Source organism: Eurytemora carolleeae, unplaced genomic scaffold (genome assembly GCF_000591075.1).
Source record: "Eurytemora carolleeae unplaced genomic scaffold, Eaff_2.0 scaffold789, whole genome shotgun sequence".
NCBI classification, from domain to species: Eukaryota; Metazoa; Arthropoda; class Copepoda; order Calanoida; family Temoridae; genus Eurytemora; species Eurytemora carolleeae.
This window is the reverse complement of record NW_019396727.1, coordinates 1-51313: the sequence shown is the minus strand read 5'-3', so window position 1 is coordinate 51313 and position 51313 is coordinate 1. Positions and strand designations below refer to the sequence as shown.

Here is a 51313-nt window from a genome sequence, read left to right as displayed (position 1 = left end):
TGTACAAAAATAAAGACTCATTTAAAAGTCACCAATTTGACATAAATTTAAAATTTTGATTGTCCTAAAATGTTTATATGAAAAAAATCTAAATCTTAACAAGATTTTCATAAGGAGCCTAGGGACATTGCAGAAGAAGACATTTCGAACATTCCAACTTTTTACGAATGTTTTGTATTTTTCTTTGTATCTTTGTATTTTCTATTTTTACCTATTTTATCACAAATATTTCCTCAAAATCGATATTTTTTCATTTCTTTAATTTAATATCCATATTTTGTTGTTTTCTTAATGTTTCTTTATAATTTTATTACTTTTATCTATATATCTTTTCATATTCATAAATAAGTTTATGCCAACAATTGTTAAAACCGCCCACAGATCTAAGGGAGTGGTTGCCCCAATGAATTATAAGAAGAGAGAGATTAGTATATATTTTAGGGCTAGGTTAGGTTAAGACACTTTCTGGGCCACGCGCTGCGGCTAGGACAGGCTAGGGGGCCGTAAAGTACTCTAAAAACCTTGTATTCTATATAGATATATATTCTGGTATTCAGGTTGAAATGTACTCTGTAAAGTATTCTGAAAACCTTGTATTCTATATAGATATATACTCTGGTATGCAGGTTAAAATGTACTCTGTAAAGTACTCTGAAAACCTTGTATTCTATATAGATATATATTCTGGTATTCCGGTTGAAATGTACTCTGTAAAGTACTCTGAAAACCTTGTATTCCTTATAGATATATATTCTGGTATTCAGGTTGAAATGTACTCTGTAAAGAACTCTGAAAACCTTGTATTCTATATAGATATATATTCTGGCATTCATCTCTCATGAGATCACAACTTGTCTGGATATAAATAATATATTTATCTATCAATATATTTGTCGGTTTATCTATCTATCTGTCTGTCTATCTAAATATCTATCTATCTATATATCCTTCTATCTATCTATCTAGTTATATATCTATCTATCCATCTATCTATCTATCTATCCTTCTATATATCTATCAATCTATCTATCTAGTTATCTATCTATCTATATATCTTCCTATCTATATATCTGGATTTGAATAATTTATTTATCGAATATTAAAATATATTTCCTCACACCAGGCAATTCTTTCTCAAAGGAAAATACAGTGTGAGTAAAAAAACGGGATTAGCGATATTTTCCGAATTTTGAGTTTTCCTGGGATTTGCGGTGTAAAAACATTGAAATATGTGACAACAAAAAAATTATTAGATAATTTTGAAACATTTAAAAAAATGTTAATTTTCTTTTTTTATTAAATTTGTACACTTATAGAAAAACTAACATTTTGTCAGATATCTCTAATCTCTTCGTAAAATCTTTGCGAAAAATAATTTCTCGAAACCATAAGTGTTGTAACTGCAAGAATTAATTGCACATAATACTTCACTTTCTTTTTTCGCAAAATAAATTAAAGCAAAATTTCGCGTAAAAACCGAAATTTTTTTCATTTTTTCGAGTGAACGAAATGAAAAAAACTGCGAACTTTCGATAAACGATTTTCGCTGGAATGTTTATCGTTTCGAATTATGGAAGTCAAAATATATTGATTGTAATAATCAATATTGTGATTGCACACCCTGTAGTAATCAATATTGTGATTGCACACCCTGTAATAATCAATATTATGATTGCACACCTTGTAATAAGTTTGACAGTTCATCCATCTTTATTTTCTATAATCTTTGCTCTCCATCCAATACATCAAACTGTATAATCTTATTATATATTTATTGTGTAAATATGTTTATTTTTACATAAAAATATTTAATAAGTGTCTTTATTACATATAATAAATCAAACAGAAATAAATGCAACTTAATTACAAAACTAGCTTGGGAACCCAGCTTTGTCTGGAAAATAAACTTTATCTATAAATATTTGAACGTAAACCAAGCTAAGAACATTCTTGTTGTTTTAGTGAAATTGGGTATGGAGTTTAGTAACATAGCTTTATTATACAGAACTATAGCGACACTTTCTGGACAAATATCAAATTAAAGTCTACAAAGTTAAACAATCTTTGATCTCGTGAATTCACTTCAAAGCTTAAAACTTTTAATAGTTAATAATCTCAGAGATGTACATTTCTAGCTTCCGAGATATTTTTCTTGAATATGGGGGAAACTAAAGGGTAATAATATAGTTGATTGAAACAATGGGGAATTACTATGTATAAATATAAACTTACAGATAACAGGGTGTGAAAAGGGGTGAGAGGTGAAGGAGGGGGGGGGGGTCGAATCAAAGGAGTGAGTAGAGGGGGAGGGTTGTAACAAAAGTTAGTAAAGGAAAGCAACACATAAACAAATAAAAATAATAGAAAATATATCAGAAGTTGCTGGAAACGTTTAATAGACGTAATCATCAGTAAATGTCGTGTGTCATTTACACTTCTCTGAATTAAAATGTCTGAAAATTTTAAATATTTAGAATTGCGGTTGTATTTGTAATTGTTCTCTTTCAGTGTATTGTATTACTCATACGAGTGTAACCGGAAGAATTTGACCGGCAGCCAAATTTAATACTGTCCTCCGATTGGTCGATGGACAAAACACTGCTTTCCCATTGGTCGTTTGATCAGCTGACCAGATATCTTGTCTGTTATTGGCTGAAAAAACTCCTTCCTGCTATTGGTTGATATAGTCACATGATGGAAATGCTGGCCTGTGATTGGTTAGGATTGAACTAGAAAGGCTGTATTGAACTGAAGGGGATATAAGAGGATTTGCTGAAGGAGATGTCAGTAGTCAAGACACTTTCAAGTGATAGCCCTCTTGAGAAAGAGCTATTAAAATTAGAACAAAAAATGTCTATGATGAAATATTTACATCGGAGGGGGGAAAACTAAAAGCACAAACAATTGATACTTAAAATCAGATTCTTTTATTGAGTTACACAATTGGATTGCACAATGTTGAAAAATATAAATAGTTCTAAATTTTTGCAAAATTAGAAAGAATTTCTGCATCATTTAATTCATCCACAGAAGTGGATGAATTTGTTTGCGGAAACATTCTTGCTCTGTTTAGGACACACAAAATAACTAAAATTAAGAAAAACTTAAAAGGACAGTTAGTTAGTGGACTATTTATAATATATGTTTATAACATTAGATCAATATGTACAAAACTATAATATATGTATATAACATTAGATCAATATGTACAAAACTATAATATATGTATATAACATTAGATCAATATGTACAAAACTATAATATATGTATATAACATTAGATCAATATGCACAAAACTATAATATATGTACGTATATAACATTAGATCAATATGTACAAAACTATAATATATGTATATAACATTAGATCAATATGTACAAAACTATAATATATGTATATAACATTAGATCAATATGCACAAAACTATAATATATGTACGTATATAACATTAGATCAATATGTACAAAACTACAATATATGTTTATAACATTAGATCAATATGTACAAAACTATAATATATTTATATAACATTAGATCAATATGTACAATTGCAAATTACAAATGTTAGATCAATTGCAATAGTGAATAACTTTGCATGCATATTCTGCTTGAAGCATGTAGGGTCTTTGATGAAAAATTAACTATTTTTTTAACTAACATTTTCAAAAGCTGCCCAAACTTGGAGCCTAGTCATTACGATAGAAAAATGCTATTTTTAAAATTAAGAATATAAAAATCTATCATGTTGAAAAATAATAATGTTTTAAATATGTATTTTTCAGAAAATTAAATTGCACAAAATGGCCGCCGAAGGACAAAATTATGTTGCCACAGTAGTTAGAGACGATTTTTTCAATGATCCTTTTTTCAAGGTAAACATAAAATTCAAGAGACTTTAGATAAAATTTGATTATTTTTATTATCATATTATACCACTCTATCACTCCAGTGATAGAGTGGTAGGTCCAATTCACATTGGTACCCTTAAACACAATCTGTCTGATGAAGTATGAATTTGATATCCATGTTTTTGTTTTTGAAAACTGATTATTTTCATTCGTGGTTTCTTTACAAAAGTGACTTTCTTGCATGGAGATTTTTAAAAAATAAAAACTTTTTAAGAAAGAAAAACGATTCCTTATTATTGATCAGACTAAGGTTTTTAGGGTACCGATGTGAATTGAGCATGCCTAGTGACATAAAGAGACCATTAACGTACTTTTAAATGACACTTGTTTGATAGAGCGGTTTGTCCGATGTACAACGGTATCTCTTTTAACAGCTAAATATTGAACTTATATTTGTGGGTTTGCAGAGTTTAATAAAAGATAAAAACATAGAAACTTTATCAACATTTCTCATGCAGGAAATATTCCTTAGTTGATTAAAAAGATAAATTTGAATTATTAAATTGTTTAAATTATTTAAAAACTAAATTGAAGAAAATGATGATTATAGCAATCATGGCGGTATCATCTATCTTTATATCTATCTCATTATCCAATTAGAGACGTGAATCCTTCAATCAGCGCTATAAATGGAAATATTACTTCTACTGAAACTATAGTAATGCTAAGATGTCAATGCCCGATTTACAACGGACAACAGTTAAAAGCGTTATCTATTCAAGAATGAATTAGTTATCAATGTTTATAATTTTTAGAAACTGATTGTTTTCAATTGTGGTTTCTCTTCAAAATTTACTTTTAAGCCTAGAAAAACGACAATATCGATAACAATGTGAATCGGGCATTGCCAGCTATGCATGGAGGGTCACTTGAAATTACGCATACAGTCCAGTTTGCTAAATTTAAAATGTTAAGGACTGGTGGGGGGACTTTGATGCTCCCATGGCTCAAATGAACAAAAATATGGAACGTCAAGTTTCAGGTATTTTTTCGTAGACTTTTAGAGCACTTCGCGGCCCATCTTTTTATAATTATAGTTTTGCACATTTTACCTTTTGACGTTTATTTAAAACAATTTTTCCATGATTTTAGTCTTACAATGTCATCTTCAGCTAAATCTATGATGTTTAAAGTCTGATGAATATTGTCTAAAGTCTGATGTCTAATTATGTCCGATGTCTGATATCTAATTATGTCTGATATCTGATGTCTAATTATGTCTGATGTCTGATGTCTGATAACCTAGTTTTATATCTAATACTCCGTAATTTGATAGATCCGATAACACACTTTTCTTAGAAAAAAATCCCTAGAGGGAATTCATTTCAACGAATAAAATCTTTTTCAAGATCCAAATTTTGACTTAAAAGAATCTGATAAAAAGTTAGAACTATTTTGAATTTTATTTTGTCCCACATTTTCTTGATAAACAACAGTAATCGGTGTATTTAACATTTTATTAGNCCCCCCATGTTAGACTCGAACTGGAACAATTTTATACTTAAGAAGAAAACATCAAAATGCATGTTAACCTAGCAGTAAAAAAAAACCTGTTTAACTTCAGAAATTTGTCCAAAAATAATGTTTAAACTTCCACCATTAACCTTGTTGAAGTATGAAATTAGTTCACATGAACAAGCATCAAAGTATAAAAACAACAAGATTTTCTCGGCCTTCAAATTTTGCAAATTCCTTTCCGTCATTGTCAATATTTACAGGGGGAGTCAAAGAAAGGTGTGATTAGCAGCTTCTGGAGCAAAAATGTTCGGTTTTTTTTATGAAACTCTATTTTTATATAATCCTTTTTTCTCTAAAAATCAGAAGTGAGGGTGAACGAATTTTATAAATTTTGGTCTAAAAGTTTATAGATATGTTATAAATCCGTAAAGCTTCCGTAGAATATAGACATTTAACAGTTCACAATAAAAGACCAAAACTAAAAATTGCGAATTTTATAATTACAATTTTGGGAAGTTTTCTTTGATTCTTAAACTCAATCTTGATGAAACTTTAGAATTAGATTAAAATGATATATTATTATTATCTTGCTCTCCTGAGCTGAAAACTTTAGAATGAAATATCCTTAATCCCGATTACTTAATCTGAGTATCCAATGGACACACTTTTGATTTGCTTCTTAAACCGTTCTTTCTTGGCTATAGTAGAGAAAAATCAAACATCGGTTTTTAAAATTAGAGAGTTCCTACTGTTTCTGTATATTAATCTTAAATGGCGCGCAAAATTTCAAATTTATCGGTTTTATTTACGCGACTCTGATTGGTTGAATTTTATACACTTTTTAGGATACAAGTACAAGATTAGGTTAGTCTGGAGATTAAGAAAAAGATCTCGATATCCACCATTTTAAAGTTTTCAGCTCTGAACTTTTAATTTTGAGAGGGGAAAAGTTTATCAAAAAAATTAAGAAATATGAAAAAAGGTAGAATTTGGCAGCGGAGTCTGCTTATCGCAATTTTTTTACTCCCCCTGTACATTGTACACAAATAAAGCTGGAAAATTCTATCAACCCTATTCCTATTCCTATTCCTGTAGTTTTTTTTTATAACTCAAAAAGTATTGGTCTGAGGCTGTTGAAATTTTCTGACTTTTCTTACATACCCAAAGCCCACCCTTTAGGCCTAAAACCGGGCTTTAATACTAACTGCCTGAGTCCTTAGGCACACTGCCTATATGACTGTTTTTGCCTGTAACAAACTAAATCTTTGTTTTGACCCACTTTCACTTGTCAGATTTTGATAAAATTTAGCTTTTTGGAAAGCCTTTGACATAAGGAAACGGATTGCACAAGTTTTGAGAAAAAAAATTGCAATTTTTTTGCAAACAACCTGTCAAAGGAAATTTGCACATTTTTAGTTTTTCTTGATTAAAAATCAGGTTATTTAAAATTTTGCAAAATTTTTTGCATATTTGAAATGGCATGGTCAAGGGCTTTTCAAAAATGTATAATTTTTCATTTTTTGGACAAATTTTTTTTGCAAACATTTTTACTATATAACTGGATTTTGCGATAAAAAATTCAATTTTTGCAAATTTGCAAATTTTTTTGCAGATTCTAAAAGTAGAGCACAAGAGCTTTCTAATGATGTATCATCTGTCATATTTGGACATAAAACATGGGATTTAGAGGGGGGGGGGGCAATTTGACCCCCCCCCCCCAGCATATCCTGGTTTTCAAGTACCCCAGCAGGGATAGGGTTAAAAGTATTTACTCCATCTTGTCTTGTCTGTCTCTAATGTAAGAAGAATAAACGGACACAGATTCAGACTGGTTTGAATCTTTGCATGTTAATGTTCATGATCTCTGGGTCAATTTTAAATTTTTATCTCAATAATTCACATACTTTTTTGTCTACAGATAACTCTGGAATAGGAAGACGACTTTTAAATTTAAATTATGACTTTAGATAGTCTAATGAGCACGGGAAACAGATATTGTTCAGTGTAAACAGACCTTGATTTGTCATTTAAAAAGTGTCTAGTAAAACTATTTGCTTTACAACAACAACAAGTAAACTTCTGCATTGCTATAAATTCGTCTTCCTATTTCGGAGTTGTCTGGTTATCACTGTATATAAACTAACTTTGGCTCTTAAGAAGTAATTTTTAAAATTCTTATCGATTTCTTCTTGAGCTTTCAATTTTTGGATCACGATTTATTTACTGCAATAAGTTTGTTTTCACTTGTCCTGTAAAATCAGATTCTTGAACCAATCAGAAACAAGTTCAGATTCTTGAACCAATCAGAAACGAGCAGTCATACATCCAGTAAATAAGGAGAAATCAGTAATTGGCCAATTCTCACAAATTGTTTGAGAGGTTTACGATCAATTTCGATTATGTCGAACACAATGTTAGAATTTTTTGCATCTTTCATAAATGATTTGTTTGTTATTTAATTTAAAAAAAAAAATTTGTCGGCCATTTTAAATGGTCTGTCGACGATATTTCAATTTAAAAAGTTAAATAATTAACTGAGCAAAACTGATAGATTTTTTTTTGCTTTTTTTTGTAAAAAATGATTGTTTGTGGTTTTCTCTAAAAGTAAATAATTGATGCTGCAGAGACACCTGGGAGGGAAACTTAGAAAATATTTATCTTTGCAAGATAAAAAAACAATAATTAATTATGAAAAGGGCCTGAGATCACCGTTGTGACTCGGGATTTCCTCTTTTAGAATTTGAAATCCCTTCGTCTGCAGAAATGCAAGACGCATTTAAAAAAAAATAAGAGCTTAGAGCAATAATATTTTAAGTTTGAGGTTATTAATGTTAGCATTTCCTGTAAATAAAGTATTTAAAACTGATTTTTTTCGCTTTATTTCAACTGGCCTTGTATTTATATTTTGAAAAAAAATCGAAAAATTTTTCCGGAAAACAACCTCTATAAAGAGCAAAAATCTCATTTTCATCTTTAAAAGAATTTATCAAAAATAAATGTTCTTTCTCAGTCAAAGTTCAGATTCTTCATGGTTATAAGGCTTGAAAAGTAATTTTTTTTCTAACACTGTACAATGCTTTTCTTTCATCCTAAAATGTCCATTATGTAATCAATATTATGTAATCATACACCCTTTCTACTACTTGGCTCCCATACTTTGACAGGGTTATAGAGCTTGTTTTCAGACAGAAAGAAAACATGTCACCACCGGGCCTGGCATTTTAAACAAAAGACGCTTTATTGAGAAACTAGCATGGAAACCCAGCTTTGCCTAGAGTTTTTCCAATTAAAGTCAACCCACTCAACTTAGAAGACTAAGAACTTTTATGTGTTTCTACCAAGTTCCCCAATCAAAATTTGATACAAATCAGCCAAGAGGTTTCTGAGTTTTGATCGGAAATTTAATTTTCAATTTTTACCCAGCAAACAAATGAAGCTTTGTCTAGAATTTTTCCGAAAAAGTCAACTCACTCAAAAAAGTTTTAAACCAGGCTTCGAACATTCCGGTCAAAAAGTTCCTCCGTTATGAAAGAACATTCAAACAAACAAACAGATATTATTACTTTACATATAGAGATACAGATATAAACAATATGTACTGATCACAGTGAACAGTGTATACAATGCAATAGATATGTATCTACACATTATCTTCTCTTTTCTTCAAAATTGAATCCCCCAACTAGCTCCGTACTTTCCCTTTCTTTCCCCCCTCCCTGCCCAAATCTCTCTTAAAAGAAAGTCTTGTTACTTAAATATAATTTTGAAATATTTGAAAAATTCTTCGGAGTAACCTAAATTCAAATCTAGGCTAAATTATTTTAAAGATAATAATTAAAATTAAAATTTATGTGTCTTAAAACCCCCCCCCCCCCCCCTCCTCCCCATAATTTTAATGCATTTCGATTACAACTTGATGAAATATTTGAGTTTCCACAAAAAAGGCTTTTAACATTTTTTAAATATCCGAACTTCTACAATGCTTTGATAGAAATGAATTGCCTGAAACTGAACAGCTTTGAAATATCAAGAAAAATACAAAAGTTGGCCCATAGGTCGAGCCTAGGTCACAGACTTGGCGACACATAAGCCCTTTTTAACCCAATAGTTCATAACTAAGAGAAAAAAAAATGTTTGGCTGTTAGTATCCAATGAACGTCAATACAATCATGCCAAAATCCGCCAATGAAACTTAAAAATAAGAAAAACTGTTCTTGTTATTTTTGAAAACGTACAAAAGGCTTGAAGAAATATGGATGCAAAGTTCTCAGTAAATATAGTTATAATAATAATGATAATAATAATTACAATAATAATAACAATATAATGATAATTTATGCAGAGGTTCCAGCAAGGAGAGGGCTCCTTGACTCCTTCTTTGCTCTCCGTGATGGAAGAGAAGGGTTTTCCTCCCATTCCTCCTCCTCCAGCTCCGCTGCTATGCAGCTGAAGGTAGAGATTAAACCTCACTAATAATTTAAAGTTATTTAACAATGGAATTTTTTTAATCTTCTGTCAATTTCCTTTATTGTCTCTTCTATATATATCGGCAAGTTACCTTTTTATAGAAAATAAAATTGTAAATTATCAGTTTTTGCTCAGACACGGGTTTCAAAACATAATTTTTAAGTAGATGGTCACTAGAAATCATTTCAACGTTCCCTTTATTAAATTGATGATTTGATTGAGGAGTTAGATCATCAAAGTAAGTTTTCTTGACATGTTGTATATTCTTGTTAAGATCTTTACCTTGTAAATGCACAAGGTTTATATATTTATCTGAAGCAAGATTTGTTTTGAAATGTTTTAATTCCTCAGCAGTAGGGAAAGGTTAGAATATAGCGCAAGATCATTGCTGTTGAGATGAGACGTAGATTTTGAAAGAACTTTCTCAAACAGAGGATAAAGAATGTCATAAATCTGTGCTTTTTTTAGAATGGAAAATTCAGCGTTGAACTTGATATCCAGGATTTTGATCCAGAGGACTTGGACATCAAGGTGGAGAATGGATTCATTCTGGTCACTGGTAAGCATGAAGTTCAACGTGGGAACAGTGTTAGTGTTCGACAATTTAACCAGCGATTCCCTGTTCCTCAAGGTATAGATATATCTCAGATGGGAACTGAAGTCACTATGGCTGGTAGGCTCATAATATCTGCTCCTAAGTTAAAGAATCAGGAGATGGAGATTGCCGAGAAAGGAGAGGTTGAATCAACTTCGTCTGCCGAAGCCAAGAAGGTTACTTCAGAAGCAGCCTTTGAAGTTGAAGGAGGAAAAGGATCAACTAAGACTGTGGAGGATTCTAAGAAGAAACAAGAACAAAAGTTGACGCGGAGGGAGACAGAGGATGGTTGGGAAGAGGAGATCATAGAAGAATACGAAGAAGAAGTAACAACAACATCATCCACCACAACTGTAGCATCTTCCGATGCAAGTGGAGTAAAAATGATCCCTATGATGATCCAAGGTGCTGCAGGAGGAACGCAAACAGTTGAAATGGCCTCTTCTCAGCAAAATATAAAAGCTAAAGATGGAAAAATAATTGAAATGCAGAAGACCTCAGACAAAAAAACGGAAACAAAGGAAATGGTCATTCCTATTCAGATTCAAGGCAGGCCAGCAATTGAACAAAAGGTAAAGACACCACGACCAAGGATGCTTCCTTTTGAATTTCCATCTCTGCCATCATTGTCCATGCCAAGTTTGGACATGCCTAGCATGGGAATGATGGACATGGGAATGCAAAACTTTAACATGCCAATGCACAGTGCATCAGACATGATGGCTCAAATGCAAGCCCAAATGCAGCAGCAAATGGCAAGCATGCAGCATGCCACCATGCAGCAGATGCAAATGCAGATGCAATCAGCAGGAACAATGCATCAACAGCAAATGGAAAAACAACAGGCAATGTCCTCTGTACATCAACAATCTTCTATCCAACAAACTCAACAACAAACAATGGAATCTGCTCAGGAAATGATGCACCAAGACTTTTTTGTCCCATTAAAGCAAATAAACAAAGTCAACAAAAATGCCTTATCTGAGGCCACTGCCATGGCTAAGATGAGGGATGGTATGTTTGAGCTGGTTGTAAACATCCAAGGGTTTGAGCCTGAAGATGTACAGGTCTTCTGTGTGGACCAAGCAGTTTTTGTTAAAGCAGAGCATAAGACCCATGAAGGATTTGTTTCCAACCGATATGAGCAGAAATTTAATATGCCTGATGATGTAGATATGATGAAACTAACCTCAGGTATGTCCAGAGATGGAATTCTAATGATTCGTGTTCCAAAAAGAGCCACTCCAGAAAGAATTATTCCCATTAAGAAAGAAGTGCAGATTGAGGCAGTGAAGAAAGCTCTAGCCCAGTGCATGCAATCTTCTTTTGAATTCACAGAATCCTCTGCACAAGAGATTCACACTGAGCTTCAAGAAAAGAATATTGTTCCAATGAATGTAGAAAAACCTGAAGATGCCATTAAAGCAGCATCTGCAGAGGTTATTGAGGCAATGACTATTGGCATATCTGAAGCGTTGGGTGCAGAAGCAGGTGAACTTGCTGGTGCAAAGGCAGGTTATGTGGCTGCACAACAATCTGTGGCACAAGCAGTAGAAGTTGCATTGATTGAAGCAATCACTCAGATTGGTATGGAGCTAGCAGGTGAAGCTGGTATTAAAGCAGCTCTTGCAGCTGCCTTAGATATTGGAAAAACTGTTGGAGCCAAGGTTGCTGGAGATTTAGGTGCAGAAATTGGATCTGAAGTTGGCCGTGTCGCAGGCGCACAGGCTGCTAGTATTGCTGGTGCTGAAGAATTGGCAAAAATGGATCTTTCGACTGTTACAGAAGAAAAGGCAGCAGAATTAAAACCTTTGTTTGAAGAAATTGGCCAAAAGGTTGGAGCATCAGCAGGAGAAAACTCTGGAAAAGATGCAGGTAGCAATATTGATCCTACTTTGCCTATTAAAGAAGCCCTTGCAGCTGCTATTCAAGCTGCAGAAAAGGCAGCCCTCCAGGTACGTGATTCAGTTGACAATGTCCTGGCAGATGTAGAAAGTCTAGGGGCTCTTGCAGGAGAAGAGTCAGGAAAAGAAGCAGGTGCAGTTGCAGGAGAATCTTTGGCTGTCAAGAAAGCTGTAGAATTAGCTACTTCAGCAGCTGTGGAAGTTGTCTTTTCTATACTTGGTGAAAAGGGTGCTGAGATGGGGAAAGCTGTATCAGCAAAAGTTGCTGAAGAGGTTGCAAGAAAGCTGGGTAAGGATCTTGGTGGAACAGCTGGTTTTGCAGCAGGAAGATTTGCTGGATCAAAGGCAGCCTTGGATGCTGCAAAAGCAGAGGTTGCCAAGGTTGATGTTGCCAAGCTTTCTCCATCAGAAGCAGAAGCTCTGAGAAACAAAATAAATGACTTGGCTAAAACTGTTGGGAGACAAGCTGGAGCTGTTGCAGGTAAGGAGGCAGGAGAAAATATTGATATCCAGGCAATCATAAGTGAAGCAGTTACTGAAGCAAAGAAAGCGGTTGAAGCTCAAGCTTTGGATATCAAGGCCTTTGAGACAATGAGTGCAGATGTTGCACAAGAAGCAGGACAGGCTGCAGGTGAACTATCTGGAACAGATGCTGGAGGAATAGCAGGAATGAAGGTTGCTGTTGATGCAGTTTTAGCTAAAACTATTGCAGCTGCTGAAAAACTTGGAGCAGATCTTTTTGGTGATGCAGGGGCTAAAATTGCAAAGGAAGTTGCAGAAGTCACTGCAAGACAGGCTGCAATGCAGTTAGGCCAAGAACTAGGACAAGCTGCAGGAAAAATTGCTGGCAAAGAAGCTGGGGCAGTTTCTGGTGCAGCTGTTGGCAAAGCTGAGGCTTCAAAGCATAATATTCTTGTTATGTCTACTGCACAAGTAGAAGAACTGAAAACTAAGCTGAAAGATATGGGTTCTCAGGCAGGAAAAGATTCTGGTGTAATTGCAGGAACGGAAGCAGGATCAAAGATTGATCTGAACCTTATAGAGGCTGAGGTGATGGCTGCAACTCTAAAAGCTGTAGAACAAGCTGTACAAATGTCAAAGGCATCTGAACAGGCAGCAGAAGTGGCACAGTTTGAAAAAATGGCCATTGAATGTGCAAGAGAGGCTGGAGAGAAATCCGGTGAAGAGTTTGCACTTGAAAACGCTTTTACTTTAGTTGATGACTTCATTAAGTTGAATGTGGACAAGGTTGCTGAAGAATCAGGCAAAGCCAAGGGTGCTGAAATTTTTGGAGACTTTGGTGGAACTATAGGCGCAGAAGCAGGTTTGTCTGCAGGAAGAAAAACTGGTCTTGAAATGGCCAGAAAGATGATTGCTGAACTGGTTGCCTCTGAAGGGAAATTGGTTGGTGGACAAGCTGGCGAAAAGGCGGGACAAGCAGAATTTGGTAAGCTAACTCTCAAGGAGATGCCTAAAGAAAAGGTTGCTTTACTCAGAAATTTGTTTATTGAAGTTGGAAAGAAGGCGGGAAAAGAAGCCAGCATCAGTATTTCTCAATCTGTCATGAAGAAAATAAACATGGAGGCATTATTAGCAGCTGTAAAGTCAGCCTCATCTGAAGCAGGAGAAAAATATGCTGTCAAAGCCAGAGAATTCCAAAGACTTGCCACAAAGATTGCAGAGGAGGCTGGTGGTAGGACCGGTGAAGAAATTGGGGAGGAAATTGGTGCTATGACTGGTGAAGAAGCTGGTGGTGTTGCTGGTGAAAGGGTTGGACGTGAGGCTGGTCAGAAGGCAGGCCAGGAGATTGCTGGAGAAGATGGTGGAAAGATTGGAGCAGAAGCTGGTGCAAAGGCTGGAAAGAAGTTTGGATTGAAGGTAGGAAGAGAAGCAGGCCTCAAAGCAGGTCTGGAGGTTGGAAGACTTGAAGGAAGAAAAGCTGGAGGAGCTGCAGGAGCAATTGAGGCTTTAAAACATTTCCAGATTGGAATAACCAAGGATAGAGTGGCAGCCTTGAAGAAGCTGTTTGCTGAAGTAGGATCTTCGGCAGGTGGTGATGCAGCTAGAAAAGTTGTTGCTGCTGCAGCAGCTAAGAGAGGTGAAGAGGAGGGTTCCAAGTTTGCTCTTGAGCAAGGTAAGAAAGCTGGGTTAGCAGCTGCCAGAAAATTGAAGGATGCTGATGATAAGATAATTAGTGAAGAAGGTGCTGCAGTTGGTGAACAAGCTGGAGGAGAGGCAGGAGAAAAGGCTGGAGAAGCAGAAGGAGAGAAGGCTGGTGGTGATGAAGCAGGGCGAGTAGGAGGAGATGAAGGAGAAAGAATTGGACGTGAAATTGCAGGAGAAGAGGTAACAAAAAAAAATTTAACTAAATTATCAGCTTTGCTTTTTTCCTTTCCTGTCTTCTCTGTGGACTTCCCTTTTTGTCAAAATAAATTACTCCCACAAAAATTTAAGCCTAATGATAATCCAAACTGTTTCAGTTCTGATTAAATTTGTATTTAACATGTTCTGCCTTGCCATACAAAAGTATTTTTAAAAACATTAAATTTTTTTCTTCCAGGGGGCAAAGCTAGGACGAGAAATTGGTGCAGAGGTGGCAAGGTTGGCTGGAATGAAAATGGGAAGAAAGTTAGGAAAAACCATTGGGGCTAAAGTTGGACGAACAGCAGGCAAAGCTGCAGGCATTCAACATGCCTCTCTCATAGCTCTTGAAATTTCAAGAGAGAAGGTGACAGCAATGAGGAAGATGTTTGCTGAAATTGCAGCAATATCTGGTGCAAGTGCTGCTGTAAAGGCTGCCAGAGCTGAGGTTATGAAAGCTGTTCAAGACATTGCAGTCCGAGCTGCTGTTAAGGCTGTAAGAGAAAAACTTCTGGCAATGGCATCTCAAAGAAAATTACAGCTGAGCAACTCATGGAAACCAACAGCACTCATTGCAGTCATCAATGCAAGATCTGATCTGTCAGATATGGACAAGATTAAACTTGCCGCCAAGGCCAAGATGGAGGGCAATCTTGGAGATCTCCTACCTCAGAGATTTGCTGCTGCTGGAAGCCTCAGAGATAAAGATGACCAGCTGGCGGGAAAACTGAAGTTTCAGGATACAAACACCACTGAGAATACTGAAAACGTGGACAATACAGAAAAATGGAAAACTGTGGTTTTCTCAAATCTTCCAGATGATCCATCAAAGAAAGAACGAGACATGTCAAAAGAAAAAGTTTCATCACTCAAGCAACGATTTGAAACAAAGAATATGAAGAATAATGAAGCATATGTAATTATGTAATCATGTAATTAAGTAATTATACACAGAGCTATTATAAAAGAAGCGGAAGCACAAAAATTGCAGACCACATTTTGGAAATCAAAAATACTTATTAATCTATAGGCTACCAGCTGAATGCCGCAAACTTATATTTCAAAGGTCAAAGACGACTTTCAGTCTTTTCTCAATTGTTAAGAAATTCTGCTTCTTTTAGATTAACACTGAACATGTACATATTATCAACTCTCTAATTTCTGCCTGTACATATATATTTTTAACAAACAGAACTATAAGTAGTATTTATTAAAAAAATAATGTATTTATATTAAATCGATAAATAATGTTTAATAAATTAGTTTTTATGATTAAAACTAAATTTCTCTTAATGGTCCAAGTTTATTCCACATCTCTTAAAAATACTAATGTAATAAATATAGAATATATATATATTTCTCATGCTATAGGTAAACTAATTTATAATTGACAATTTGAAGAAAAAATTAGGTCTAAAAAAATCAACAACAATGACCATAAGAAATTCAAAGTGATTAAAACTATAGCTTATGAAAAGGATTGTAAGCGTTATATCAAGTGACCCTCAATACAAGTTGCTATGCCCTATCCACAACTGTACCCTGGGGAAGAAATTGTCGTTTTTCTAGGCTTAAAAGTTTTCAATTCTGATAATAATTCTCCATATATTCCTGCAAAAGAAATGCGTAGTTCACTTTGGAGAGAACCCAGAATTGAAAATAATCGGTTTCCAAAATTATAAACATGGTAGCCTAATTCATATTTACCTGCACACAAAGCTTTTAAGGAGGTACTGTTGTGAATTGGGTGCTGTCCTCTTTAAACAGAGGGTCACTTGAATTTACGCTTACAGTCCCTTTAACAAAATAATAAAATCTGTAAAATCATTCAATGCAGTTCATCATGGGTGACTTGGCACTTCTTATTCCTCCTTAAACCTTCATTGCTTTCATGATGATGTCTCGGACCCTGGAACCTACATCTTCCTTATCCATCACCGATCCTTTAAATAGAGATGGGCATCATTTTTATGAACAAACTTAATATTTCAAAGCGAACGAAATATTTCAAAAAGAAAGAATTTTTTTAAAAACGATGGTGTCGTTTTAAAATGTAGCGAAGGATAAACGAACACATTGTATTGTTCAAAGAAATAAAAAAAACTATCGTTTTTTCTCAAAACAAAACAATGGATTTTTTGGACGAGCAATTTTACTGAACAATCTATCTCACTGAAAAAAAGCATAATAGAGGGAAAAGGAACAATAATTCTGAAAACGAACGAATTCAGATTGTTAATGAACGACTAAAAAAACGAAATGGCTTGTGAACGAACGATGAAAGAACGACTGAAAACAACCAAATGGCTCTCAAACGAACGATGAAAAAACGAAAAAAGAAGAAAAAACGTGTCCATCTCTACCTTTCTCCACTTGGTTGAACTTTGCCACTGCTGCCACCTTGGCACGCCCAGGGAAGAATTTACCCAAAATCTTGCTTTCAACTGCCTTGGTGCCTATACACAATGCAAAGGGATTTTTAAAAATTTAAAACGTGAAAATTTTTATTCTATAGTTGAAAACGAAAAAAAGCATTTTTTAGTTACAAATATAAGGTCGACCCAATTGGGATAAGTTGAAACATTTCTTTTCAAAGCTTGTTTTCAAAAGAACCGTCGTGAAACGCTGAAAACGAAATAATCTAATTGATTTTCCGAAGCTGGGAACTAAAAGCATTCCATATTGACCAATTTTTAAACATTTTTTCAAAACATTTTAATTTTCTCCAACAATTTTAAAATCTGATTAAATTTTAAACTCAGGCCGGCAATACCTTTGGTATCAGAGTTTCTAGACGTTTATTCTAAACTCCAACTTTCCCTTTAATATAAAAAACCTTTTTTTTCAATCATAAAATCAAACGCTGAAAAAACACTGAAATTGAGTACATAATTGATAATTCCCAATATTGCAAACATTCATACAGAGAAATAAAATAACTAACCAACATTTCCTAGCATCAGAGGATAAAAATGTCATTAATTATCTCAGCATTGTTATCAAAATAAAAGATGAGATAAGTATTGACATTTAAAAACAAAAAATAATTCAGATCGTCATTAAATTCTCATCCGTTATGGTTAACTCTGTCATAAAAAGAAGAGACGGTTACCTTGTTGAGACTGAACTACGGGAGCAGAAACAGTTTTCTTTGAAACATGACCGGTCCCATGACCCTCTAAAATTAAGAGCAATAAGTGTACAGAAGTTGAAGCTTACACCAATTTCTTTAAAATGAATTGTTATTGTGATTTTCAGTTTACTAGCTTAATAGTTGTTTAATTCTAACAAGTTCCTTCCTTGTGTTTTCAGAAGAAATCCGCCATAGTCTCTTTTCTTAAGAACCAAAGAGAATAGAATATATGTTAGAGTGGAATTTAAAGAATCTCTCGGTATGAATTTTGTTCACAAATTATATGCAGTAGAGTACATTAATAAAGTATGTTCCCTAGACTATCCATTTCAATTTCGATTTTTTTAAAGCTGTTAAATAAACTATATAAAATAAATTCGGTGAATATAAAACATGATTTGATTTAAAGTTATAATGGAAAATCATCGTTTGTAAAGTGGAAGGTATAGAGTCTATGTGAAATGATCATTGGTCAATTATGAAACCAGCCTATTTCATAATTTGGTTTTCTTTTAATTTTAGATTTTCTATAAAATGATGTTCTAGGGCCCAAAAGCTCAACCATTCTTGATCAGACTTATTATCTTATTATCTTATATTTATCTTACATCTTATATTTATCTTATATCTTATATTTATCTTATATCATATATATTTACTGCTCTGTGTTTATCTATAAAGATAGCTGTAATAGCTTACATGCTAGTATTAGCTCTGTATATATCCATATATAAATATATATATATATATATATATATATATATATATATATATATATATAGCTAGTATAAAGCTGCTCTGAATATATCCAAATATAGATATTCACCTGTTAGTATAAAGCTGCTCTGAATATATCCATATATAGATATTCACCTGCTAGTATAAAACTGCTCTGTATATATCCATAAAGACGTTTCTGCACAAACTCGGATTTAAGTTCATCGAAGCTGAAAACATTCTGAAAAATTTAAAACTTCAAATTTTGTTGAATCTATACTTTTCTTTTGTATACAATTTAAGGATTGTGAAGTTTGGAATTTTACTAAAAAAAATTTAAATTTTGTTGAAACATAAATTAACGTTGAGCTACAGGCATTTAAAATTAAATATAATACGTGGACCCTTTTATCGAGATGAAAACTAATTTTAAAAATTCTTCATTTACCTTCTCTCCGTAAACCTTAAGCAGGGAAACCAAAGCTTCGTAGTAAACAAACCTAGATTTTATAATAATAATATAATAATGATAATATAATAACAATTTATTAAAAGAATATTATTATTACTATTCCAAATTTAAACAATTTTTAAATCTTTGATTTTTTTTCTCGCGAAATGATTGCATGTTTATATTTTTCTCACAAAATTCCGCATATTGGCACGTTGTATAATGACATTTTGTTTTTTGAAAATGTATTGCGGCATTTGTGTCAGCATTAGATGATTATTAAAAAAATATTTGTGTTTCCAAAATGTAGACTATGATTTCATGTTCTGTGGAACACTCTGTACTAAAAACAGGTTACCTAAGAAGGAAGTCCTCTCTAGCTGTATTGTTTCCAGATGAGTTAATGAATAGATGAATATCATTCACTCCAGAACCATATCTACACTTCTCCAGGTTCACAAACTTTAAATAATATTAATTAATGAATTAACAATATCATTCACTTTAAAAAATAATGATGAATTATTGAATAGATGAATATCATTCACTTTAAACAATAATATAATTAATTAATGAATTAATGAATATTATTGACTCCAGAACCATATCTACACTTCTTAAGGTTGACAAATTTTAAACAAAAATAATAAATTAATGAAATAATGAATATACGAATATCATTCACTTTAAACAATAATAATGAATTAATGAACAGATGAATATCATTCACTCCAGAACCATATCTACACTTCTCCAGGTTCACAAAGTTTAAACAATGATAATGAATTAATAAATAGATGAATATAATTTACTTTAAACAATAATAATGAATTAATGAAAACATGAATATATAAATATCATTCACTCCAAAACCATATCTAAACTTCTCAGTGTTGACAAACTTTAATCAATAATAATGAATTAATGAATTGATGAATAGATGAATATATAAAATTCACTCCAGAATCATATCTAAACTTCTCAATGTTCACAAACTTTAAACAATGGTAATTAAATGGATAGTTGAATATCATTCACTTTAAACAGTAATAAAGAATGAATTAATTAATGAATTAATAATATCATTCACTTTAAAAAATAATAATGAATTATTAAATATATGAATATCATTCACTTTTAACAATAATAATTAATTAATGAATTAATGAATATTATTCACTCCAGAACCATATCCACACTTCTCCAGGTTCACAAACTTTAAACAATGATAATGAATTAATGAATAGATGAATGTCATTCACTTTAAAAATGATAATGAATTAATGAAATGATGAATTGATGAATTAATGAGTATCATTCACTCCAGAACCATATCTAAACTTAACTCAAGGTTCACAAACTTTAAATATTAATAGTGAATTAATGAATAGATGAATAAAACTATCGTTTTTCAAAACGATCGCTTTTCAAAACGATCGTTTTTTTACCGAAAAACTATCGTTTTTAAAAACACTTTTTAAAACAATATTTTTTTAACTATCGTTTTTCAAAACGATCGATTCGTTTTTCGTTTGTTCTTCGTCGTTTTTAAAAAGTTACAATCGTTTTTTTAAATTGGAAGCGATTTAACTTAGTTACTAGTAAAACTTTTTTGCTTTGTAACTCTATCAGATACACTTAAGTATTGCTATAATGTCGTCTTCCTATTCCATAGTTTTCTGGTTCTCACTGTAACAAGCTATATTTTTTAACGCACACATGATTCATATATCCTAAAAATGTTAAGAGCACATTTTCAGAGAACAGTTACAAAATACAAAATTTTAGCGACATTTTTTATTGTAATACTTGATAAAGACGACCGTTGTTCAGTTTTATACTGGTCATATTATATACAGGGTTACCCACAAGGGATGAGACTTCAGAGACGACTGTACGGAATTAACACTATCTGTTTCCTTATATTAAGGATTGCCTGCAACTGTAAATTTGATTTTTCCCTTGCTAAATCATAAAAAAATGTCATATATATTTTTGACAAAATACTTAATTTAACCTTGAAATCATCATGTTTTACAGTTTCATCTTTGTGGGTACTATGTAATATGTATCTGATCAGCTGTTTTCGAAGAAAATTGTTTCTTGCATTTCTGAATGTCTAAAATGTAATAAACTACTAGCTGAAGTGCCCGGCGTTGACCGTCAAAAAAATTGAAAGAAAATTCTTTAAAATTTTTTAGCCTATATTACCACCCGGGATTCCCGTAGGTTCCCTCAAAAAAATCAGTCCATTCGGTCCAGCCGTTTGGCCGGCTATAGGGAACATATATGAGAATGTCTTGTTTTATTTATTAGTTATAGCAGTAAATATAATTGTTCACATTTCATGATAAATGAAAGAATTAAGATTAGTCCCATCTAAAGTAAGCCCCATCAAACTCTGGGATAAGAAAACGAATTTTGGGATTTACAGAGTTCATAGAACATCAAACACGGCAATGTGCAGTGTAAACAGACACATTACACTTGATAAGTGGTTTAGTAAGTAACTAGGAAAACTATTTGCTTTATAAAAACATCAAATCCACTAAACTATTGCTTAAATATCGTCATACTATTCAACAGTTACTGCTTCCATTAAAGTTGTTATAGGTATTTCGCAAGGGCGACTTCCCAAGTAACAATTTCCCAAGTGACAACTTCCAAAAGTTTAGGTTAGACCCTCTGAGGCGCCGCAGGCTGCAACGAGGGGCGAGCGATGAAGCTAACTCGGGCTAGGGGGCCGAGCGCTGTAGCTAGAACAGGTCAGGAGCCGAGCGCTGCTGCTAGGACAGAATTGGAGAGTTGCCACTTAGGACATTGCCCAGTTGGGAAAATACGCTTGGGAAAATGCCTTTGGGAAAAACCTAACATATAATTACCCTGGCATCAATAGGGAGACCATCAGCAGCATACTTGAACTTGATGTTGGCTGGGGTAGGTTCTCCATGGCAGAGAACAGGTAGTAAACTAAAGGAGAACCAGATATATATAATGTTTGGAACTCTTTTACTGTGGATATCGAGATCAATGTTTGATCTCTTCTTTTTATTAATCTCAAGATTAATTTACTCTTTATTCGATAATCCTCAGGGTCATCGTACCCAGTAAGAGGGTAGCTTTGATCAGGAGAGGAATAACTAAAATGAAGATATGGAAACTGGTTTAGTTTTGTATACCTCTAATCCTGGAATTAAAAGTGCCCATAGATCAATTGATCGGGATTCAAGTCTCAAAACAAAAGTTCCCAGCTCAGAGGTTTAAACTTTTATGTTAAAAATACTTGGATTGAGTGTGCGTTACTATACGAATTGAAATGAATTCCTGTTCCCTAAAGGAATAACTTTAGGGAACAGGAATTATAATTTATGGATCTGTACTTATATAGCTTTGCTTGCAGCAGATCAACGCTTTTTCACGCAAAAGTGTTGGCCTCAAGGTATATGCCATTGGAGTGCAGGGATTGAGCTCGTCTGAGAAGTTGATTAATTGCATTTTCTGAACAATAGGATTGGAAACCAACTATACTAGATTTAGATATTCAGATTGTTCTTAATAATAAGGTAAGGATTTCTTTTGGCAGTGCACCCATTAAAAGGATCATGTGTAAATGAACTTATTTTGAAATTATTGAACAACTTTCGTTTTCAATATTGGGAACACTTCCTTTCAATATTGGGAACACTTCCTTTTCAATATTGGGGAACACGTCCTTACAATATTGGGGAACACTTTCTTTCAATATTGGGGAACACATCCTTTAAATATTGGGGAACACTTCCTTTCAACATTGGGGAACACTGCTTTTCAATATTGGGGAACACTTTCTTTCAATATTGGGGAACACTTCCTTTCAATATTGGGGAACACTTCCTTTTCAAAATTGGGAAACACTTGCTTTCAATCTTGGGGAACACTTCCTTTCAATATTGGGGAACACTTCCTTTCAATATTGGTGAACACTTCCTTTCAATATTGGGGAACACTTCCTTTTCAAAATTGGGAAACACTTGCTTTCAATATTGGGGAACACTTCCTTTCAATATTGGGGAACACTTCCTTTTCAATAGTTGGGAACACTTCCTTTTAAGATTGGGGAACACTTCCTTTTCAATATTGAGGAACACTTCCTTTTCAATATTGGGGAACACTTCCTTTCAATATTGGTGAACACTTCCTTTCAATATTGGGGAACACTTCCTTTCACTATTGTGGAACAAATCCTTGAAAAGATTGGATGAAGTTGGACCTGTTGCTAGTGGCGGCCTCCTTGTATATATTGTAGAGGCTGTTCTTCAATGTTTTCACCATCTTTATCTCCTCCTCACTACATCCCTCCTATACAGTAGATGAAGTCAATGCTAAAAGTACTGTACACGTAATTCAATTGACATTCTTTATCGGATTAAACTAGAAAACAACGCTTTTCCTCCTAAAGTCGCTTTGTTTCTTTGATTGCTAATTAAATTCGCAAAGCAACTTTCACGGAGAGCAGAAATAAAAAATTCTTTTTTGAGATTGAAAATCAGGGATAACTATAAACTTTTTCAGGTGAATCATACACGTAAAATGAAGGGTCACTTAAAGGGTTACACGCTACAGTATAAGGTTAATTGGAAAAATGCAACCTTTGAGAAGCATTCAATCTTAAAAAAAATTATGCAAATGTTGTTTTTATTTAGGTTTAAATTGAGGCGATAAAATTTTTCAGAAAGTAGCTTAAAGGGTGTGATCGCGTAAACATAGTGGTAACATGTGTACAGAGATATAAATAAATTTATATTACAAGTGTACACATTGTACAAAGATTTAAATAATTCATACATTATTATTTTGTATTTTGTGTTTGAAAAAAAATACCATAACTATAACTATATTATGTATACACGTTTATAGAGCGATATAAAATTTATTAAAGTTTATATTAGATGTATTCATAGATATAAGTAAATAATTTAAATTACATATCGGGATTTAAAATAGCAGGGATATAAATATATTTATATTTACCGCTGCTAGGGTTGTCAAAACCCGATCCAATCTATTCTCCAGCAATTTAGTCGTCGTAGCTCTATACATGAAAAATATCAAGATTTTTCATTTTTCACTTTTGGAAATTATGCAATTTTTCTAACTTAATCCTAATATAAATAGGGCCTCCCAAATAGATTCTAGTACAATAGATGGCAACAAGGAATTTGTACACTCTCAGTACAGTTGTATTCTGTCGTCACGAGTGTCAATTCAGTTTTTTTGTCCGACACAATCATCAATAATAGTGATAATTTTAGAATAAAGTGCTTTTCTTACAATAAAATAAGTGCAATTTAATGTGTTCTTTAGTTTCTGTTTTTACACTTTTTTATTTAATCTTGGAAAACATGTCAACTAATGTCAGAAAATTTCGCTTTCCTTGTAATATTTGACACTTGTGACGTCGTGTATAATTGGTTAATTTCTCTGTTGCCACCTATTGTACTTGATAATCTTTTTGGGGCCTCCCAGTAAGCATATCAGCTGAGGACGACTTAAATGTCGTCTTCGATCGATAGCTAAGCAAATGTTTATAAAAATGGACGATTTATAAGTCTGTCCAGGGTGCTGGGCATGAATTCCAACTTTTTCTAGCCGTTTCGTTAAGTTAAAACGGTTTGTTCCAACCCTTCAAAAATAAAATTTCAGATAGCTGTTAATTTTCAAGGAAAGAACGGAACTTTCGTTTTTTGAAATTTTGATTATCCATAAATCTTCCCTGGATCAGGTGAGGTCCCACACAAAATTTGGGGCCAATCGGTTCAGCAGTTTTTACGTTTATTGGACACAAACAGACAGACAGACAGACAGACAAGCAAAGTATGTAATAGATAATGATATATATTCTGTTGAGACTTGCTATCCTTTTTTGCTATTCTGAAAACAGGATTTTGTCAATAATCAGACATGAAACAATTTATTCCATTTCTAATAGTTTGAAGTCAATTCAAGTACAACAACTTGTCAAGATTTTTACTCATTGAGATTTAATATTATTTATATTTAACCCTATTCCTGCTGGGGGGGGGATCAAATCGACCCCCCCCCCCCTATGATTAAATATTATTTATATTTAATCGTTTGGAATTGATAATCATAGTGATTTTTAATAAAATTGTCACTCTAACCCCTTCCGAGTTTAGGGGAGGTCAAACTTTATTTAATCATATCAAAATTATCAAGAGGTCTTCGAGTCGTCTCAAAAATGTTATTTGTTTTGTGAAAACATCTGGAAAGTGTAGATTTTTAAAGGCTTTAAAGCACTGAAAACTCATTTATAATACCGGGTTGACTTATATGAAGCTACAAAACAAGTTGTATAGTAAACCAACAGAATGTAGCTGGCAAAAGGCTACAGCCAAAAAAAAATACCCCCCCCCCCCCCCAAGCTGCAGGGTTACCCACAAAGGAAGAGACTTCAGAAATGACTGCACGGAATTAAAATTTTCGTTTTCCATATATCCATGTGATTCCCTGCAACTGCAAAATTGGCTCTTTCATTACAGAGAATTTAAAAACCATTAAAATACTACGTTTGAAGAATCGTCACGTTTTATAAGTTTCTGGTCGTCTTTACAGTCGTATTCGGTGTAGATAATCCTGTATATTTCTTGTCACCTCATTATTAATTAATGTGAAAATCAACAAATCGATTTACTAAATCACCATATTTGGGGGGACACCTAGCTCTTTTCTACAGTGAAGACGACTTTTAAAAATAATTGATCACCAACAAGCATTTTCAAGTTACAAGTCAATAAAGCTGTTAATTGACAACTACATCTTGTTTACATGTTTAAGCGACTATGCAATAAAACTTGAAATAGACCGTCTTCATCATTGTATTAATATATACGACGACGATATTAACCTGTTTTCTTCTGTGAAAGCGGAATCACTGAGGAGTGCCTTGGAGTTTTCATCATTACTTCTAAATATATAAAAAAAAAGTTCAAAATTCAATGCTGTTTAAGTCAAAATTTATAAGTTTTAAATTTGAGAGTTGTGACTTCTCGTATTTTATCTTTAAATTGTTCCATGCTTTCGCAATCATCAGGATATGCATTTTATATATATAACGTATTTTATCTTCAAGTATATGCATGTTTATACATCACGTATTTTATATTCAAGTATGTGCATGTTTATATATTACGTATTTTATCTTCAAGTATATGCATGTTTATATATTACGTATTTTATTTTCAAGTACATGCATGTTTATATGTTACGTATTTTGCGTTCTAGTAAAAAAAAACTCTTAAAGAATGCAGATTGTGTTAATACTGACTGCAGGTTTAAATATGTTGACGATCTAACTATACTTGAACTTCTCTATTTATCCAACCTTTCAACTGGAATATCCTCATATAACAATAAGCTGCATGTTGCATCAGATATTGGTATTGATAATATTTTTATCCCTCCGACCAACCTTCACACTCAGATATGTATTAACACAATATCAGACTGGACTGAACAGAACAAAATGATGCTTAATTGTGAGAAATCCAACTATATGCTATTCACCAGATCTAAATCCAACTATATGCTATTCACCAGATCTAAATCCAACTAAATGCTATTCACCAGATCTAAATCCAACTATATGCTATTCACCAGATCTAAATCCAACTATATGCTATTCACCAGATCTAAATCCAACTTTAGTACCAGACTGAAACTTAATAGCTCTAACCTCCAAAGAGTCGAATCAATGAAGTTACTTGGAGGCTGGATAACTGAAAACCTATATTGGGAGACTAATACAAGAGAAATATGCAAAAAAAAAGTTATGCCCGATTATCCCTACTCTGTAAACTCAAGCTTATTGGAGTTTACATTTCGTATATACGTAGTATTCTTGAGTACTGTTGTGTAGTATGGAGTTCCTCTTTAACCATAGCACAGGATGAGGCCCTAGAAAGGGTTCAGAAGGTGTCTCTAAAGGTTATTCTAGGCCCAGTATATGTTAATTATCAATCTGCTCTATCAGTTCTGGAACTAGAAACCTTAAGGATTAGGAGAGAGAAACTTTGTTTATCCTTTGCTAAAAAATGTCTAAAATCTCAAAGGCATTCTGCCCTATTCCCGGTAGAACCAGTCACTCACAACCACCAGCTACGGAACGCTGAACTGCTTACTGTCAACTATGCTAGAACGGAGAAATACAGAAAATCTGCTATTCCCTATATGCAGAGAAAATTAAACTTCCTATGATATAACCTTATCTTAATCTGTGATAAAACCCATGATATATTCAATTATATTCTTATGAGAATGTTAATCATATTATAATATGTATTATGATCTTGATTTATCTCTAATAAATCTTACTTACTTACTTACTTACTTACTCTTAAAGAAAATACATGGAAAAATCATGCATAAGCATACAATCTAACTAAATATGTATGCTTGTCGGGAAACCCTGCAACAGTGTACTACAGTGAACACACATTAGATCTTTGTTGTATACAACCTGTACACTATTACGTACATTGTACATACAGTCGTCGTCGCAAATATCAATACAACGAAGTCCCCTTTTTATTTCAATTTTTTTGCTTGTCAAGCTTTCAACAACATGGATACATGAAAACAAAGAGAAGGTGTCAATTAATAGATTCTCTTCCGGCCTTTAGTTGTAGACTTAGAAGTCAAAACTTAAATAGAAAAGTCGTCTTCATTGTATTAATATAAACACTGACCACTGTACATGAGATGTACCTCTTGAAGAAGATGAAGCTGATGGCGTGAAGCCTCGCCAGGGACTTCATCACAACTTTAAGATGAACCTCGTCCAATTTCCTAAAGAAAAAAATCTAGTTTTTTGAAAATTTGATTTTCAAAAATAAATGTGAAGTGTCTCAACTGTTACATAAACATATCAAAAGTAACAAAAAATGAACTAAACACGAACCTTTTCAATAACAAATTTTCATTGAAAAATCAGTATTTATTATTGAATAGTTCTTAATTAGAACGATCAATGAGGCATTAAGGGCCTGTCCTCGATATTTCGAATGACCCTCCATTTAAAAAAAGGCATGCATTCCTGACTCACAAAGGCACCCTTAAACAGATCAATAATGAAGAACATATCGTCATTTTTAAACTTAAAAAGTTAATTCTGATAATATTTCCATTGTATCTGAAGCAAGGAATGCGCAAATCTCTTTTACACAGAAGCTGAGATAAAAATAAATAGTTTTAAAAAACGTTAATTTATAATTCAAACTTGATCATACATCGCTTTAAAGGGTACCGTTGCTACTCAGCTACTGGAGGGTAACTTGAAAATACGTTTAAAATCCCTTTAAATAAAACCTTTTCAAATTATTGAAACTTATTGAGTGTAGGATAGAAATTAGTCTTTTAAAGAATAAAAAGAATTTTCTAATTTACGTCTCATGTTTAGTGGGTCCCCCTGTACCTGTCCGAAGGAAGAGATGTGTACAAAGGATCATTGTCAAAAACAGTCATCTTAAATATTTTAAATTTTACACTTTTCAGTGAAAATTGATTTAAAAATTGTACAATTTAAAATAAGCAAAATCTTTCCTTAAAATTTATAATTTTTGGCAAAAATCAACATGCTCAAACAGTGGTCTGCATTTTTTCAAATTACAAAATTTTAAAGTAAACAAAGATAATCTGTTAATTGACAAAACTACCCTTTGTTTGCATGTTTAAGTTTAAATTGCAAATTCGAAAAAAATTCGTCTTCATTGTAATGATGTATACGACGACAACTGTACATAAATCAAATTTTTAATGGCTGACATGTTTATTATAAAACTTGCTTAAAAAAGAATTCTCTAAATTATTTTTCTTATTAGTCAAACAGTTTTAAAGTGATTATTTCGAAAAAGAATTGAAAAAAGTTTAAAACTTAATATTCCTTGTTATCCGAGAATATAAGAGGGAAAAATGGCAACTTATGCTCCGCCTTAGTCACCCCAACAGTACTAAAAATATGAAAATTAAAACATACATCATTTTTTTCAGAAATTGTTATATACATGTGAATTTTGAGAAGAAAAAAGTTTTATCATTACCCTACAACAAGCTTTTTGAATCCCTATATCTTTGCAACCCAATTGCAGAGGCCTTAAAAAGTTCAAACTATGAATTCTGTAATATCAAATAGAAATATCAAAGGTTTACACCATCAGGTTGCAAAGAAATTAGGATTATAAAATTTAAGTTTGTGGCAAAGACTTAAAATAACCCGGAGTTTTCTATATCAGGGTTTGCATTTTAAGAGTAAAACTAGCTCCAAGATAGAGTAAAACTAGCTCCCAAGATAGAGTAAAACTAGCTCCAAGATAGAGTAAAACTAGCTCCAAGATAGAGTAAAACTAGCTCCAAAATAGAGTAAAACTAGCTCCAAGATAGAGTTAATACATTTTTATTTTTGGAAATATTTAGTAAATGGTAATTATTGTTCAGTTGTTTAGTTTGTTTAATATTGCCTATTCTTATCTAAAAGTTTAATGTGTACGTTCTTAATGTAATGATGCATTTTTCATTATCTCTCCTTCAATGTAAGAGATGTTTTTTGTGAAAATTTATATAATTTAGAAAATGTAGAATTCTCATGGCAAAGCTTGATCGAGATCTTTTTTAATCTGCAGATTAATTTAATCTTTAATCGATATCCCGCATAAATCGTGTAGTAAATGCCTACTCCATAACAGTTTCTGGGAACGTATCTATCCAGGTACAACTCAGATTCTCTTGACTATCAATGTCAATCAAAGGGCATGATCCTCAACCTGTTTATCAAAACAGGGAACCACGCGAATACAATCCGTGATCTATCAACTCCACTACCACTGGGCGCGATCTCGTTAGCTACAAATTTTGGAAAAAACTATGAATCCATCCCAAAATTCTTATTTCTGATAAGTTGTCAATACTTTAATCAAACAAAAAAATTAAATATTTGAATTTAAAGATAAAAAATTTATTTACCTCATTATTTTTGCTGCAAGATCACTTCGCACCAAAACATCCTAAATATTCTTTTTTAATGGGATTGTTCATGAATTTGAATAGGTTTAATATAAACCAACTAAATAGTTTTGCGTTGTTCAATTCTGAAGTCTAATATATTCTAAATTCTATGTCCTTAATTTACTTATTATCACCATTTTTACATTTAAACCATTAGAGTACACAAGATAAGGATAACTTGCAAGGTTCGTTTTTGATTCGATTTTAAGGGTTTTTGGAATTTTAAAATGTTCCACAAAATCTGAGAAGTTTTTTTAAATTACAGAAACGTCAAATCTAAACATTTGCTCTTCTTACCCTGCATAGACTCTGAGAAAAATATGAACCAAAAAATATCGTTTCACACTCTTATATTTACGTTTCAGATACAAAATACTGCAAAGTTTATTAAAGCACACTTTATAGAAAACAGTTTTGAAATATTGTAATTTTTATAAAAAGTTTTTAAAATCAAACAAAGTTATGTCCCATCGCCATAACTTGGTCAACAACACATAAGTTATGTTCATTGTCTGCCTTAGCATCTGCATCAGCTGATTTCTGTTCATTGTCTACCTTAGATTATGCATCAGCTGATTTCTGTTCATTGTCTACCTTAGATTATGCATCAGCTGATTTCTGTTCATTGTTTACCTTAGATTCTGCCTCAGCTGATTTCTGTTCATTGTCTACCTTAGATTCTGCATCAGCTGATTTCTATTCATTGTCTACCTTAGATTCTGCATCAGCTGATTTCTGTGCATTGTCTGCCTTAGCATCTGCATCAGCTGATTTCTGTTCATTGTCTACCTTAGATTATGCATCAGCTGATTTCTGTTCATTGTCTACCTTAGATTATGCATCAGCTGATTTCTGTTCATTGTCTACCTTAGATTCTGCATCAGCTGATTTCTGTGCATTGTCTATCTTAGAATCCGCATCAGCTGATTTCTGTTCATTATCTACCTTAGATTATGCATTAGCTGATTTCTGTTCATTGTCTACCTTAGATTCTGCATCAGCTGATTTTTGTGCATTGTCTACCTTAGATTATGCATCAGCTGATTTCTGTTCATTGTCTACCTTAGAATCCGCATTAGCTGATTTCTGTTCATTGTTTACCTTAGATTATGCATCAGCTGATTTCTGTTCATTGTCTACCTTAGAATCCGCATCGGCTGATTTCTGTTCATTGTCTGCCTTAGATTATGCATCAGCTGATTTCTGTTCATTGTCTACCTTAGATTCTGCATCAGCTGATTTCTGTTCATTGTCTACGCCTTAGATTATGCATCAGCTGATTTCTGTTCATTGTCTACCTTAGATTCTGCATCAGCTGATTTCTGTTCATTGTCTACCTTAGATTCTGCATCAGCTGATTTCTGTTCATTGTCTACGTTAGAATCCGCATCAGCTGATTTCTGTTCATTGTCTACCTTAGATTATGCATTAGCTGATTTCTGTTTATTGTCTACCTTAGATTATGCATCAGCTGATTTCCGATCATTGTCTACCTTAGATTCTGCAGCAGCATATTTCTGTTAATAGTTAACCTTAGATTCTACATCAGCTGATTTCTGTTCATTGACTACCTTAGATTATGCATTAGCTAATTTCTGTTCATTGTCTACCTTAGATTCTGCATCAGCTGATTTCTGTATAACTGTCCAACTTCCTTTCAGTTTAGTATCAACAGTTTCAAACCCAACCATGTGGCAATTCTATAAATATTAAATATTAATTATCATTAAATGCATGACACAGTTGGATACCCTTTTATGCATCTCTGACCGTTAGAAATATATAAATGAATGTATATTTTTAATATTTTTATAAATATGTATTATATAAAAATCACAAAATTTGCGCCAAAGTAGTAATTTATTTTTTATCTTGGAAATCATTTCTTCAAATGTCCGAGGACAATATAGTATTAAAGTTTAAATGCTAAACATATTGCAAGAAATGAAATATCTAAGAACTACAATTATACTCTACCGGTGTTTTAGTTGTGACAGTAATTGAGTCCATGTTTACTTCTACAGCCAATGAGGAGCGAGCAATTCGTTGTATAACGTTTCTGTCAACAGCTGACTCTTGTACAACCTTGTACAATTAAGTTTTACAGTACACGAAAAGTTATGTTTTTTAAGACTGTCACGTTAAACAGCTTACATTAAAAAAGTTTTACGCAGCGTTATAAAAATAATTGGTATTCGTTAATCAGAGTTTGTCAAACAAAGTTTAAATTTAAATATTTGTAAATAAAAGTTGAGACAGATTTGTTTCGCTTTGTGTACGAAGAAAACGAACGTTAAACAAATTTCGTTTTATACAATTAATTTGAACTCACTTTTGAAAAATAAATTCATTTTCCTACTGAAACTTTAAAAAAAAAAATATTTTTTTTCTGATCAATCGATTTTTTTCAAATGAACTTTTGAACAAAATTTCATTTTTTACTGAAAAAACAAAGAGCTAAAAATAAAAATGTTACAGAACAAACGATCTTACTGAACAAACGGTTTGAATAAACGATCGTTCAATTGGAAAACGAAGAAAGTACATTATGAACGATAATTCTGAAAACGAACTAATTAAAATTTTGTTGGACGACTGCAAAAAATAAACAAAATGGGTCGTTCATGAGAGATGAACGAACGAAAGAAAGAGTTTATGTAAAAACGTATATTTCCAATGGCTGAAGTAATATTATTATTTTAATAAAACCAAAGATTTGATATCATTCAACTTTGTTCTGTCTGTTTTTATATTTAGGGTTTCCACGAAATGGCTAAATCTTTTGCGCAAAATTTGCGCTATTTTCGCGCAAATTTTATTTTTGCGTTAATAATAATAATAATAATAATAATAAGAATAATAATAATGATGATGATGATGATGATGATGATGATGATGATGATGATGATGATGATGATGATGATGATAATGATAATGATAATGCTAATGATAATGAAAAATAAAAAATGAAAAATGAAAAATGAAAAATGAAAAATGATAAATGATAAATAATGATAATAGTAACAATAATGATAATAGTAACAATAATGATAATACTAACAATAATTTTAATGATAATAATAATGAAGATGATAATAATGATGAAGATGATGATGATAATGAAGATAAAAAAGTTCATAAACACAACTTTTTGCTCATGTATTTCCAAATAATAAATTATAAATAGATACAGGGCTATTCTCAAATGATGAGACTGCAGAGACAATTATTCTGAATTTTAACTGTCTGTTTCTTTATATTCAAGATTCCCTGAAACTGTAAACTTGTGGCTTTTACCAAATCATTTATTTACTTAACTATTATTTATATGAAGACTTAATTCAGCGTTTGCATCGTATTATTTATGGGTTTTCGTCGTCTATACAGTCTCATTCTTTGTGGGTAACCCTGTATATAAAATGAAACAGAATACTACCTTGAAGAACAGTTTCCTTCTCCGCTAGAACCAAGTTAACTCCTCCTGCAATAATTTAAGATGTCCGAAAATTCTATGTTTTTAATCCGAATACGGTTTTTATTTTCCCTTTAATGGCCAATTTCTTTGATGTTCTACCATACTTACCACCATAGTCACACTATGGTTAACCTGTACCAGAGCAGTGTAGATAGATATACGACCTTTAGTTGTACCCAAGGAGATATTGAATAGAAGGAGGGGACGATAGGGTTTTCTTACACTTTGCTGTGACGTTTTTGGACTGCTGAAGAACTAGTTTTTGCGTAACAACAATAATAAAGGCAGCCGATCTAATGTAAACAAACATGAGTTTGTAAACTGTGAAAGTAGTATTATCTTGTTAAAAAAGATTGAAAAATTTAAGGATTTTAGTTTTATACGAAAAGGACCTTATTACAGCGACATTTTAATCAAATTCAAGGTTACCCCCCCCCCCCTTATAAATACACCAGAGATGCCAGATGTCTGTTTATCATTTGGGTTATTGTTTACCATCTTTATTATTGTTGTTACGCAAAAACTAGTTCTTCACCAGTCCAAAAACGTCACAGCAAAGTGTACGGAAACCCTATCGCCCCCTCCTTCTATTCAATATCTCCTTGGTTGTACCAATGGTAACATGAATAAGAAATTGGCATTTCTATAGATGTCAGGAGTGGTAACGTAGTATCGTGTTATACATTAAGTGGGTATGAGAGGGTAGGGTATGATGCCCTCAACAGGGACTAAGCCCCCTCCTCTCTGAAAAGATATATAGTTTTAGCCCCCTTGGCCCTGGAAAACTTCTGCATACGCCCCTGATAACTTTATTTATAAACAATTACGTACATTCAGTACAGATGTATTTAAGTCGGTCGCGAGTGCCAGTGGCGACATAATGGTGATCAATTCTAGTTCATTATACAGTTAGTAGTGACATTATGGTAGATTTGTGTTCTTGCTTTTATTCTTATATAAACTGTTTTATTTTATGTCCTTGAAACTAATAAAAAAAGATGAAACTGTATCTACCACATTTGAGACTTACTACGTACATGTCATCCATAAATTCGCGAGTTATTTTCACAGATGAACAAAATCTATTTTTCAGCAGGATATATTTTGAATCTGATAAAACGCTCTATAAAAGGAGGATTGCTTTAATTTTGATAACTGCTCTTCTGTGTAGAGCCATTTGTCAAGGGTAATTTCTTCTAATACCGAAAACAATTAATTTATAATTGAAACAAAATAATGATAAATAAGATGACACTTTTTTTTGTTTTGTAAATCAGTATATTTTAACAAATTACCTATATCAACGGCTTGTCTAATTTTGTCTTCATGCTTTTTCTGCCTTACAACCATCGTCTCAGTCTTAGCTTTACGGGTTCCTAAATATAGGTCAATTAGGGTCAATTAGGATCAGTTAGGGTCAATTGGGGTTATTTGGGTCAATTAGGGATCAATTATGATAAATTAGGGTCAATTTGGGTCAATTAGGGTCAATTTTATTCAATTTGGATCAAATAGTCAATTAGAGACAATTTCGATCAATTAGGGTCAATAAGGGCTCAATTAGATTAAATCAGGGTCAATTAGGGTCAATCAGGGTCAATTAGGGTAAATTAGGGTCAATTATGGGGTCAATTATAGGGTCAATTTGGATCAATTCAGATCAGTTTGGATCAATTAGGGTCAATTATGGTCAATTAGGGTCAATTAGGAATCAATTAGGGTGAATTAGGGACAATTAGGGTAAATTTTATTCAATTTGTGTCAATTAGGGTCAATCAAAATCAATTAGGGTAAATTAGGGTCAATCAGGGTCAATTAGTGTTAATTAGTGTCAATTAGGGTCAATTATAGGATCAATTAGGGAACAATTAGGATAAATTAGGAACAATTGGGTCAATTAGTTTAATTACTGTCAATAAGGGTCTTAAAGGATCAATTTTGTTCATTTAGGGTCCATTTGGATCAGTCAGGGCTAATAAGGGTCAATCAATTGGTCAATTATAAGATTATTTAAGGTCGATTACTATCATTCTTTGTCTATTCTTGGTCAAAAAGATACAATTAGGACCAAAGTTAAGTCAATAAGGGTCAATGTTTGTCTGTTAGTAGCATAGTGCCCATAGAGAGTCGATCAGGGCTTTTCATCGATCAGATTAATCATTTTTTTGCGGTCAATTGGAGTCAGATTTAGTTAAGAAGCATTAGTTAGGGATAAGTCTAAACTAAAGTAGTAAGGGTTACTTTGTGAGAGCACGCTGGGTCTTTTGATGTAAATTTTACAATTAACTTATGTATTGTAAAATGTAGAAACCTGATAGTTAACAATCAAATATATATATTTTTTACAAAGCAGTACAGTTGAGAGTAAGCAAATTGAGGTACACATCTTAAAGTTCAAATAGTACAAATAACACAATTAGTTAGAAATATTTATAATCGTAAAATCTTTGAAATATGTAGGAAGGAATTCAGGATATTTTAAAATATCTTTCAAAAACCTGTTGAAAGATTATCTCATGGTTTAAGTTACACAGCAAAAAATGTGTGGAGACTTCTAGTGTTATAAGCACAGAGCAGAGATTAAAATAGAACTGGGAAATAAGACTATCCCTCGGTATGTATTTGTTCAGTTCCTTTGAGCCTAATATTGAGTTCAAAGTGTACAATTCATGTAAATATTCACAAATTACATGCAGGACAATGTATTTCACAATAATACAGTATGATCCCCGGACATATCCGTTGCAATTTTTTTTTCTATAAAAAGATGTTTCAAGGCCCGAAAGGTTTAATAGCACAAATGTGTGAAGTACACCTGCAGCATGGAAACAGTACAACAAAATGGCGGTTTTACACGTTTTTTTTACTTAATAATTCCGCTCTATATTTATCTATTCTATTTGGTTATCAGAAAGGAGGTAAAATGGTAGCATGGCTTTAGACGTGATTGATGAACAGTGTCTTACAATTATCTCTGAGTAACAATGATGATGATATCGTCGATTTTCCAGAAATGTCCTCCCTTCCTGTAGCATAAATCCGGTAATCATTTTATTAGATGAACAAGTGATAAATTTTAGCTTGACATTTTGTGTATCGGATTCGCCTCTCTAAAAATGAGGTGTTCCTAGAAATTACGTGTGAAGTCCCTTTAAAGCAACATGGCATTACAAATCTAGAAAGAGGAGACAATAATATTTTAATTAGATTTATAGTTCTTTCAAAGGACCCACCCAGCAAAATCTTCAGATCGAGTTTTTAATAGTTTGAGAGTTTGTCATTAAAATCTCAACATTTGTAAGCTGTAAGGAGGAGGGGAGGTGGCATACATTTATAAATAATAACAAAGCATTTCTTGTTCGGTTGATTTTTGTAAAAAAAAACCAGATTTTGTATTCAAGATATATTGTCAAATTCTTGGAATTTCGATGAAAATTAAACTGAAAGGGACTGTAAACGGAATCAACCCTTCCACACAAAAATTAACAATGGTTCCCTTACAAGCTTGTCTGATCAAGCAGGAATTAGATATCCCTGTTGAAAACTAATTAGATATCCCAGTTTCAGTCCTTCAATTATCATACAGGGAAATTTTCATCTTTCTAAACATCCCAACGAAAGATTTGACAGGTTTTTTTTTTACAAGAAAACGAAGTTTTCTCACATTAGTTGACATGTTTTCCAAGATTAAATAAAGAACACATAAAATTGCACTTATTTTCTGTAAGAAAGCACTTTATTTAAAATTATCACTATTATTAATAATTTTGTCGGACACAATACTGAGTTGTCACTTGTGACGTAAGAATACAGCTGTACTAAGAGTGAACATATTCTACGTTGTCGTCTAATGCACTAGAATCTTTTTGGGGAAAAATCAGAATTACAAACTTTCAAAACGGCAATATAATTCCCAGCATTGATCATTATTCAAGAGTACCGTTGTGAATCAGGCATGCCATCGTTTGGATGGAAAGTCACCTGAAATTACGCGGTATAGTCTCTTTAAATGGTGAACAGTCTCTTTAATTGTGAACAGTCTCTTTAAATGTGAACAGTCTCTTTGAATGGTGAACAGTCTCTTTAAATGGTGAACAGTCTCTTTAAATGGTGAACAGTCTCTTTAAATGGTGAACAGTCTCTTTAAATGGTGATCAGTCTTTTTAAATGGTGAACAGTCTCTTTAAATGGTGAACAGTCTCTTTAAATGTGAACAGTCTCTTTAAATGGTGAACAGTCTCCTTTTGTTTTTACGTGGATGTTGAATAACCACCCAAGTATAAAGATTTTATCGATATTGCCTGGATAGTATATATATATATATATAAAAAGATGGATATATTGTCACGGTTGGAAAATTTTACTCGAGGAGCTACATTGCAAGCATGTAACATTCAGGCAGTAAAACAAGAGTGGTCAGGGGTGTCTGCCCAAATGAAAAACAAAAAACCTTTCTTTGTGTAGACAAGTAGGCAAATGTTAGATTTTTTTGGTTAAATATTTTTTTTAGGTTTGGAAATACTTATATTGTAGGGTTTATCCCTGTTTGGCAGGCTTTAAATAAAGATCTAAGCTGATTTTGGTTTCAGTTTACAATTGGATTTAAGACCGGACACGAAAATATTGTTTTAAATGTATTATCAAATATATCAATATTACAAAGCTTCCCTTACCTAAACCATTATAAAATGTTTTATCTTTTTTCATCCTCATTTATCATCAAGAAAAATGCAATTTCGCAAAAAAAGTCCTTGAGGAAAATGTTCACGTAAAAATGAACCCATTTTAAATAATGTCAATGACGAAACTGTCTAAAAATAAAAATATCAATTTTTTTAAAGATAAAATGAATTGGTTTTCAGTTCTTGGCCTGGTGGGCCTTACTGTAGCAGCAAATGTGGAGGTTATCTTGGATGCAAGGTATCAGGGAGCCAACCATAGTTTTTTTTATCAAGGGTTAATTTCTGTAATAACGTTTTTGTTAAAAAAGCTTGTGGTTTTTATGGAGTAATCGTACAATAATGAGCAAAAAATTACCTAAAAAATAGGACTGAATAATGACAAGAAATAAAACACTCTTTAAATAAATGAATTGTTCAAAGATAAAAGAACCGATTTGTCGAAACTTTTTTTTAGATCCTTTAACTTTGCCACCTGATGGTTTAAGCCTTCGTTCTTTAGAAAAAAGAATTTTTTTAGTTGAATTCTATAGTTTTGTATTTTTGATAATTTTAATGATCCTCTTTAGGTCCCCTTTAACCAGTGAAGTATATTTAGGTCCCCTTTAACACTTAAAGTATATTTAGGTCCCCTTTAACACGTGAAGTATATTTAGGTCCCCTTTAACACGTGAAGAATATTTAGGTCCCCTTTAACACGTGAAGTATATTTAGGTCCTCTTTAAAACGTGAAGTATATTTAGGTCCCCTTTAACCCGTGAAGTATATGGGTCTCCAGAAACAAAAACCATTCTAACTGTTGACCAGGAATATGTTGATAATATACAGGTCAGAAAACATAATTTAAAGGGACTGTAAGCATAGTTTCAAGTGACCCTCTATCCAAAGTTACCAATGTCTAATTCACAATGGTACCATTTAAACCCTTTAGCTGATCAAAAATGTAGAAGATATTGTCGTTTTTTTAGATTGAAATGTGTTTAATTCTGATAGTCTCACATGTCCTGCAATGGAAATGTTCAAGTCAAGTGTAACATTGATATCTAATTCATGAGGGTAGCATTCGGAATCAAGCTTTGCCCTTTTGCATGAAGGGTCACTTGAAATTACGCTTACAGTCCCTTTCATGAGTGTTTGAAAATGATTCAATAATGTCCCATAGTAAGATTTTTAGATCTTATTTCACTCCGATGTTGTTTTGGCATTTCGCGTGTACATAGTAATATTTAACAGACACATTAAACTTTACAAAAATTTTAGAAATAAAAATAATATCTATTATCTTGCATAATACTATTTCGCTATGTTAGGTACATGCCCAAAGGCATTTTCCCAAGCGGCAACTTCCCAAGGGTATTTGCCCTAGTGGCAACTTCCCAAATGTGCAATTGCCTTAGCAGCAACTTCCCAAATCTGGCCTGCCCGCCGCGCTCGGCCCACGGTCTTTTCTAGTCGCGGTGCTAGGCCCCCAAGTCCAACATAGCTGCTAGATTAATGAAACTGAAAACCATTTGAAGTACTGCTGTACCGTTATTTTAAGCAGCCAGGGCAGGGAGTACGAAATAGAAGGGAGATATAACTGACGCGGTTCGCCCTACCACATGATTAAACATGCGCTGTAGACGAGTACTCCATTTGTATAAGAAATATATTCAGAATAGGTTATTGTATACGCGGTAATTGTACATCAGTCAAATATCTCTTATACAAATGGAGTACCGTCTGCAAAACATGGTAAATCATATGGTATGGCGAGCCGCGTCAGTTGTATCTCCCTTCTATTCCTTACTCTTTGAGCCAGGGTTAGCTGTACAATGAACATACTGGATAAACAGACGGTCAAATGGGACAGTACATGTCCTTCTAGTAAAACTAATACAATATACACATCTTTTGTATTTCCCCGGCCCCCTTTCCTACTGTAAAAAAAGCAATATTTAATTCAAACTAAAAGTTTCTGGTAATTTAATCATTTTTTTCTAGAGCAAAGTAAAAGAAGAAGATCTGACTGCAGCAGTTCTTCTGGTTGATGATGCTAGTACGGAGGAATCCTGTAATCTAGGTAAGTTAAACCAAACCAAGAAACTAGTTTTGGAACTCTTAAAGGGACTGTAAGCGTAATTTCAAGTGGCCTTCCATTTATAGAGGCATGTCCGGTTTACAAGGGTACCCTTTAAACCTTTTTCCGGACAAGGACATGTTTTGATGTTTTGTTTATGTTTAGTTCCATGTTTTGATGTTTGTCCATGTTTTGTTTCATGTTTTAATGTTTGTTTATGTTTAGTTCTATGTTTTAATATTTGTTAATGTTTAGTTCCATGTTTTGATGTTTTGCTTTTTGTTTAGATCCATGTTTTAATGTTTGTTCATGTTTAGTTCCATGTTTTAATGTTTTGTTTATGTTTAGTTCCATGTTTTGATGTTTTGTTTATGTCTGGTTCCATTTTTTAATGTTTTATTAATGTTTAGTTCCATGTTTTAATGTTTTGTTTATGTTTAGTTCCATGTTTTAATGTTTTGTTTATGTTTAGTTCCATGTTTTAATGTGTGTTCATGTTTTGTTTCATGTTTTAATGTTTGTTTATGTTTAGTTCCATGTTTTGATGTTTTGTTTATGTTTAGTTCCATGTTTTGATGTTTTGTTTATGTTTAGTTCCATGTTTTCATGTTTTGTTTATGTTTAGTTCCATGTTTTGAAGTTTTGTTTATGTTTGGTTTCATGTTTTGATGTTTTGTTTATGTTTGGTTCCATGTTTTGATGTTTTGTTTATGTTTTGTTTCATGTTTTGATGTTTTGTTTATGTTTGTTCAATGTTTTGATGTTTTGTTTATGTTTTGTTTCATGTTTTGATATTTTGTTTATGTTTTGTTCCATGTTTTGATGTTTTGTTTATGTTTAGTTCCATGTTTTGATGTTTTGTTCCATATTTTGATGTGTTGCTTTATGTTTAGTTCCATGTTTTGATGTTTTGTTTATGTTTAGTTACATGTTTTGATGTTTTGTTTATGTTTTGTTTCATGTTTTGATGTTTTGTTTCATGTTTTGATGTTTTGTTTATGTTTAGTTCCATGTTTTTGATGTTTTGTTTATGTTTGGTTCCATGTTTTGATGTTTTGTTTATGTTTGGTTCCATGTTTTGATGTTTTGTTTATGTTTAGTTCCATGTTTTGATGACCTAGAAGAGTATGTGAACAGTTCATATCCCCAGGAATGTTATCATAACAAATAGTTTATTTTAAACTTAAGAAAAATTATGATACAAATGAATCAAATTATTTTTAAAACTACCATCAAATTCTGTTTAAACTTTTAATTAAAAAGTGTAAAAAATTAAAAACCTTTAAAAAATAATAGATAAAAAAATAATTCAAAACTCTGCAGTTTAACATAAATGAAATAACAATACCTTTAAATGTTAATGTGTGTTTTTCTGAATTGTTTATGTGTTCAATTATTAAGCTTTACTTTAAATTACGCTTGTACTTATTATTTATTTATATGTATTGAATATTTATATTATTCTATCTGATCAAATATGATAATAAAACGTTTAGAAGATTGAAATATCGTATCCGGAAGATTTAAGCTTTGAGGGACTTAAAAAATCGCTGGAGTTGGAAAGGTAATGAAAAATACTTTGGGGGAGGTTAGACTTGGTAAATTCCCCTCAGCCGGAAATTTAAGAGTATCGTTGAACGAAACTCCCAAGTTTCCTTTTTGGGGTCTATGCATTTGTGTAGATTTTGATTTAAGAAATCAGAAAACAAAAAGAGAATTTTAAAGAAAATTAGTATTTCTAAACAAAAATATTGTTATCTACATAAATGACGTACCCCATTCATGAAACCGGGTTTCCGATACTAAGTTCCATTACGATACTCGGTTATGGGCGCTGGTTGTCTAACAGTCGGGCCGGTACTTCGGAGTAAGGATCAAAACGCTAAATAACAAAACGCCCAAAAACAAAACGCCCAATATCAAAACGGTCAAAAACAAAACGCCTTATCAAAAAAACGCCCAATGCAACAAAACGCCCAATGCAACAAAACGCCCAATTGCAAAACGCCCAATTACTAAACGCTCAATTAAAAAACGCCCAATGTTACAAAACGTCCAATGCAACAAAAGGCTCAAAATAAAAAACGCTCAAATTCCGAAAATATGAAAGATCCTAAAAGTCGGGGGAAAAAAATTCAGAATTTTTGGAGATAAAAAGTGTGTTATATAACTCTTAAAGATGTAACTTGAACGGCGTCAAGTATTCTCTTTGAAATGAAAGTTTAAATGAAATGAATTTGACCACAGCTAGCCGCAGCGTGAGACTCCAGAAAACTGACTTTGAGGAACTTTAACAGAAAAGTTATGAATTTCCTTGAAAAACAAATCGAACATTTTTGACTTTTTTTCACATAAAATGTGGACTTTTTGTGACATTGGACGTTTTGTATTGGGCGTTTTGTCGCATTGGGCGTTTCGTTATTGGGCGTTTTGTACCCACTCCGGTACTTGAAATAAGCCAGAGTTTCAAGTTTACTATTTGTGCTCGTTTTATTTATATAAAGTCAAATTATGTATTTGGCAATTTTTTTATATTTTATTATTTTAGAATTCTACTGATTGATGTGAGGAATAGATCTGAGCTAGTGGATCCAGGACAAATTCCAGGTGAACATTTTTGTTTGAAAATTGATTTTTTTCAGATGAGGTTTCTCTCATATAAGTGACATGCGTATTAAGGCAGGAGAAACAATAAAGAACATTTTCAGAATTCAACACTTTTAAAACTAGAAACACAACAATATCTGTCACATTATTGATTAGATTACATTTAAAATGTTACCATTGTTGAATGGAATTTACTATTTAAATATATAAATAGATGATCACTTGAAAGGAACCGTAAAGGAAATTTCAAGTAACCCTCCATACAAAGTTGGCAATGCCCGATTCACAACGGTTCTCTTAAAAGCTCACGTAAATCTGCCCCTTCAGTAAACGTAAATTCAACCTATATGAAGCATAAAGTCTGACCGCGTCAACCTTGTTGCACCGGCTAGTACTGTCAATATAGCTAGGTACAGTACAAACTGAGACCAAAAAGGTTGACCCGGCTCGGAAATTCAAAGTACTACGGCTGCCTGTGAGCTTTTTCTGATAAAGTATGAATTAGACATCAATGTTTTTAATTTTAATTTTAATTATTTCTAATTGTGGTTTAGCTTCAAAATATAATTTCTTCTGCAGGAAAAAAGAGAAATAATTATCAAAAATAAAAACTGTTAAACCCAGAAAAGCAACAAAATTTTCCAAATTAATTTGCAAAGGTTTTAAGAGTACGGTAATAAATCTGGCGTTGAAATCTTAGTATTAAAGGTCACTTGAAATTACGCTTTATACAGTCCCTTTATAAATTATATTTTTTGCAGGCAGCGTTAACCTTCCCCTTCATGAGATCCCTCAAGCTTTTGAGCTGAGCCCTCAACAATTTGAAGGTAGGTACTTAAAGGAAGTGATTACTCACCTCAAGCTCTAATTGTTTCATTCGTATAAAATTGATATTTAAAACGATGTTCGATACTTTCCCAACGGATTTTTCTCGAGGGTCAACTTCCCAGTGGTGCATTTTCCCAAGCGGCAACTTCCCAAGTTTGTCCTAGCCGCAGTGTTCGATCCCCAGTCTGTTCTATCCGTAGCGCTCGGCCACCCCTAGACCGATCTAGTTGCAGCGCTCAGCCCACCCCCATTGTAGCCTGCGGCGCCTCAGAAAGCCTAACCTAACATTTGGAAAATTGCCACTTAGGAAAATGCATCTGGGAAAACGCCTAATTCGCTAGAATAAATAATAAAAGTTTTAAATATTAAAGGTTAACATAATTTGGTTGCAAAGATATATGAATTATAAATTTGAAGTCTGGCGCTAATGTTTTATTTCTTTTTAATAATTATTTATACAGTATTATTTTAAAGTAATCTTTTGCAGTTACTGATCATAGATAACAGCTTAGGGCAAAGGGCAGTGTTTAATGTTNTATTTTGCTATATTTTAAACATCTTAAATATATATTTTGTTACATTTTAAACATCTTATATATTTTCTTATATTTCAAACGTTAAATAAATGTTATTATTTTAGAAAAGTATAATTTCACTGTTCCTGAACCCCTGGATAGAAATATTGTCCTCACCTGCAGGTAAATATTTAGAATCTAATTTATAAAGGGACCGTTATCCTCTTTAAAAATACATCTTTTCATATTTTTATTCAGCTAAAAAATACACTTTAAGGGAGTGTTTACTTTTTGAAAATACTCTGAAAATACTCTTAAAAACGGACTGTTCCCTTATTTCAAATATTCTTTCTATTTTGATTGTTCTTTTTTTTGAAAATATATTTAAAGAAATTGTTTTCTGCTTACTTATTAGAAAATACAATTATGGACTTTCCACTTATTAGAAAATACAATTAAGGACTATCCACTTATTAGAAAATACAATTAAGAACTATCCACTTATTAGAAAATATATTCAAGGGACTGTTCACTGTCTTAAAAATACACTTTACATTAATAAATATGGAATTAACTATATTTAGATCTGGAAAAAGAATATTGGTTGCAAAGGAAAGAATGGAAGCTCTTGGTTATGAATATCTAAGGTAACTATTTATCAAAAATATTATTTTATTTTCTGAAGACTCAATTTTATGCATTTGTTTAAAGGGACTGTAAGCCTAATTTCAAGTAACCCTTCATGCAAAGATTTACAACAGTACTCTAGAAACCTGTATCTAATAGTACTCTAGAAACCTGTATCTAACAGTACTCTAGAAACCTGTATCTAATAGTACTCTAGAAACCTGTATCTAATTTGATCGAAAATATGGAAGATAACGTTGTTTTTATGACTAGTAAAGTGTTAAATTTGATTGCAAGAAATGCGCAATTTTTCATAGAAATCAAAGTTATCAATTTAAAAAAATAAAAACTTCAAGTTTTAATTCATACTCGAACAGAAGAAGCTTTTGATTATGCCGCGTGGAGGTTTACTTGAGAATAAATATAAATATATAAATATTCTGCGATTTATTTTTATTCAAAAAAAACTTCACTGGAATACATAATTTTTGAAAGTTTTTGTTAAATTGAAAATATTGAAAGTGTAATGAATTTGCAACAAAAATCCATGAATAATAGATTCATGCCAATATAAAAATGAATGTATTGCAAAAAATGTCGTGACCCAATACCATGCAATTAAAATCAAAATATTGTTATTAGCCTATAGACATAAAAACCAGAATTATCAACAGGAAAATGAGCTTAAAGAAGTCAAATAAAAAATATTGAAATATAGTTTCTAATAATTTATAGGTTCAAAACCCATGCTCTAATAATCATATGATGGAAAAGATCGTCTTTAACCGTTGCAAACTAGCTTTCTAACTTGTGGTCTATCTTTTTGTATCTTAATTATACTTTTGAAAGACCTCTTGTCCTTCTTTGAAAAGGGACAAACTCACAAAGCTTGACTAAAAATAGACCGCGGTCAATTAAAGATCAAAAATGGTTGCAATTCCAAATTAATTTAAAATTCTCTCTAAAATGTTGAAAATAAAATTTGAACTTTTTAACTTTTAATTGTTTAATCTATTATTTAGGCTGTACCGGGGTAGCTTTAATGACTGGGTTGCAAATGGTGGCGATATCATTTAGTTTATTAATAAAGAAATATATCTATATTATATATAAATATATTTATATTATATTCAAATATATTTATATTATATAAAAATACATTTTGTATATCAACGATGCTGTCGATGTAAATTCAAGTGCTCCTTCACTTAGAGTTAGATTTTTTAGAAAACATTTTTTTTAAATTTCTTGTTTAACTTTGATTGCAAATTTATGCAGCAAAAGACAAAAAAGGAGATGAACAGAAATTAACACATTTTAAGAAAGACGATATCATAGGTACCTTTGTGAATTAGACACGAAGCTCTTTCACTTGAAATTACGTTGCAAGTAACGTTAATCAGATTTTTATATATTGACTTTTGCTCTTTTTATGATGTATATGTATGTTGTATGAACCTAAATCGTAATAAAAGTAGAGTAGTAATTACAGGATTTTATTTTTAACCACAAATTATTGTTTTTTTTTTTATGTGGAGACATAGCAGGTTTTTAAAAAACTAATTACTCTCCTAAAACTCTGATTTTCTATTTCCTTTATGTTGCAGCTACGGTTTCCAACGCAATTGGAATTTAATTTGCGCAATTTAGAGCCCTGTAAACTCCGCGCAATTCAAGAATAGTTGCGCGCAATTCCGGTCAACGGAATTCCGATCGGAAACCCTAGTTGCAGCCTACAGCCTGATGGTGTTATCCCAAATGACTATTTGAACTAGCAAAACTAACAAGGTTTGTGGCATCAGATTACAAAGATATAAGGATTAGAACATTTTAGTTAGTTAGTATTCAGATACGTTCTCTTACCTTTCGCCCAAGCCAAGAGCTTCTTAACACTGGGCTGGTCCTCCCCCTCCTCTTTTTCTTGAATTAAAATAAATTTTTTGAAAAAATTTGTAAAAACTATAAAAGGTATCTTTACCTAGATTTTTCAGAACCTCAACGTTGGTCATCGATTTCTCATTCTTGAACTTGCTAAACACAAAAATATGTAAATATTGTTTATACATTAGCTAGATCTAATAGTTTATCTATACTAGAAATTCAAGGCGCTTCGCGCCCTTCTTTCTAGCCTTAGAGGGCGCTTCGCGCCCATCTTCTAAATTAGTTGTGAACATGTTCTCTTTGTGTACATCGTAAAACAAAACAAAAATAATTCGCGGATTTTCACAAAAAATTTCGCGGATTTTCAAAATTTTTAAAAATTTAATGACGATCGAATTTTGATGGAGACAAATATTTGAAATTTTGATTTTTCATAAACCTTCCCTGGGGTCCCTAGATGTCCCACAAAAAATATATTGTTTCATACATTAGCTAGATCTAATAGTTTATACCTTATATTTTTCTTTACGCGTTCCTCAAATTCTGCTTCTGTTGAACCCCCGTTGGTTGTGCTCTTAATAGAAGACCTTCGACTGGAGGCAGTTGATTTGATAGAAGCACTGCGACTTAGAACTTTTTCCTCGTGTACGGAACCTGCATCTCCATTGATTACTTCATCTTGAGCTTCCGACTTAATAGAGGCGCTGTGACTAAGCAAAGCCGCTTTGATAGAAGCTCTTTTACTAGAAGTAGTTGATTTGATGGAAGCGTTTCGGCTTAGAGTAGTTTCTTCATGGTCTTTTGCTGGAGCTTCGGACTTAATAGAGGCACTGCGACTTAGTGCAGTGGACTTAATGGAGGCATTTCGACTTAGTGCAGTGGACTTGATAGAGCCACTTCGACTTGGTGCAGTGGACTTGATAGAGCCACTTCGACTAACAGCAGGTGACTCAATTCCATTAGATCGGATCTCTGACCTTATTGAAGCACTGCGGCTCAGCAGAGGAGACGAGGTATTCGCATCATGATTTTCTAAATAAAAATTGAAATAGATTTTTTTTTGAAGGTTGCAAAAATCTGATCTTAGGTATATCTGTATTAGTAAGAGTGAGTGCAAAAATCTGCAATGATGCTAACTTCAAAATACTTTTGATTTGTCTGTCTGTACTCTGTACGTCTGTTTTTCTACCCAATAAAAGTTAAAACGGCTGAATCGATCTTGCAACTAGTGTTTCCAGCAAAAATATTTTGCGAAAATTTTGCGAAAAAATACGGAATTTTAAAAAAATGCAAAATTCACCCTGTAAAATAATTAATCTGGCTGGCTGGAGCATGGCTAGCTGGATTTGGGTGAACGTAGGTGGAAGGACAGAAACTCAGAAAGGCAGAGAAATCAAACTCTCTTCATCAAATATGGTATAATAAAACTTCTCATATTAATCTCTCGGAGCAGAGAATTCCATAAGTGCTTTTGCTCAATTAATTGTTACATATTCAACACCCTTGGTTTTCGCGAAAATATTATACGAGATGCAAAATTTTCGCGAATACATTTTTTGAGAAATTTTGCATCGTTTTCGCATTTTCGCTTCATTCATTTTTGCTTAAAAATGCGAAATTTTGCGAAAAAGTTTTCGAAATACGATCGTTCGCTGGAAACCCTGATCTAAATCCCAAATAAGGTTTATGGTCGATTGAAATTTAAAATATTGTTTAAACAGTTTTTGTTTAATAAAGTGCTTGAAATCAACCAATACAAACAGAAAAAATCTTTTTTAATAATATATTTACGAAGAAAAAATGGCTGCAGTTTAGGAAAATTTTCAAATGTTAAATGATATTTCAATATTTGTAACAGGATGATAAAATAATATTTATATACATAAAGCAGAATCTCTGTTTGGATCTCCGATCACAACTGTGGGACCTCGAAACCGATTGGCGTCAAATTTTTATTGGGGAACTTGGTAGAACTGCACAAAATGTTCTGTAGTAATTGGTAAAATATTTTAAGCTGAGTGGGTTAAACTCCAGGCAAAGATTTCTATGTTCTTATTTTGAATGTTTTGTATTTCCTATTTGTGTGTGTTTGTGGGGTTTTGCAGTTGTCTATATCCCGCAGCTAAATCCTCTTATAGGATTATAAGGATATAGAGACAAACCATAATAGGGTTATATAACTTGGAAACCCAGGGTTGACTGGATACTTAACTTTCTCTTTAAAAGTGGGAAAATACTACTCTTAGAATTTTTAAACCGAGATAGAAATATATTAGAGGTTCCTTGATCAAAATGTGCGGCAAATTGGTCAAGGGATTGGATGGTAATGATCGAGCATACAGAGTTCACCAGAAAATCAACTATTTTATCCAGCGTTGCTTTTCAAAAGAGACTATTTTTCTTCATAATTTTGAATCATTATTTTTTTGATTTGTCTGTTAATTTTAATAGATTTCTAAAATCATATTTTTTAAAGTTTCTTTTCACTTTTAACTGTTCATAAACCTTTCCACACGTCATTTTAGTTGTCACAAAAAATGGGGGCTCTATAGGTTCATTCGTTTTCAAGTTTATTGGAAACATGAAAACCAAACCAAAGGAATTGAATCTTTGCCAAACACCAAAATTTTCTAATCTCTATACCTTTACAACCTGATGGAGCAAACCTTTGATATTTCAGACTCAGATTATTTGATCTAATAGATTTCATAGATTGAAACATATGTGGAGACGACAATGGGTTACAAAAATATAGGGATTAGAAAATCAAATTTTGTGGCAAAAACTCAATTCCTTTATATATATATAGATAAGTACTTGGGCCTGTAAATGCACACTATTAGGGATGAATAACCTATCTCAAAATTTCACTGATTATAGAGGCAAGAGTGACGTCTTATGCGCATTCTATCTATCTATGCTCAGAAGACGACATTTCCCGTACATTAAAGCGCATCGAGAGTAAGCAACCTTATTATACAACCTTGACCCTGATTAAAACCAACCTAGATCTGATGCAACCTCGTGGAGGCTGGCAATCCTATCCTCGGCAGTCTCACCAACCACAGTATCAGAGCTACCATCAGACTAATAAATCATTATTATTATTATTATTATTATCCATTTTGCCTAAATTAATATCAAAAAGAATAAAAAGAATAAAAACAGATTTTTTACATTTTTTTTGTAGCACAACTAGCTAGAACCAAATTTGTTAGTAATTTTGTTCGCAATTTCCTGAGGAACGAAAGTATTTAATAATTTAATTAAATTCTTTTGTAAATGTTTCAGATTTGTATAAAAAATTGTTGAAAAAGTTTTTTGTCGATTTTTTATGGAAATGAGTTTTTAATTAAAATCAATTTAAAATCAGTTTCTCTGGATACTGTGAAATATTTTAAGAACATTTCAAGAACATTGGATTGGACAGTGAGAACCTGAAAACTACAGTGATAACCAGAAATCTCTGGAATAGTAAGACGACTTTGAATATCAAGTTTTAACTTTAAAATATTCAACAACCATGAAACACAGCAATTGTAAACAGACCTATTTCACAGAAAAATAATTTCATAAGTGTCTGGTAAAACTATTTGGTTTGTAACACCATCAAATACACTTAAGTATTGCTACAATGCCGTCTTCCTATTCCATAATTTTCTGGTTATCACTGTATGCAATAGTAAAATGACATCAAAGCAATACTGAAGAGTATATTATATTGTAAGGAAGCACACAGTTTTACTAATAAGTTATAGGATCACTTATAAGTGCAATGCGAATGTTTACACTGCACAATTGCGTTATTCTGGAATTTTCTGGTTTTCACTGTCTTAAGTCTATCAAACCTGTAATATTCATCAGTCGTCTTCGAACTCTGAACAACACTACTCACGGCATCTTCGGTTACGCTGTACTCGTATAAAGATGCCTAAAGCAGTGAAATTAAAGTTAAAATGAAAAGAGTGTTCACAAAAGATGCAAAGATGTGGATTGTGAATTGATACCTAATCATATTAGCAATAGGTTATCTTTTTTTGCTGTCTTATTTTTCTGCATATAAAATGTATTAAAATACCATTTTTCTAAAAAAGGTAAAGTATCGGACTGTACTGGCAATAGAGACAATAAAACGGTAGAGTACAGGCAATGTAAAGAAATTAAAGGGACCGTTCACTTATTTGGGTAATTTCAGGGTAAACTAAACAGCCTATCAGCTATTCATTGGTAATAGTCTTACTTTTTAAAGACATCTGTGGCCGGAGAAAAAGCCGATTTTTCGTTCAGAATTTGAGCGCAAAGGGACGGTCCCTTTCTATACACACTATTTGATGTTTTTTTCAGTATGTTGTGGATCAAAATAAATTTCGAATATAAAATTAAACGGTAGTATCTAATGGTTAATTGTAAATGTTATAATTTTTTAAATTTTTTTGTTTTTTAACTTTCTATTTCTAAAATAAGACTATTTTATTGCATTAAAGATTTTGTATTGCCTGTGTAAAAAGATGAATTGAACGCGGCACGAAAATGAAAACTTGCGCTCATACGGGAACGGGGTACTAAACTATAATTGGGAGTTACTAATATTAT

The 51313-nt window shown here is 32.5% G+C and overlaps 4 protein-coding genes across 5 annotated transcripts; 2 read left to right on the top strand and 2 right to left on the bottom strand.

Annotated features, from left to right (window-relative positions):
• The first annotated feature begins 3764 nt into the window (after positions 1–3764).
• Positions 3765–15923, top strand: LOC111707857 (uncharacterized). The gene is made up of 5 exons (XM_023481038.1): positions 3765–3872; positions 4824–4890; positions 9709–9818; positions 10302–14678; positions 14893–15923. The coding sequence occupies exons 1-5, from the start codon at positions 3801–3803 to the stop codon at positions 15619–15621; spliced, it is 5355 nt and encodes a 1784-aa protein (XP_023336806.1). The 5' UTR covers positions 3765–3800; the 3' UTR covers positions 15622–15923.
• Positions 15924–16027: 104 nt separating this feature from the next.
• LOC111707859 (uncharacterized) lies at positions 16028–32163 on the bottom strand. The gene is made up of 16 exons (XM_023481039.1): positions 32027–32163; positions 31660–31749; positions 30008–30048; positions 28932–28998; positions 28464–28513; positions 27758–27838; positions 25899–25958; positions 24005–24065; positions 23244–23332; positions 21877–21964; positions 19353–19456; positions 18992–19043; positions 18700–18784; positions 17806–17871; positions 17057–17149; positions 16028–16636 (listed from the first exon to the last, which is right to left on the bottom strand). The coding sequence occupies exons 1-16, from the start codon at positions 32057–32059 to the stop codon at positions 16566–16568; spliced, it is 1131 nt and encodes a 376-aa protein (XP_023336807.1). The 5' UTR covers positions 32060–32163; the 3' UTR covers positions 16028–16565.
• A 1275-nt stretch (positions 32164–33438) lies between these two features.
• LOC111707856 (uncharacterized) lies at positions 33439–50651 on the bottom strand (the record flags this gene model as incomplete). Its single annotated transcript, XM_023481037.1, has 7 exons — positions 33439–33530; positions 34820–34900; positions 46703–46759; positions 46818–46870; positions 47233–47752; positions 49726–49807; positions 50550–50651. Coding segments are annotated over 7 exons (987 nt in total), but the record flags the coding sequence as incomplete, so codon positions are not given.
• Positions 38344–46328, top strand: LOC111707866 (thiosulfate sulfurtransferase/rhodanese-like domain-containing protein 3). 2 transcript variants are annotated; one of them, XR_002766543.1, is made up of 11 exons: positions 38344–38444; positions 38947–39031; positions 40187–40265; positions 41363–41412; positions 41759–41826; positions 42811–42869; positions 43631–43696; positions 44338–44395; positions 44797–44859; positions 45862–46025; positions 46230–46328. XR_002766543.1 is itself a non-coding variant. In XM_023481049.1 (10 exons), the coding sequence occupies exons 1-10, from the start codon at positions 38371–38373 to the stop codon at positions 45914–45916; spliced, it is 657 nt and encodes a 218-aa protein (XP_023336817.1). In that variant the 5' UTR covers positions 38344–38370; the 3' UTR covers positions 45917–46328. The 2 variants fall into 2 exon arrangements, 1 of the variants encoding a protein (XP_023336817.1); XM_023481049.1 differs by having other exon boundaries at positions 45862–46328.
• Positions 50652–51313: the final 662 nt, after the last annotated feature.

Coding starts and splice junctions, on each gene's coding strand:
- LOC111707857 (XM_023481038.1), top strand. CDS start 3,801: ATGGCCGCCGAAGGACAAAATTATGTTGCCACAGTAGTTAGAGACGAT. Junction 3,873..4,823: donor TCAATGATCCTTTTTTCAAG/GTAAACATAAAA, acceptor TAAAATGTTAAG/GACTGGTGGGGGGACTTTGA. Junction 14,679..14,892: donor GTGAAATTGCAGGAGAAGAG/GTAACAAAAAAA, acceptor TTTTTCTTCCAG/GGGGCAAAGCTAGGACGAGA.
- LOC111707859 (XM_023481039.1), bottom strand. CDS start 32,059: ATGGACTCAATTACTGTCACAACTAAAACACCG. Junction 28,514..28,931: donor TTATATTCTCGGATAACAAG/GAATATTAAGTT, acceptor AAAATATTTAAG/ATGACTGTTTTTGACAATGA. Junction 19,457..21,876: donor GTCTCCCTATTGATGCCAGG/GTAATTATATGT, acceptor TATTATTTAAAG/TTTGTGAACCTGGAGAAGTG.
- LOC111707866 (XM_023481049.1), top strand. CDS start 38,371: ATGAATTGGTTTTCAGTTCTTGGCCTGGTGGGCCTTACTGTAGCAGCA. Junction 40,266..41,362: donor GGAGGAATCCTGTAATCTAG/GTAAGTTAAACC, acceptor GTTTATGTTTAG/TTCCATGTTTTGATGACCTA. Junction 44,396..44,796: donor AATATTGTCCTCACCTGCAG/GTAAATATTTAG, acceptor AACTATATTTAG/ATCTGGAAAAAGAATATTGG.